The 62,980-nt window shown below is 47.3% G+C and overlaps 2 protein-coding genes and 1 long non-coding RNA gene across 5 annotated transcripts; 1 reads left to right on the forward strand and 2 right to left on the reverse strand.

Annotated features, from left to right (window-relative positions):
- Positions 1-32,326: 32,326 nt before the first annotated feature.
- LOC116965994 lies at positions 32,327-35,561 on the forward strand. The gene is made up of 3 exons (XR_004409868.2): positions 32,327-32,809; positions 33,178-33,279; positions 34,729-35,561. It is a non-coding gene; the product is annotated as an uncharacterized LOC116965994 (long non-coding RNA).
- A 562-nt stretch (positions 35,562-36,123) lies between these two features.
- Positions 36,124-48,800, reverse strand: TMEM268 (transmembrane protein 268). 3 transcript variants are annotated; one of them, XM_033012057.2, is made up of 9 exons: positions 46,021-46,237; positions 44,088-44,197; positions 43,440-43,547; positions 42,062-42,211; positions 40,840-40,950; positions 39,104-39,184; positions 38,058-38,243; positions 37,168-37,339; positions 36,124-36,427 (listed from the first exon to the last, which is right to left on the reverse strand). In XM_033012057.2, the coding sequence occupies exons 1-9, from the start codon at positions 46,124-46,126 to the stop codon at positions 36,405-36,407; spliced, it is 1,047 nt and encodes a 348-aa protein (XP_032867948.1). In that variant the 5' UTR covers positions 46,127-46,237; the 3' UTR covers positions 36,124-36,404. The 3 variants fall into 3 exon arrangements, with proteins under 3 accessions (XP_032867948.1, XP_032867946.1, XP_032867947.1); XM_033012056.2 differs by lacking the exon at positions 36,124-36,427 and adding an exon at positions 48,722-48,800 and having other exon boundaries at positions 37,000-37,339; positions 46,021-46,354; XM_033012055.2 differs by lacking the exon at positions 43,440-43,547.
- An 8,309-nt stretch (positions 48,801-57,109) lies between these two features.
- On the reverse strand, positions 57,110-60,648 carry ATP6V1G1 (ATPase H+ transporting V1 subunit G1). The gene is made up of 3 exons (XM_042786927.1): positions 60,458-60,648; positions 59,297-59,397; positions 57,110-57,884 (listed from the first exon to the last, which is right to left on the reverse strand). Exons 1-3 carry the CDS (start codon positions 60,537-60,539, stop codon positions 57,711-57,713), a joined length of 357 nt encoding a protein of 118 aa, XP_042642861.1. The 5' UTR covers positions 60,540-60,648; the 3' UTR covers positions 57,110-57,710.
- Between the last annotated feature and the right edge of the window lie 2,332 nt (positions 60,649-62,980).

Genomic DNA, 62,980 nt, shown 5'->3' on the forward strand with positions numbered 1-62,980 from the left:
GGGTGATAGGAAGCCAGGTCCACCTTCTCAGAAATCCTTTCCACAGAGGGGCATAAGGGGGAAGAGGAGGCAGGGAGACAGGTTCAGGGAGGAACAAGAGACACAAAGGGTGAACAGAAAAGGCTGCACTGGCAAAAGAGCTGACTATGTTGAAATCAAAAAGCTGCCTTGCCCCCTAACTTGTCCCAGTGACAGCAGTACCTGGTGGCATAATGTCCCTGTTCCTTTCAAATCAAGCAGTGACTTAGATCCTCAGGGTTGAGTTTGCAGGAGAAAGCTCATGGAAAATTTTAAGTTCTTGCCCATAAGTAAAAAACCAGACCTGTTTAAGGAAGGAGGGTGGGAACCAGATAAGCATGTCCAAAGCAATGAATGATAAAGAGAATATGCAGAAACAAATACTTTGAGCTTCTCAAGCAGGAGAAACAGAGGGAAATCTGAAGGAAAAATATACATTTAAAATTAGGAGGCTTTCCAGTGTACCATTTAAATTATTTTCACATGATATATAATGTACTGAAGTGATATTCTCTGAAGTGACATGGTAAGTCAGAAATGTTGTGTGCCATCTGCCATAGAGAAATTATGGAACAATAGTATTTGTCAGGGTCTCAGTCTCTGTTTGTTGCCATGTGGAATCAGGGTCCATTATCAAAGGTGATGCAGAGATATGAAAACACCGAGAGGATGCAAAATAGATGCCTTCTAAACCACAATCTTTAAAGACGGTGTGGTGTTGGGCCAGAGCCACAGCCCTTCTCTCTGGAGTAACCCCTTTCCATCCTCTGGAGCCAAGGACCCCAGATTTCTATGTCGGTTGGGAAGACCTGGCTGTGTGACCCCCTTGACCAGAGCCATCCTCTCCTGCCCCGTTTGCCCTAACTGCACAAGTATCTTCACAGAACAAGCACCATACCTTTGGTGCAAAAGATGAATATACCATGGGAAAAGAACAGGGGAGATCAAGGACATCTCTAATGCTTTGAGTCCCCAAGTGACTTGTGCAGATCTCTCAGCAAGACTGAGATTCTGAGACCCATCTAGTGACTTAATCCTCAAAACAGCGTCCCTCTGGGTACTGATGTGTGCCCTGATGTTGGATACCCGACAACAGCCTGCATCACAGTATGGTCAGACATCCACTGCTACACGGAGCCTGGGAAGCCAGGGTTTGCAGGCACCGTAGCCACATGCCTGCTGGTCTCTCAACTCCCCAGGTAATGGGACATGAGCTGGTCCTTTCCTAATGATGTATGCCAAAATATCAAATGTGCCCTCTATAACTAGCAAAGTTCAGGATCCTGGGATGTTCACCAGAGCAGTGAATAATGTGTCATGTCATCCTAGAAGGAAACACCATCGAAGACCTTCCAGTACTCATTCAGTGAATCAACACTTCCCAGCAAAAAAGCACCAATTTTCTTTCCTCCTCACTCAAAAGAACTTCATGGTCTCTGGCCTTTTGAATTAACAACTGGTAGCAGAAGAATGTGTGCATGACCTGTGGGTCAAAGACCCCTCAGGTTTCCCATGAATAAAACTGAGGGAAACACCACCATGGGAGATGCAGCTGTGCTCCCGACATAGCAAGGTCATCTATCCATGCTGGCCACAGAGTGAAACACAGTTGAACAGCTGGAAATCAGTGATACAGATATAGGTTATGGTATGATCTTGTCTGTCCTCCTGTTAATCCTTCCTGCCATGGGCTCATTTTGGAGCTGAGGTTGGAAGACTTTAACAGGCATCCAGCTGCTGCAATGTCTTTGAGTAATAAAAACTGTCATTTTACATATCCCAGACAGATCATCTAGACACAACAGAGATTCCTCTCAAGAATCTTAGGAAAGGAGGAAGCACAGTACGATAGAAGTTATAATTATTACGATGGGGTCATTACTGTAACAAGATTACAAAAGAACCCATCTGGTTCTTAACCTTTAATCCCAGCTGAAGGAGGAAGACAGACCATGATGTTTGCCTACAGCTGTGCATGTCCTGGGTTTGTGCTAAGGACCTGCCATCTGGGAAGAGAGGTGCCAGAAGATGCAGAGCTGGCCATGGTCCCTTCTCCCCCAGTACAAGGGTTTCCAGGCTGGTATCCAGCTCACAGCACAGCCTGGGGTAAGGGGAGGGTGAATTACTACTGCCTGACACAACTCGGACTTGACAGCAGCAGGCAGCTGTCACCTTATTCTTTATGGGGATGAGGAGACCAGAAAAGGTCCCCAACCTCCGGTGTGCTTCATTCCCAGAATAGAGACACCACCTTGCCTTGGCTTGGAAGCATCAGATCAAAAGACTCAGAAGTATCCTGAAGTTTCCAGGTGTTGGTTTTGCATATGTGACAAACCCAGGCAGCCACAGCCATGTCAGTGAGTTGCCTCAGACTTGTAAGAAGCTTGAGTGTGTTTAACAGGCAGCAACGCTTGTAAAATAACTGATATTGGACCTGGTCCATGGATTGACAAGGGGGTGAATTTCCCAGGCCTGCTCAGGCTTGACGGACAGCACGCAAGTGAGGAGGTGCTCCATCACCGCCCGGGCTCCGGGGGAACACCACAACAACAGTGACCTTGTCACAGGCGCCTCTGAGAGGCACTGGCAGCAGCAGTGGCAGGACATGAACTATGGGGCCCTTTCAGCATTTGCAAGGAAATGCTTTGTTCCCTTCTTCTGAACTTCAGTTAACTGTGGTCTGGACCTCACAAGATACTATTCAGCCATGTTTACATAGTTCTCCCTGAGATGTCAACATCATCTCTGATATTTCCACTGTTATTAGCCCTCTGAAGCACTGAATTCTCCCACTATTTAGTCACAAATGTCCACAGAGTTTCAAGGAAATTATAGAGTGCTAAGCCATGACTGCTGGAAACAGTATTCCCCGCTTAGCTGAACTCAATTGCAATATCTCCCAGGAGATCAGAACAAACCAAACAGAAGTAGCATGTAACGTTTTCTGCTTTTCTAGTGCTGAAGACAAAGAGAGAGCTCCCACTGCAAGAGCTAAAGAAAAGCCCTGGCATTTTAGGGCCAAGACTCTCACACGCTGCAAGTGACAAAAGAATGCAAAAAAAAAAAAATGGTGCTTTCAGAATAACAACTGGCTGCTTAACTCTTTTCTCTCTCCCTTGAAAATCCCAAGCACACTGTTTCCAAGTTATCCTTTGCTGCACCATCTTGCTCCCCACAGACTGCCAGCTCGCAGCAGCAGGAACACTCCTGGGGAATAAGCTGTCCTCCCAAGCAAGTCCGTGCTCCGTGCGCAGCTGAGCTGGTGATTTTACAGACTGCCAGGGAATGAGTCACATATTCACACCACTGTTGCGGTAACAGCAAGAATATCGCATGAGGGGCAGTTGGTAACTGGTGGCTGGAAGGGAATGCCAGGCAGGGTGTTGGGACCTGAGCAGAATGTCTAGGGTAGCGTGGCAAGTATTAGTACCTGTTACCACAAATGTATGACATGGCTTACAGAGTCCTGGGTACAGCTTGCTGTGTCTTTAGCTCTGGAATAATTACAGGAGAAAGACTGGAGTTTGTTTAATTGACATTGGGATTCAGAGCAGACAGGGTGAAACTTGCTCAAAGCTATCTGTTCCCAGACACCGAAAATCCAGCAGCTCTGAAGAACTTCAAGACTTCATTTTGATTTTGATAAACGTTTGTATCAAAACAAGGATGGAGATGGAGGATACCTTTAAATAATGCCTACAGCTTCATATAACTGAAGAGAGTGGTCACTTGTACCTCCTGCAAAGAAATTTCCTGCAGACCAGGGCCAGGAATGTTTTGTGGACAAGAGCTGTAATGTGAATGAAGCCTTACAGACGAAGATGAGTGTCAGTCATGCTTGTGGCCAGTGCTCTCACAGCAGCTGTACCTTGTCCCCGTCTGCAGGAAGAAAAGACAAGAAGTAACTGCAACAGCTGTAAGGAGTCAGAGTTGCAAAACCTCCAAAGCAGAACTGCTCACTTCCCAAATGAATCTGCCAGGCATTTGGCACTGAAAGGGGAACCTGGCTGCAGAGCAGAGACCTGACAAACTCAGAAATGCTGCCAAGAGGGGGAAGAGGTGAAGCTGAGCCACAGCCATCCTTACCATAATCATCCCTGCATGCTGCTAGGGGCTTGGATGGGGAAGGATAACATAGCCTGAAAGACTTTGTAGCCGAGGAGTCTGGCCAGGACTGATCTGAGTTTTACTGGACCAGTTCAACATTTAATTAAAACGTGGGAAACTTGGTGCCCTCACAGTTACCCATGCAAATGGACAGGAGTTATTACAGAGAGAGAGGTACAGCAGGAGGTGCAACTCAGCCACCCATCAGCTCTAAGGCTAAGAGACGGCATTGGATGTTCTGCAGACTAAAGAAAATTAAATTAAGTCATTTTGTTACGTGTGAAATGACTTCCTCAGCCCTGCATGACAGGCTGGATGTTACAGGCTGGATGTTACAGCGGTTTTGGTCTGAACCAGGAAGAGTTGCTAGCAAGAGGAAACTGCTAGGAAAAGGCTGAGTAAAACCAACCCCACAGCTAAACCACAGGTCAGGCACTTTAAGGCAGTGGCTTCCCTGCTGAGCTATGAAATGCTTGAAATGTTAATGGCAAAGGTGTTGCTCAATGCCCTCTCTATTTGTCACACCTAGTCTGTGCCACTTGCCTGCAGGCAGGTGACTGAGCACAGAGGCCCTCTTCCCAAGGGCACATCCCCAGGGAAGAGCAGACCATCCTCAGACACTGTCTCAAAGAAACCCCCTGGTTGAGGTGAAAAGAAAATAGAAAAGCAAACTTTGTAGTAACCAGCAATATAACCCTTGTTGGTATTCAGCAGTTGCCTGATAATATCTAGACAGAAGAGCACTATGCATGGGGAAAATGTTACAAACATCTTGGTTTTAACTCATGTGTCCATGTAGGATCCTCTAGACAAACAGATGCCTTCTGTGTGAAGGAAAGGAGAAGAAGAGAATGTTGTGGTTGTTTCCTGGGGGTTGAATTACACTGTATTGATTGAGTCACTTGTCTGAAATCACATTTCAGACTTTTCATTCAGAACTTCTTTAGGGCACAAATGAATTGAACAATAGCAGCTCTCCCTCCTTGGCGTATCCCCCAAAGCAAACGTGCACACACAAGGGAGACCCTCACTGCTCAAAGGACTGCAAAAGGGAAGAGCAATGAGAGGACAACCAGAACTGACAACACAGTCCTGGCAGAGAGAGGGAGTTCTGGGGCCTGAGGGAGGCTGGAAACAGTGAGCCAAGAAGCTATCAGCCCTTCTCTGGCTCCTTGTAGGCTCAGAAAATCAAATTTTGATGAACAAACACCTATTCCTCCTTTTAGGAGAAAGGGGCTGGCCACACAGGCAGAGGAGGGCATCACCTTACCTGCCACAGCCATACCCACTGCTGCTGCAGTCACCTTCACCTCCTCTGGTCCAAGCACCATCCAGTTTCAGGAACTTGTCCCTAGTTTCCAGACAAACACTGCACGAAAAGCCACACTGAAGTACTCTGGTCTCTATAAACCTGGGCGCCCTTTATCTATCCCTCCCTCTTCAGTCATTTCTGATGCTCCAGTCAACCTCACAGCTCAGCATGGGGCACATCCCTTCCAGCTGGTGGAATACCTTATTTCATTTCTTCACTGATTTAACACCAGCACATATCTTTAAAGTAACTCAGGTGGCCAAAGAAAAGCAGGGGACTGCTGCAACTCTTTCTTCTGCCACTGCTCATCTCATCTCATAAATTGGCTGCAATAATATTTTAGTTATAAAAAATGAAATTATAGCTTTGCCATTTATCTCAGTACTATTTTGCTGAGCAACAAACCTACTGTCTGACACCGAGCAAAAAGGAAAAAACAATTATAAGAGATGCCTAGATGAATCTCCGGATCTGTCAATATTTCTGATGAAGATAAATTTTGTTGCTAAAAGTAAAGTTCCAGGCCTGAGAAAAAAAAAGAAGCCCAAGGCCATTAATACTGATAGAAATCAGACTACCAGACTCATACAAGGGAAAACATATTCAGGAGCAGGGAAAGATGGGAGGTGGAGAAGCTGGGAGACTGTAGAGGAAGCCAAAAGAAAAGAGAAAGGAAGAGAAAAGTGTGTTCATGGGAACCATTTAGTAGAGCACTTCTCTAGGGATCAGCACCTCATCAGGCACCTGAAAAGGGACTGAGTTAAGAAAGATCAGCTGTCAGAGCCTGAAACTCAGCCCTTCTTTGGGTCAGTATTTGGCATCTAGGTCTTTTATTAAAGGTTCTAGGGTCAGGTAACTGCCAGCTCAGAGCAGCCCAGCTGAATGGGACCATGCTGGAGCCCAAATTTAGGGGTATTTCTTCTCTTTGGGAAAGACAGCAAATAAAGCCAAGCTGTGTAGTCCTAGTTCACTTCAAAATTCATGCAGCTCACAACAGCAAGCACAGGAGATGACTTCAGATCTCACTCTTCTGGTATGTCAGACCATCACTCTTAGGGTGTGATTCCCCTGATCTGGTTCCTTGCTGGATATTTTTTGCTGTTGTTCTTGGGAGTTTTTCCAATTAAAACCAAGTGAAAACCTGTCCCATGACACACAGCCCTTGTGCATCATATCTTCTTGGGATGTGCCAGAAAGCAACAGGGTTAAACTGTAACAAGAAAGAGATAGGAGCTGGGCATTAGAAAAGATCCTGGTGGCAAGATCAGGTACTGGTTGTTTTGACAGGGTGGAGGTTCCTCTGGTCAGGCTTTGAGACCAGGATTTACAAACTTCCTTCAGGAATACATTGGTTTATTGAGCCTGCCTGAAGCAGGGATAGCTGTGTTTCTAAACCCATTTTGTGATTTTCTGAGGGTTGTTTAGGAGCACCTGGGTCCAGGCAGACACTACCCTGCCTCTTACCCTTGCTAGAGGAGGGGGTCAGGGGATGGGCACCTCACCCAGGTTTACTTTAGTGCAAGTCTTTTTGCTTTCCCTTCCGGAGAAGTTCTCACAGCTCCCTCCACCCTAGGCAGACTCCAAAACCAGACTGGAAACAACAGGGACACAGTGAGGAAGGTGGAAATATTTTCTCATCAACACCCCACCACTGGCTCCTCCAGGAAAACTTTACCAGCAGGATCCACCTGAAGTTGTCCAGCAGCTGTGCCAGGATCCCCTCCTTTCCCTGCCCCTCCATGAGCCAACGCTGGAGGATTAGCCAGAATTACAAAAACACGAGAGAAATCTCTTGGTTTGCACCTGACTGTACTTTAATTTGCAAGTAATTTGCAAGTGCAAATTAAAGTACAGCTTTATATTGTGGCTCTGGGAAACAGCTGCTTTTGTGACTCAATAAATTTATTTTTTCCATGTGTTGTAAAATTAAGATCAAACGCATTATAAATTTTTTGTCTTCCTAAACACAGAATAGAAAATTTGAAGAGGGGTTATATTAAAAGTTCTCATGGGAATTAAACTTTTAATCTTTTTTTTTTTTTATTTAATGGAAAAGTATCTAAATTTAACATTGAAACCTCATTTTGAAATGTAACATTGAAACATTTTATACTGAAAAATACTGAAAGATAGCACTTTGGCTTAAAAAAAAAAGAAAAATCAATGCAGAATTTGACAGATTGTTTTGTTTGACCTGAATTTAAAATTTCAGTGGATAAGCTATTCATAAAGAAATCTTGCCCAGTTTTAATTAGCACTAAGTGTTACATTCAGGCTGGTGAAATAATTGCAGTCTTCAGCTTTGAACTAAACGCAAAAGTGAAATAACCACTAATGCAAACAACATTAAACAATCTAACAGTAGTCTCCTCGCCAGGATGTCAGAATTTCATTAATTTTCCATCAGTTTTCACATTCCCAGAGTGAAAGAGAAAGCTGCTATGAAGGCTGCTAGGTAAGGAGAGCACAATTTTTTTAAAAGCCCTTTCAGACCTGATAAAGAAGCAAGAAAGGGCACAAGTCCTCAGGCTGTTGTTTTTTTAACACCCTTAGAAGTGCTGGTGGAATTAGAAAACCAAGGTATCATGGCTTGCTGGGGTAGCCCAGCTCTGCTGCCAGGTCCCTGCATGGAGGCCGGAGCCCACCGGGGCACCACGGGTGGTTTGGCCCCGGGAGGGAGCAGGGTGCAGGCAGAAGAAAAGGCCACAAAACCACCGGGCTTGCCAAGGGGGCAAGGGTTGCACTGCTCTCGCTTTTGGCCCTGGATGTCAGCTGAGAAGTAGCGACAACAGCTAGTGTGGATGCTCTCTTTAAGTAGGCTTATGTTGCTTTAGTTTAAATAAACTTCATTAAACGTCAGCTGCATTAATCAAACCCAAGCAAGCCTGAAAACAGGAGGGGGAACTGATTCCACTGAAGCAGCTAGAAATTTCAGATATCTGGAAATAATCAGAAATAAAGGTGGCTGTAGGGGATAGTTACCAAACTTGTTGAAAGAAAACAAAGAAAAAGTTCAGAAGGGACACACTGAATGGGGCACCGTGAGAAGGCAGTACCAACTCCTGAGAGAAATCCCTTGCTAGAGGGGCAGGACAATCACAAGACAAGATGGTCCCAAGGGGCAAGGAGGAGATGTTCCTTATGAAAGGGAAGCTCTCCAGTTTCCATCCTCTCTCTAAACTAATTAATCTGGACACAGATACACTATGGTAGCTACATGAGGCTATTATTTCCCACAGTACTTTGTACTGGTGTACCTTGTGCTTGCTCCTGGCTTACGTGAGATGAGTTCTTTAGATCAGTCCTGTGCCAGTCCCAAAAGTCCCTCTGTGTTTCTCCCAAGCTATAGCCAAGCCCTCCTTCAGTTGCTCAAGACAAGGCAGCAATAGGAGCTCTCCAATCTTTGCATCTGCTCAGCCTCTTACTGAGAGGATGATCTTAGATCAAAGACTGATCCTTATCACCAAGACATCTGGGAACAGATAGGCAACGAACCAGTTTGAATTTCCTCCAGGGAAGAGCGGTAGGGATGGCTGGGAATGAAAGAGGTGAGTTGCATGCAGCCCTGGAAACATTCCTCAAATGCCAGAAAATGCATGAACCCATCCCATCCACATTGCAGACTGTTGAGGAGATGTGTGCAGACATGAGGAATGTGTTCAGGTGAAATATGCCTGAATTTATACCAGTTTTACTCTGCAAACACGCCAGGGGCAGCTGTTTGGTCAGGCGTGTTCCTGTGCAGGGCAATGTGTTGCATGAAGGAAACCCCCCGTGCTCCTTGCCAACCATTCACAAAATACTGTCTGAATTTTTCAAAGTGTTTCCCTGAATGACCCTTTGGGGGACTTAGCTTTAAATTTTATATTTATTTATAATATCAATTAAATAAGTAATATCATGTTGTAAAAGAGGAGAATAACCTCAGCTAACTGCCACCTACTTGCGTGAGAGTAAATCCTTGTCCCTGATGATTAAAACTTCCAGATTGTTATTAGCAATGGTATCCCTAATCTTGACAGTCCAAGCAGCTTTTCAGCATGAGAGCAAGGTGGGCAGACACCTGTCACAAGCTCACTTTAAAAAGTCTTTTTAAAAAAAAAAAATCCATTATATTCTCAGCTGTCCAGTTCCCTGGTGGAAGAAAACCCTTTCTGCTTCTGCTCAGTCTCCACGTCTGTGCCTGTCCTCACCACAAAGCAAAAAAAACACCGTGCAAAGATCTCCCGAGCCTGACTGAGAGCCTTGCTGGGTTTCCTGCCATCGCTTCATTTACCACTGATTGAGAAGGTGGTGGGATGCTCTATGAGAAGACAGCTCTGCTCATTTATCAACCCGGAGGGAGATGCGGAGATGACCTCTGCAGAAACATCTTCAGAAAGGAAGGCTGGATGCTGAAGGGTTGATTACAGAAACAGAGATCCAGTCCTGAAGAGCTCCACTCTGTCTACACAGCACCAGGGGAAACACTGTAAGGAGACTGTTTCTGGTCTCATTTAACTAATGGGTTTTATGGAAGCAGGGCTGGCTAAACTTTTTACTGTCAAGAGCTGAAGTTGGTTTTGCACTGCTGTATACCCTTTGGAAGAAATGTATCTGTGCAAAACAAGTGCAAAATTGAACCAAATCAGAGCTTTCTACTTCCACTGGTGGGAGTGTTTCGCATTCGCTTTCTACCAGTACGATTCAGGGCAGATGGGCAAAGTGCTGAAGTCAGGCTCAATTTTCAATTTGGGATCAATAAGTCACCTCCAAATCCATCTGGATCTCAGCTAGCCTGTTCCCAGCAGAGCCCTCCTATTTGTGTGGTGTGGATGTCTGTGTGAGTAAGTGTTTCTGCTCCCTGAATAAATGATTGAAACCATGTAAGAAAGCTACGCTGAAATAAATGAGACAATAATTACTTGTGCTAATATTTGTAAAGCATGTCCAATCTGCAGGAATCCATATGCTCTGTCACAGGAAACTGGTGTTTTCATTTCTGAGTTTGTGCAGTTCAAGATTATTGCATGTTCTTTCTAATAATGGGAAGGAGACTGGTGTGGGACCTAAGAAATTCACTTTGTATTATTCTGTGCAGAAAAATGTATTTCAAGGGAAGGCATTAGCAAACTTTTCCTCCACCCTCCTGTTCCACAGTTTGGGGTTTGCAAAGTGTGAGCTATTCAGTGTAACTATTTGAAGGGGTTGTCTTTCCTTCAGAAGAAATTGAATGATACATTTATCTATATTTCATAGAGTGACATAACACCCATTAAGTGGAAACAAAGAGAGTTGTCTTTCCTTGGAGATATATATATAGGTATATCCTAGTAAATGGAAACAGTAAGAACAGGGAATCTTGTGAAACCTGGACAATGCAGCCTAGGGCTTTGTAGTTTTATACTTTACTTACACTGCAGATTGCATTTCCAAATGCCTGTTTCCACTCAATAACCAAGATCTGCTCTAACCATCAGAGATGCTTGGATCTATTGGGGTTCAACATCCATGGCTTTCCATACGCCAGCTGGAGAGGAAGATCCACTCTAGGATAGAAAATCCTTGACATGAAACATCACTAGAAGCATCCTGAGACAGGCAGGCAAAGCTTTGTCTGAGCACCCACACCTACTTTTTTGAAGCTACCACCCTCCATGTGCACGAGAACTGCCTGCCTGAGCAGCCACGCCACCAGCTTTGCTTTCAGTTGCTGGGACTGCAGAGAGGTTACCACCAACTGTACTTATTGGCATGACTTTGAGGTTGGTTTTACAAAAAAAAAAAAAAAAAAAAAAAAAAAAAACAAGCCAGTTTCACCAGGAACAGGCACAGTGAGATGTGACGGTGTGGGAGGCCAAGCCAAACCCAGCAGAGAGGGCAGCACCAGCACCGCACGGCTCTCACTGGACTGGGCTGGTCCCATCACCATGCGACCGATGGGGATGCCAGCAAACAGCCTCGGTCTTGTTCTCTGGGCTGGGAGAGGCTCTGGCCTCAGCGTCTCCTGTACAGGCTCTGCAGAGCTCAGCTAACAGCAGGGCACACAGAAGATGGAGAAGCAGAAATTATTAAAATATGGGAAGAAAATGCAGGTAGGGCTGGTTGGCTGAAGCTAGCAACACTGGGCTTTACAGCTGAAGGGGAGGACGAGAAGGGCAGCTGTTAGAAAAAGTCTAGCCAATGTTCAGAGCAACGAAGCTGCATGTTGGCCTGGGAGGTTTGTCCCTGAACAACCCCAGTTCCCTTTCAGATGGCCACCACGGAGGTAGCACAGGAACATAACTGGTGACTTAGGAGCTGTAGAGCAAGAAAGCAGAATTTTGCCCTCAGAAAGGTCCACCAGCATGTGGAAAAGGGTGTCCCCAGGACAATCTGGCACAGAGGATGGCAGAAGCTGTTACTCTTGCAGAGGTGTAGCTGAAGGAGCAGGTGGGGGAAAGAAACCAAGAGAATTATGGGCTTGAGGATGCTTCTGTGGTATTGGTGTAAATCAAGGGCAGGTCCATAGTGCAAGAGCAGCAGAAGACCAACAAGCTCTGAATCATGGTGGAGATCCCAGGAAAAAAAAAAAAGAAAAAAAAAAAAAAAAAGAAAAATTCAAGAATGTAATAAAAACTTTTGAGACTTAGTAGCATGGGCGTTTTTCTTTCCATCCTTCTACATGGTACCACCTGGATCACCACAGCAAGAGGCAGTGGTTGACAGGGATGGCCACTGAAGCAGAAAATGCCCAAGCTAGTCATTGCCAGATCTGGTTGCAAACCACCAAAGCTGGCAGAAGACCAAAGCAGCCTTGTTGCTTCCTATGAAGAGCACCCCAACTGACATCTCACTGCCCGCAGCCTCTGGGCATCTCAGCTCCAAAATTAAACCTTCTTTAGTGGATGTTTACAAAGTGGGGCACAGCCACGTGGATTAAGAGAGTTCTGAGTCAAGTGAACAGTGGGTGCATCTTGTAATGGAAAGGATATTTCTCTAATTGAGAAAGTTTCCTGGCTCTGACGTAACTGGGAGAGTTATTTCTCAATGTGTCAGCTTTACTGTCAAGCCACAGCCAAATGCTCACTGTAAAGGCTCAAACTTGTCTTGCTTACGCCATAAGCATGACAGTTATTTATAGCTGGTATTTAAACAGCTGCCACTCCCACAGTGCCTGAGACCTTCCCAGTTGGAGGGTGTTCCCTCATCCTCCATTGGGGATAGAGCCGAGGGATGGAGGGGCATGGGGGGCTCAGACTCAACCCCTCACCCAGACAGTGGCACATTATTTATTTCCATGCCAGCTACCTAAATCCCAAATGACTGCCTTAGCCTTTCATTTCTATTCGCTATGGCTAAAGGTAGACAGAGGTGATGGGAAAAGATGAAGAGGTGCAAAGTTCTGGGCACTTTACAAGTTTACCTGAGCAGTAGAATCTTCTAGAGTTTGCAAAACAAGTCCAGAAATTGCTCAATTACAAAATTTCTGTTGCTTTCTACTTCCAGTCAGGCTAAAAATATAATAAAATAAAACCTTGTGCCAGGCTAATTTCTGCTGCAACCACTCAGCAGAGCTAAAGGGAGGGGAACATGGGCCTTTACCATGTTGCTTTTCAGTGGCGCAGCTACCAGTCACAACCAGAACAGGGAAATGGAAACCAGTGGTGAGCCAGTCAGCCCCAGCATCGCTCCTCTGTGCTCCTCACCAGCAGGTCACCGTGTCCCCAAAACTCGCCACATCTCCTCCTGCTCAGCACCAACACCAAGATATCTGGAAGGCAGTTATTAGCAATGTGTGTTTGAAAGACCTGAGGCAAGACCCACTTCAATCCCACTCCTGTAAGTCCCAGTTTTGTGTTTCAGCAAGGGCTGGCTGCAGCTTAAGGAGGTTTGAAGCTGTCTTGGCTTTGCAGGGCTCTGTCCTACATCCTTGCCCTTCCTTGTCTTCTGCAAAATTGACGTATTATTTCGAGTTTGTTTTCTTGAAGATGATTCATTCCTCCTGAAAGTCCCATGCAGCATGTGCTGCAAGGGGAAGAAACTTGTTTCACCAAGTTCAAGAAGCAGTGTTGATCATTCAACCTGCCAGACAAATTGCATGTGTTTGTGCCCCCAGTAACGTTATGAATATAGGTGTGACAGAGCTGATGCTATTCACAGTATTCCTGACAATCACGAGCATGGTGCTTGGAGTTAGGAACAGGGAATATCACCTAAAATACAGGGCTCTGGCTGGACACTCTTTTACCAGTCATTTCTCCATTCCAATACAGTGATCTCCCCCACAGTGGTATTTTTTGCACATGGGATACCCAGCCCAGCGGCCTCCCTCAGCAGAGCTGGGGGAAAGGGAAAAGCCCATATCACAGGGCCACTTTACTGCAGCAGGTCCCACAGACAACAACAGGAAGGAGACCTTCAACTCTGGTAGCCCTAACTTCTGCTGGGAACAAAACATGAGCAGCACTGGGAAAGGCTGGCTGTCCCCTGTGGCAGCTGTGTGTGTTACAGAGGCCACGGGATGCCCTTAAGTGTCCTAAGAGAGTTCCTGTTGTGCTGAGAGCTGGCTGCATCACTGATGTAAGGGGAGAAGAGAACAGGTCCCAGCTTGGGGGTCTTAGAAACCAGCAAGTCAATTATCTTTGAGGACCTGCTCAGGTATGGCCATGAGCCAGGGCACGGCTCGTCATTTGGAGCATCCCACGAACTCCTTCCTATGCCCACGCTGCCTCCCAATCCTTCAAAGATGTATCCATAGATCTAAGGGATGTCAGAGAGCTATGCTCAAACACACCCATTCATAAAAAACCTTAGAGGCACTTCAAAACAGACCTTTGTGAGCCCTCATGCCCTGGCTCCACGCAGTAGGAAATGCTCCCGTGGAGAAGCCACTCCACTCCAGCACCGTCTGACACCCACAGCACACCTCCACAGCCACCGCCACGCTCACAGAAACATCTCTGAGCACTGCAAAAGAGAAACCTCAACCAGCATCATAGCCCTGCAGCCTGTTTTGGCTTGTTTTGTACCCAATCCTCTCCCCCCCACAGGTGAGGGATGGGTTCAGCCACGTGGAGAGGGTTTGGGTCTCCCTTTCCCAGCGGCTCTGTATCTGCACGTCTCTGCCCAGGTCCCGCTCAGGCAGTCGCCTCTGGACCTCAATGTGTTCCTGAAGGTTGCACGCTGAGCCTTTCCCAGGGCCAAGGGAAAATGTCTGATGTGCTTTGGTCCAGCAAAAGAAATCAGCTGTTTACAGTTTCTAACCCAGTGGCAACCTGTTGCTGTAAACCTTAAATAACTTAAATAACTTAAATAAACTTAAATCTTATCAGGCTTGGTGGAGACACCTACCTTCCATCTGCTTTTAAAATTAGGTGAAACCACCAGTATTCTCATATTGGGGCTCAGAGCATCAGCCAAGAGGTTTAATGGTTTGTCTGGTCCCAAAGCCACAGTCAAGCTCAGAAATAAGAGTAGTCCCACCAGACTGATCATACCCTAGTTTCTCTTTTGGGTGTGGAGTTTCTGCTCTAAGTAAGAGAGATCATCTAACAAGAGAGATGTGCCTAAACAAGATTGGACTTTCACTCTCTAATGAGCATTTTGCTGAGAGGTTATTGCTCTGCACTGTGTGACAGGAGAGTGAGAATGGAGTCAATTAAGTGACAAGCAAATTCCTATCAAATAAATGGGAACAAGTCTACGTGGGCTGTGGAGTCAGCACACTGGAAGGAGATAAGGCTCAGCTCCCACTGCAGAGATTTCATGCGAAATGCTGATTTTAAACCTTTACAATGTCTAGCAGCAGTAATTATATTTCACACCTCAGATGAATAGCAAAGATTCTCTGGTATCTTACGGTGTCTCTGACAGGGTGAATACAGAGCTGCGCATTTCCCTGGGACAGGACGTGCAGATCACCCGTAGATAAAATATTGGGTAAGGTTAGAATGACATGCAGATGCTGAAATTTTTCCAACTTTTACTTATTTTTCTAACCAGTTCTGAGCTGGGGAGGGAAAAAAAAAAAAATGATAAAAATACCCAATCAATCATTTGAAACACTGAGCTGGAAAGCTTCCAAAATCAAAGCAGCTCAAGTGAGGCTCCTGCCTGTGATTTACTGACAGCCTTCTGCTGCCAGGATGGTTTTACAGCCTTGGGAAAGTACCTCCGCCAGCCAGCCGGGTCTCCATCCTTCTCCCAGCTGCGGCCGCTGTGCAGCTGCGCTTGGCAGCGGTGCCGCTGCTGCTGCTTTGAGACCTGCTGACACCAACAGCAGAGAGCTTGTGCCAGGCCCAGAATTTCTTGCATTTTGTCTCGTACCCACTTCCCAGCTCTGCCCACATACGCTGGGCAAGGTTTATAGGTGGCACCGGGGGTATCAGTGCAAGGACACTTAATTTATGCATCCAAAACGATAACATTGGGACCTTGGGAGAGTCGTATAATTGGACAGTTTCCGAGTCTGACACCTCTTACTTGTTTACTGCAAATGACTTCAGCAGCCACCCATTAAATCATCTCAGAAAACGCATGGAAATATTAAGCAACAAAAAAATTCCACCCCATCTTTCCATTCAGTCAGATATACATATATAAACATATTTTTGGCTGAAAAAAAGCAAACAACAATGACTTTAAACGTCATCTGTACTTTTGCGGTCCCAGTAAAAGTCCCCCATCCCTCCTTTGTCTCTCTCGGTTGCACGTTCACAGAGAACAGGTACAGGGGCCAAAGCTTAATCAGGAAATAAAAAATTATGTAGAAGGGAAATTCAACAAACAATGCATGATTGTTGCTCTGAGGTTAGGTTCATCGCTGAGCCTTGGGACTGCTTCCCAGCACATCATGCCATTGTGACCTTCAAAATAACCACACGAGAAAGGGCTTTTCAGCACTCTAAATCCTGAAATGACTGATTCAGCTTACGCAGGCAGCATCCTCCTGGGCAAATTACTCACTTCGTCACTCATTCTGGTTTCTTTGCTTTCTCATTCTCTGTAGTGTGACACTGGAAGGCACCTCTGGGTCAGACCCTGCCGTATCTTCATCACCATCGCGCTGCTCTCTGCTCAAAGGGCACATTAGTCACTTGGGTACAGAAAGGATTAAGCCCAGGACTCTGCAGGACTGTTCTGTGCATCCAGGTCTGTGTTTGCTCATATGGGGGATAAATATGCTTTATTTCCTGGTTATCCTTGGCAACTGTTACCATCCATCCTTTCCCAAATATCCACCTGATTAGAGAAATACCCCCAGGCCTTGCAATAATTGCTAATAAATTTATCTCTTCTACACCTCTGTAAAGTGTGAATCTCTCTGACATGGAAAAGGAAGAGTAGGGTTTAATGGCAGGGGAGTGGGATCAAAGAGAAGAAATTAGCCTTTGACCAGCCATCCCATCCAACCCATCCTTGGCATTGACCCAAAACCGCTTCATGGATCTCACCTGGGACCCACCAGGACACTGCGGAGAGGCTCCCCTGCCAAAGCCTGAAGTGAGCTCCCAGCTGTTGGGCACATCTGGATTTTGACACAGATGTTGCTCTCACTCCACTGGAATCCCCAGAGCTTCAGGGCACAGACACCTCCTGCTTGACAGGCACAAAAAAGCCTCCTGCCACCAAGCTCCCTCACCATGGGAGCCCCAGTGCCATCCCTTGCCCTGGCACATGCAGTGGTCCTCTGGCCCATCCCTAGAGCCCTTCTCCTGTCACCTCCTTTCCACACGGTCACCGCTCAGCCGGGGATGCTTCCAGCAGGTACCTTCGTTCCAGGAAGGTGAGCAATAGTTTCCAATCAACCAGCTGTGGTGGCTTCATTGAATGATTCTTATCCCTTAAAAAACAGCAGGCCTGAACCTTTTCTTTGGGTTCTTGTTTTCCTTCCTGTCACTGCTCTGCCGTGACTGAGCCTCCTGCTGGGAGGGTTTCAAAAAGGTTGACAAGCATTTTTGAAAATGTATCCAAAAAGCTGTGCTCCCACGGTGCCCCATGGTAACCTCTTGGCAACATTATGTACAAACCCGTAATTAATTTATGCTGCCCTTGAGCCAGCACTGCAGTGAGAGTCCTGAAGCCCTCATTTTTCCTCTCACTTAACCTTTAAGCTCTTAAAGCAATTGTCTGACTTCAGTGCTGAGCCCAAGAGAGATGTCTTGTCTCCCAAAAGAGCATTTCTAGGGGATTGCATCCCCTGAAGAGCCCTGCAGAGCCCTCTTCCCCCCCTGCCTACTCAGGGCTGCCTGGAGGAGGCTGCTGCCCCGCGCCTGTGCAGGGAGGTGAGCTCAGCCCCCCATGAGAGGGAAATACCAATTTCCTAGTAGGTATTTCAGCTCCATCCCTAGTCCATGTTATCACCATGATGGCACTAACATCACATAGAAACTCTACCCGCTCACACCAAACAGATTAAATCTACCTTGAACCTTAACTTTCCTCAAATGTCTCTCATAGCCGGGGCTGCAGGGAGGGACCTGCACAAAATCTGCCTGTTCAAACTCAGTGGCAGCTGCAGAAACTTTGTGCTCTCTTCCCTCTTTTACAGTAATACAGTTTTGCAAGTAGAAAGGACTGGTCAGGATGCTCTAGTCAGTTTACCATATGAGACATAAGATTTTCCTAATTTTTTTGAGATTTGGAACAAACTCAAGAAAGTTGATATACTTTTTGGTTTGGCTCTCCATGCTGGCTCAGATTCTCTAATCAACCACCTGCTTTAACATGAGCCAGCAGTGTCTGAATGTTTGCACATGAGATACCTGACAGGTTGATACACAAACAATTACTAATCTCAACTGTGAGATATAAATCATGCCTGTGTGCTTTCTTACTTGATGGTGGCAACTCTATTCATCAGCAGATCAATTATCCTAATAATGCTCATAAATAACTTTCCTGTTCATTATAATTAGGTATTGCTGTGAATGTGACTTGTCTAAAGGTGATGTGCAAGACCACTCATCCAGTATAAGCTTGGGTAGCATTCTTAAACCTGATTTTTATACTTTAGCTGGTAAAAATCAGGAATAGTTTCCTGATAATTCCACCCAAGAACATTTTTTCATTCATTTGCCTTTATTGTTCTGCATCTGTTGTAAGTTTTGAGAAACTTTATGACTGTATTTCCTTTCCTGTCCATTTTAGTCTTCTCCCCATCCCAAATACTGCCATATCATGCGGGACCCACATTAACACCCAGGCATCACTCGTTTGCTCCAGGAAACTTGCTGTTTGAAAAGCATAGTTGGTCTAAACTATTATATCTCACTGATAACCAGGACTGAACTCCTACTTTTATCACTGATTTTCTCCGTGAACATAAATCAGTAGCTTGTTCTTGGTATGCCTCACTTCACACACAGCTGTGAGACGGAGATGGTGCTTTTTTCTCACTTTGGTGATTCATGTGTGATGAATGTTCTTGGAGCAGGGACCTCTGCTTGATGACAGGGCACCACAGACTCATCCAACTCAGCCTGTGACCTATGTGCCTGCACCCCAGAAGGGCTACAGTCCCGCCTTCGCCTTCCCCATTAGTGCTAAGAGTTCAAGGCTGTGGAAATGGGAAGGCGATCAGCCCAGACAAAGGAAAGACCCTGTTAATAACGCAGGGTGCTAAATGGAAGTTGAGTGACTTGTGAGCAAACAGCAGTGAGGAGAAGGCAGGCTGAGTTTTAACTCGAGTCCACATCACCAAACCAGCTTATGGGAGACAGAGTGTCCGCAGTGCTCAGAGCAGCAGGACCAGGACCCCAGTCAGGGGCACCGAGTGCTCCCAGAAGACCTGGAGATGTGGCAGTGCCTCCAGCCAAGAAGATTTTCTGTGCCTGGAGTACATCCCCACAGGTGTACATAACAAAACCAAGAAACTGCACATCCTGATTTTGGATTTTAAAGGTGTCAAATGGTCTGTTTGGAAGTGCTGGTCTCTCTCCTCACCCTTGCTCTCAGTCATGAAATAAGTATCACCAGCACCACCAGCAGCCCTTGTGTTAAAATTCCAAGCTAGCCCTCTAGGACGGAGACAAGTCTCTGATTTTAGCTGTAGCCTTGTAGATACACATCTGGCCACTTTGATAACAGTGTTTTTCAGCAGTATTTGTAAGGTGACTTGCAAAGGTTAGATAGGATCCACTGACACCCCGTACCAGTGATATATTGTGACACCTTTGCACAGAGCGGACATGCCATTCTCCCAGTGCACCAACAGCACTTGTCATTTCCCTGAATCCCTCCCACCTCCTGTGTTTTTTTTTAAAGAGGCTGATTTTCCGCATACCCAGCTCCTCTGGATGAGCACTATATATCTGTGTGGAGAAGGGCTGTTTCCTTTCTCCAACCTCCTGCCTTATCAGCACCATCTCACAGTAGTCCTGACCTGTATAATACACCCGGACGTGAACGCTCAGCAATGCTCAGTGCACCAGTGATAAGGCTAATAACAGATATCTCATGGGCTGAACACACAGGCATGTGTTTATCACCCCTTTCCTACAGATAAGGACCTGAAACACAGATAAGCCTGGCCTGCGCTGGAAGCCCCACGTGCATCACCCACCGATGCATGTGTGGCTCGCTCTGTTTGAGGAGTGACCCTGCACAGCAACCTTTACTTTATTTAAAAGCATCTGTATGACTCGCTGGGACCATCCCTGAGCACTACACCCAGCGAAGCATCACCATTCCCTGGAGGCACATTTCTTTCCCAATCACCCCTCAGGGCCAAAGCCTGAGGAAAAAAGTGTTGAAAAAGATGTCTTTGCCCTTGGCCTGCTGAAAGACAGGTGCCTCATCCATGATGCAGGGCATGCAGCCTTCTTACACGAGCAGGTGTGGAACAGACCTCTGCCCCCACAGCACTTGTTTTGCCTTCAGCCCTCTTCCCTGGCTGCGTCATTAACCTGGGATTTCTGCTTAACCACAAGAGCTATATGAGATCCAGCTTGTTTTCTTTTCAACTTAATAAATAAACCTGATTTCCCAGATTGCTGTTTTGATTAGCCAACTGGAAGCTGCTGTTTGAATAGTAAAGTGCTTATCTGAAAAGGTAAAACCCTCCAATAAGCTATTCCAGAGTGGTGAGCTCAGATCCGGTAGCCCAGGCTATTTCTAAGTCTGTTTTATTTAATGCAGATAAATTTTCATGCTAGCCCAGGAACTCAGTGCCGGATCCAGGATATAAATAGAAAACAGTCTATCAGGCTGCAAAAATAAACCAGTTTGAGATGCCTGGTTCCAGCGCTCTGCCTACAGCCCTCGCTCTTGGCACAAGCAGCCAGTTGGGAGGAAGGACCCAAATGTCACGACTAACGTGACCATCCACTCTGCCACTTGGATTTGCCTACCGTAAGCAAACCGCCTATGACGAGGTCACTTGTTTATAAGGAAAAAATGTCCTACCCAGACCAAAAAAAGGCTTGGAAACTCATCTCCCATGTAGCTTGGCATCCTCTTTGGGAGGAAAAGGCTTGCAATGAAGTCTGCTCCATTTTTGCTGCAAGCTTCTTTGCTTTCCCAATATCCCAATGAAAGGGACTGGCCACCTCTGGGTGCTAAAACTCCCTGTCTCCCCCAGGCCAGGGGTACACACAGAAAAAGATGGTGGAAGAAAATAAAATCCAAAAGCTAATGCCAAGCATGGGGAAGAAAATATTATAAGAGCATGAGGTCAATGGCTACAAGAGAATCATCGAATTTCATCAGCTTCACAAAAGGCCCGGCTATTTCAGCAAGTGTGGCTGCTCAGAGAATTTGTTTCCCTTTTCCAAAATTAGAGTAAACAAGGATGCTGCCAGCTGGCAGCCAGGGAAAAGTTTCCATGGGGATACGTCCACCCAGCAGCATCCTGCAAAAATCTGCTTTCTGGAGCGCATCATGGGAAACCACCATGCCATGCACGCTCTGGGCACGTCTCAGCGGCAGCCGGCAAGCACGGCCGCACCAGCCCTCGCCCGCGCTTCCCCCCAAGGTGCTTTGGGCTGGCTGGGTTTGTATCCGCCGCGCTTGGGTGCTCCTGGGGCACCTCCTCCCGCTTCGCCAGGCTTCAGAGGTCTGGGGGATGAAGGTGGCTCTGCTCCCTGCAGAAGGCACGCAGCATCCATCGCTGGTTTGGTTTTACTCATTCTAGAACAGATCATTTGCCCTCTCCAAGGACCAGCCTCTCCCCGTTCTTTCTTTGAACTGGCACCTCCCAGCCCAGCCATGATTAGCTTTGGTGAGGGGTTGCACAGAGAAGTAGATGAAAAACCGGGTCACTGTCTTAAATGTTTTGCAGGTGGGATACAGTGGGAGAGGCAGCGTGAATGCTTCCATTTCAGAAACAGCAAATAGAGAAGAAGAAATTATAGCCATGCCCCTGCAATCACCATGGGCAGAATACCAAAGCCCCCAGCTCCCACACAGTCCCAAAATGCGGGGAGGGTTTTGAGATCAGCTGGCTCCCAGTGATGGAGGAAGCCTGGGATAAAGCCAGGATGGAGCCCGAACCGCCCAAACCCCTGTAGCCACAGGTCTCTACACTCCCTGACACCGGTGGTTTCAGGTCTGCAGAGGGAAACCACACTGATAAGTTTTCTCTGCCTTTCAAGCACGTTGCAGTAGCTTCTTGTCACAGTAATTTGTAATACAGAATTTCAACGCTATCTAGGAGTTAATGCAACCCTGTCTCTACTGCCAATGGACATGATAAAGCAGAGCTGCTGGAATGGATTAGGTGCAGAGCTTTTTACCAACGGAGATATGGATGAATGCAAATTTATAAAAACCCTCTATCTAGCAGCCTATCATAGGAAATGAATTCTAAAGCATCCTCCAGGAAACTACAGTGTTGGCAAAATTCATCAGAACAACATTTAATCTCCTTGGTACTTTGTCATTTTTTTATCCCATTTCTCAATTCTTTTTTGCTGGGTTCTTACAAAAGGAGAATAAGAACAATAATAGTGTAAGGTGGCCAAGGGAAAATATGAGCTAGCTGGGTTTATTTCTGCGAACAACTATAGCAATGATCTTGAACATACAGCGAAAGCAGATGAGACCGTAATTCTTAATAGGTATATATTTAATAATCCAAAGTCTGGAAGGAGATGATTAATTGCCTTTGTAGGAAATTATTTATTATGATTTATACCAAGGAGGAAATAACATTTTCCTGGTATCAATGCATCTTTACTAGTATGTTAAAAAACAAGAAAAAAAAAAAAAAAAATTAATAACTTTTTGAGACCTCTCTTCTGACAAAACCTAGAACAGCCCAAGCCACATCAGCCGAATAACTGCCAGCTGTGCCCTCCTTCCCTCTCCCGTGAGTCCTGCCCGTTGTCTCCTGCTAGCACCCAGGACCCGGGCAGGGGCCGTGGGGCTGCGCAGGGAGCAGCAGCAGCACCCCAGGGTCTCCGAGTCCCGCAGCGGCAGGGTGAGGCCGGGCAGCGACCTCGGGGCCACAGGGCAGTGCGAGGCCACGTGCGCCGGGAGCGAGCTGCTCCTTGCACAACCGCCCCGGGCGAGAGCTGCGACATGCTGTGGTTTTTCATCCCATCAGCTTCCTCCAGCCCCTCTCACAAGGAGTTCTTAGCCCAAACAAACCGAAGAGCGGTCCCTGCCCAGGAAAATGCCTTAGCTAATCAGATGTGAAGGAAATGGAGAAATGAAGCTGCTTGTGTAAGAGCAGAGCCAGGAGCGGAGCTGGTATCTCCTGCCCTACCCCAGGCACCCAACGGTTGTGCCTGTTTAGGAAACCTCCCACACTATTTGTCACATCCTCCGTGTCTGGCTCGGCCCATGGCGAAGGAGAAGAATGAGGGTTATAAAGGAGGGTTGGCTTTGCAGGGGTGCTGCGTGGCTCCCCGTGGAAGAGCTGAGCAGGGCTGGCAGGACAGCCTCAGGTTACCAGCGGAACACCGGTCCTGCCCCGACTCGTGCATCACCAGACCGTGCCAGGTGGCAGAGGCTTTTTGGCATTTCTTTACTCCAGAAGACATCATTTGGCCCTCACAGGGGTGACTCCTGAAGCTCTTTTATCCCTGAATTCTATCACTCCTGTCTGGGGAAGCTGGTTCTGGAGAAATTATCTTTGACATGGAAATCAGATAGCAGAGAGGAGAGACTGGATGAAAAATTTTGCTTGGGAGGCTGAATGTGCAGGCAGAAAAAGGAGTTATCCTGTGATGATAAAGCACAAACCTGGGACAGACCAAGTGCAGCCCAGCCTCAAATGGGACAGCACATCTCACACAGACCTCAGTCTTTTCACTCATATTGACAAGATTCATTCTAGTGGTGAGATTTCAACTGTGTCCTCCAGACTGTTTGCTGGGTTGGACCTAAAGAGACAGCATCTGCTGTGCAGCATGGGAATCTCTGCTTGATTTCTTCTCATTACCCCTCAATAGTTATTAATCAGTTTTTCATAGGAACGCTTTACTCAGGGACATGGGGGGTAGATTTCAGGATCAGGCAGAAAGTCCTGGCTCTATCACTCCAGCCCAGAAACTGCTGCAGAGATAGGACAGTTGAGGACAGGCACCATCGACTGCTGTTACCTGCAAAGGAATTTCTCCTGCCATGCAACAGGGAGAGGAAGAGCAGACTCGAGCTGGCCCACACACCTGCAGCTTTGACTCAGCAGCGGCTCCTCAGCGATCTGGACCAGCAGCGCTGTGCTCCCCACACTCGTGACCGGCGATGACCGATGCATGCCTTGGGGTCTCATTTGAACCCCGTTTCCTGCCCTGGCTCACACAAGCAGAGCATGCCTCTTGCTCAGGCCAACTTTTCTCACGTAGCAGCAAGAGGTCTTCTTTTCTCTGACTGGGGGTCAATCTTGCACCACAAAGCTTCAGCTGAGACGAGCACCAGAAGCCATTTTGCAAGACGCGCCACCAGCTCCACGCGCAGTGTTGCACTCAGCATTTGCAAAGAGGCACGGGACTGCATACAGCACGGAGCAGGCAAGCATCAGGTCTCATCTCCATGGTCACACTCAGCATAATCACTGCTTATCTGGGGTCTACCTGAAATCTCTGCAAAGCTTCCAAGTTTTGGCTTTATAAGCAAATTTTTAGCACTTCCTGATTCCGGTCAGGCAGAACATCTGACAAGCAGCTTTCCTGCAGTCAGCCTTTTGGTTTCAGGCACTGCAGGATCCCTTATGATGGGGACGACATGGCTGAGGGTGCTCCTGTGCCCCAGGTCCCCTCCATGGTGCCACGTGCTGAACGTTCACCTGGGTGGGAGCAGCTTCTGTCCCAACGCTTTGCTCACGGACCCACCTCCTACTGCCGCTTCCCTGTGTGAAAAGGAATGGTGATTTAGCCAACCTAATTTAAAAAGTGGTTTAATCGACTTAACCTCCTTGTGCTAAGGCTAGTGAGTCTCTTGAAAGCAGCTTGCCTTAGAGGTGTTAGTCATTCCTTTGTTTAGGATTTTCAAAGCCTCACAATGTACAACACAAGTCCCACTGGAAGTCTGTTAGGTAGTTCTGAAAATCCCACTACCCAAATGCTCTGAGATTTCAGTATTGGAGAAGATTTGGCTGGCTGGGCTCTTTGCAAAGACATCAATTTCACCCTCTAGTAGGCACAGAAAACTTTATTTCAGCCCCCCTTACAGTGCTGTAAATCCGGGCTGACCATATTAAAGTCAAGGAAGCTGGCTCTGGAGACTTAAAACTATGAGTAAAAGTCTATCAGGTCTATGCAGTCAACAGCCTGGCCTACAGCCACCCCGGGCTGATTTGTAAAGCAGCCCAGAGAAATTTTTCTATAAATGTTCCATTAACATTAACAGCTAAATCCCTGTCCTGCTCTAAAAACCTCACCCCCATCTAAGTTAGTAGCAACTGTTCTTACTTAATTTGCTCCCAAAGCTGACAGACCACATCATCAGTGGTTGTAAGCTTATGTAGTTCCCTTGAAGTCAATCACATTTATCACCACCACTAGCAGGGGTATGGTACCCTGGCTAAGGACCAAATTTTTTCATCATTCCCTTTCAAGATACTGGACAAAATCTGATCAGAAACCACTGAATACCTCAGTGCTACAACTTCTCCCTTGATTTTTCATCTAAACTCCACCTAGTGGAAAATTCCCGATGAGTATGAATCCTAGTGGGTTATTTTCTCCTTCAGGAAATGACTTTTAAGGCTTTCTAGTATTCACCCACTATGAGAAAGAGTGTTAAGTGAAATACACCCTGAAGCTGATGCATCAGTTCTTGCATTATGTCCAGCACATGAGGTATGATGGGCAATATTGAGCAAATGATGCAGCTTATTAATAGGAAGAGAGTGGCCTTTTTTTTTCCTGAGCTAAAAGCAGTTACTGAGCCAACAGCCAAGCAGAGCCCTGGTCCATCCCACACCTAATAAATCCTTTGGCACCTATTTTGCTGCGGCATCTTGTGACAGTGAAGCAGGGCTTAGCAAGGCACAGTTCACCCCTCACCGCTTAAACTTTCCCCGGTCCCTGACTAAACATGACCCAAACCTGACTAATAACCAAAGCAATGGTTTCACTCAGGTGAGAAGGAGGAATTGAAAACCATTTCATGTAAATAATAACTGTCTATTTAAACACAATAGCCTGGCCCAGAGGGAATTTCTTGACCTGGCAAGAATGTCCCGGGAATGTCCCGGCATTTCCTATTTGCGGCCCAGAAGGCGTCTCCTGTCCAGCTGCCCTGTGCCCTAACCAAGAGGCCACATGGCCCTGTGTGTAAAAAACCAAAACAAAACAAAAAACAACCAAAAAAAACCACCCCAAAACAAAAACAACAACAACAAAAACAAAAAAAAAAAAAAAAAAAAACAAAACAACAAACAAACAAACAAGGAGCTTCAAATGCTTAAAGGAAGAGTGCAGCCATTCATTACTGCTATCACCAATGGCTCCTGATGCAGCTTTCTCATTTTTTCAGTCTGAAAAAAAAAATTTTTAAATCTGTGGTCCAACCACATAACACCACAGAGTGTTGTCAAATGAGACGCTTCCCTTTCCATCCTGCTGCTGTAGTGTCTTTTATTTCTGGAAGCTCTGCTGTTGGTTATGAGCCATGGTTTATCATTGGAAATTAATCTGGGGTCACAAAAAACCCCAAAGGTCAGAATACTCAGTCATGAGCCTGATGTCCTCTGTTCATTTGGCTGCCCTACAGCACTGTAGCATGATTTAACCGCAGATTAAATTCTTTAATAACAAAACACTGCATCTCATAAGTTCTGTTGCAAACATAGCAGTAATATCCAAGGATTGTGGATACTTTCTCCTTGAATATTTAAGGATCTTGATACTGCTTTTGGCTTCAGTCGAAAATAGTTCATCTCTTGAAGTCATGAGCTCCTGTTCTTAGTGATAGGTGAACCCAGATGCTGGCAGGGAGGGAGGAAGAGCATCTACATCACACCCAGTCACGTCGTGCTCCAGACAGCACCTGCTGACCCGGCTACAGAGGGACGGACGGCTCCCTCGCCCTCCCACATCCCACTGAAACCAGCCTGGGGACTGGTGCATACTGGTGTAGTTGCACTGATGCCCACACCGAGTGAAAAAGACAACCACAGCTTTTAGGAAGACGGCAAACTTTACTCTTCTTCATCGTTTCAGATCATGTGAGCAGTCAGTTTTAGTATTAGTTCATAACATGAACTGACTGCAAATTTGAAACCGGAAAGTAATCAAAGAGGAACAGAAGAGTGGGCAGCTTGTAAAAGAAAAATAAAGGCACAATAGCAAACCCTCCCCATGCAGAAAAATAGAAAGTGTTATGAAGAATCAACATAGTTGCAACAAGAAGTCTTTCAGAAAATCAGAATGAGCAATAAAACACCTAGAAATGAGGATATATGGGTAAATACCCATATGGCAAAAGTATTTAGTAGTAAACTCAAATGTTGAGATGCAAACTGAGATGCAGATAGAAAGGGTTAAGAGAGACACCAAAAAAAGGTTTCCTGCATTCATCGGAACTAAGAGGAGAAGAAAACGAAACAGCAAGAGCCACAGGAAAAGCTACAGTATTAGATACCTTTATTGTTTCAGTCTTCAAAGAAAAATAAAAACAAGCTTAATTCTCACCAGCTGCCCAGCAATGAGGCAGAAACACAGCACAAAATAAAGACTGTATACACTAAAAAAAAAAAAAAAAAAAAAAAAAAAAAGGCATCAAATATTTAGTAGTGTTGAACACTATTTAGTAGTGTTGAACACTCTGGTATTGAACAGGTAAAAGATTCTGAAGTGCTAACAGCCATCCCAAAATCTCCTTGAAGACAGTGGGGACCTGGGACCTGGGCACCAGAGGAAGGGAAGAGATGAGCTGGTCACCCAGCAAGGCAGAGTAAAGCAGATGGTCAGGAAGGTGCAACATCAACAGGCTGAAGAGTCTCTACACAAGCCCTCTGAGGACACCGGAATGGGAAGAGACAACCAAATGGCATTGCTCAAGAGCAAATTGGGTCACATAGCAGCCTTTCTGACAGGTATCTGGCTGTGTGGTTAAGAAGGAGGCAGCTATATCCAGTTTCAGCATGGTTTTGAGCACTGTTTTTCATGTATTCCTTTTTCATATAGGATTTTAAGGCTGCCCTACATGATGACAGGCTGCTGAAGAAGATGAACATGACTCCTTGCAGCTTTGACTTGCATGTTTACTCATTTATGTACATCCAGAGAAGACACAGGAGACAGTGATCTTTATCTTGTGCTTTGTGGGCAAATGATCTCAAAATACTTTTTCTTCAGAGATTGCCAGTAATTGCTAGAAATGCCCAGTCAAGAACGATAACTGCAGCGAGGCCAGGCCAGGTAATGGCTCCCATGCCATTAAAATTATTAGCAAACAGCAGGAGATAAAATACACCCCGAGGGATCTCCTGCGTTGGCTCTGCTGCTGATATTTGCTCAGAGTGCCTGGGGATGAGCCAACCCGGGCTGGCATTGCTGTCACCCATCTGCTCTTGCTCCACAGGGGCAAAACCAATCCACTGTCTCTCCCTGGAGCTTACAAGCCCCCCATCCTCCTGAAACCGTCCCCACGATGGCTGGGCTCTTTCCATGTCATGGTTATCAATATCCAAGTTGTATTAGTGTTTCTCTTCTCTCTCAGCAAGGATGTCACCTTGCCAAGGGCTGGGAAAGGCACAGCTAAATGATTTTGGGGGTGTTCTGACATAAAAGGCTTCCAGTCACCTTCATCTCTCCTCAGACTTGCAAATGCCAGCACCAATTATTCAGAAATATGCTTTTTGCAATGACTGCATCCAGGTTGGAGAGGAGGAGCTGGCCTGGGCCAGTGGCATGGGCCCGCCAGAAGAAATGAGCACCATGCCACAGCAAAGAGGTCACCAAGGTGACAAGAGCCAGTCCCACCTGAAGAATGTTTGCTTCAATAGGAATTCCCCACCACTGATGCCAAGAACAAAGCATCGGAAAAAACATGATGCCAACTTTGGCTCCAAAAAACCTTTTCCCTTTCTTGTTATCCATAGTCACAAATAATTACCATTGCAAGAGTCTCACTGGCTCTTGCACGCCAAGACCCCTCTGTCCTCTCTGGAGGAAAGCCTTGTTTGGATTTGCTGACATTCTGCTTACACCTTGACTCCTCCTGATGCCAATGAGGTTTTCTGACACAGTGCATCAGTCTGCCTGTGGTTGTTTTTCAGCACTTAAGTAAAGAGCAGCAGCACCGTGTTTACAGAAGTGCATTTTGCCTCTTTGCTCTCCTGCAGCCTGCTGAGCTGCTCTGAAGAAGTGGCTGTGATGCTCATCCAGTTTGCAGTGACCCAGCCCCCTGGGTGCTAAATGTCACCCTTCCTTTCTTCTGAACTGGAGCAGACCCCTAAACCCATCTTGTCCATCTTATTTCCTCCTAAGAAAGGTGTTCAAAGAAAGGTGCGACTGTGGAGCTAAGCTGAAGTACTTGGGGCAGGGCAGGTGTAGCAATACTGAGGGCAAAATCCACCAACAAAATACAGAAAATACCGGCCATTTATCTGTGGCCACATCACTCCTTGTAACAGCTCTAGTTTCATTCACACTAAAAGTATCTTCAGGTCTATCTGAGGAACCCACAGGACACGGAGGAGGCTACAGAGGAGATGCTCTGAAACAGAGTCAGACTGATGGCTGGAGACAAGGTCCCTCATTACATTCACAAGTTAATATTCTGTTGTCATGGGCAATATCAGAGGTTTTAATGGATGATAGGTTGCCTGCAGCCCATGGATTAATTTGATGACTAATTTTTCAGAGTTGCTTGCAGTTCTTGAGAAGGAGAATCAAAAGACTGAGGAGCCTCATCTTCAGAAAAGCTCAGGTCTCACATCAGCACTTGGATAATTTCTCTGCTTTTCCAAAGATCCTGGAGCTCTGGGTGCTGTGCTTTACAGAAAACATGGCCTCAAGTAGCCTGGTATAAACTGCAAAGTGCTGAGCACTTATGACCATAATTTGCTGCTTACAAGGGGAATGAGCTGAAAAGCCCAGCCCAGATTATGGGTTTCAAATACTAGAAAATCTGTTCCTGAGCTCTTAATCCAGGTTATAGGCTCATCACAAATGGAGCTGAGCCATTCTTGGAAGGAAAACTTGGCAAAAGCAGTCTTTCTCCTCTGTATCAGTAGAAACTGCATTCAAAGCTCAGGCCAACGAATCTAGATTGGGAAGTAAATAAAACCTGTAACAGGCTCTCTCCATGACTGAGGGAAGCAGTGATATCGGGGCAGCAGCCAGAGCTAATTGCACAGGAACTGGACCGACACGGACACTCACTTCTCAGGTTGCTCTCTAGGTCACACGCCTGGATGGGAGCAGAACGCTCCTCGGCTCCAGTTGAGCTAATCCTGCTTGTGCCCAAGAGCTGTCTTCTGCAGCCCTACCCAAACCAGCAGGTCGTGCCTTGATACCGTCAGTGCATACAAACATCTTTTCCCTCTGCAGAACAAGGCACGGGAGGAGAAGCTCAATTCTCCTCTCCCAGCAGCATTGCATCAGTACAGTGTTACTGAGGTTAATAGAGTTGCTCTCCCCCTGGTTACACTTAGTGGGAAGAAAAAACAGACCAGAATGTGGCTATTCTTTTTAAAAAGTCTCTTCTAACAATAGCTCTCTTTCAATAGCTTATTTACTGCCCATCTGTGACTCCAAGGTAAAATCTGCTCAGCTGTTGATCTAAAAGACTTCCCCTTTACAGCTAATCCTCAATGATCCTTGCTGTTCTCTGGCAGCCAGGCTGAATTCTCTCTCGATCACCCACATCAGTAAATCATACATTATCTGTGCTTGAATTTGGTTAAGATTCTGGCTAATGATGCGTGAGATAGAAGAGGGCTCAGTCTTGGTTGTACTGCTCAGTAAAACTGGTTGAAGTGAAAATAAATAGCTAAGATGGATTCTTGGCATTAAAAATCAACTTGCCTGATTTACTGCATGGATAGGAGCAGATGCACTGATTAAAAACATGATGCATTTGTGGAGTCTCACACATCAGCAAGGGAAATATGAAGTGGAAGGGGCTGAGAAATACTTGCTGCCAAATAGACACAATGAGTGCCATAGGAGAGCGCCTGTACAAACTCATGGGCACCTCGCTGGGAGCAAGCAGAGAGCAGAGATATTCTCCTAGCCCAGGAGACCTCCTCCTGTGCCAGGAGACCTCAGGCAGCGGCAGATGTTCAGAGGCAGTGCACCACAGGCCAACCTCCTCCAAGGCCTCTCGCCACCCGCCTTTTCTCTTTAGCTTAGCACCATCTAGAGGGATGCATCTGCAAACCTAAGGCGGCAGCTCTGCGGCAGGCGTTCAGCAAAAGCTAACACCCATCTGAAACACACCGGGTTTGGAGCCGGGGGGGAAACCAAGCGATCGAAAGCAAAGCCTCTAAAAAGCAGTTTACTCCTCCAGCCGCCTTCACTACTGGTCGAAGCACAAGGCTGTGGTGCGGTCATCCCCCTTGTCCTGGTGAGCTCTTCTGTGAAATGGAAAGATGGGTCCTCCAGAGAAGTTTGGAAGGGGGAGAGGTTAGGTGGAGGAGGCCTGGAGGGAAATGCTCAGGGCTTGGGGTTTTTATCTTTAATTTTTTTTTTTTAACCACCTACAGTTCTTGCACCACATACTCCTACAGGCTTCAATGACATCTGATGATGTGGTAGGGAGTCCTCTGTGGTTTAGAGCAGAGGTCGTTCTTCATGTCTGCTCAAGCCTTTGCCTTCCCCTAACACCACACAGCAGCATGGCAGGACACCAGCTGAACTAAAGGTTTCTATGCTGCATTTTACAGTTTTCAGCCCAGTACGTCAGAGCTTACTCAAATCTCCCGACATGGAACACCAGAACAAGACCAAGGACAGGGTGGACTGGCATTAGCTCCTCTCTATCTCACACAGTGATCTTGCACTTTCTTCTGCAGCAGCTCGGGCTACTGACTTGCAGTGTCCATGAGATGCAATACCTGCACTCCGTCAGCCAGGCCTCTGGCCAACATTATATAATCCCAGGCAAGGCCATGGAGACCAAAGTCCAACCTGCCTGAATCCGTGAGTGCTTGGTTTGGAGACAGGAAGCACATTGCCCTGGTCAAAAGGCAAAGCAGAAGCTTTCAGAATTCACCTCACTTTGAGATTAAGGAATACATACCAAGCATAAACAACAGCAAGGTTTTGCAAAGGATACACAAAGCCTGCATTTCTCTTAGGAACTGGCTGCAGTCACCCTGAGGACAAAGACCAAGCAGTGCTCTGGAGGTGGTATGGGGGAAAGACTATGGAGAAACCAAGGCCAATGTTACTGCCAACATCTTGTCTGCTAGGGGTGTCACCCTTACCTTCCCCTGCGCACAACAGGGCATGGTATAAGAGGGTTTCAAGGTCTGTGTGGGGGAGGGAAAGACATTCTCATCCCTGCAGGGCTCAGACAGCAGCAGAGAAAGAGAAGAACTGTCCCTTTCCTTCACCCCTGCTCCACACAAGCAAAGTGCAGCGATCCCCTCCAGCTCAGCTTCGCGATCGCAGCGCAAGCTTCACCTCCCCGCAGCGCAAACCCGGGTTCCTCCGTCAGCCACCGAGCACCACCAGCAGCTCCCCCAGCCAAGGCCAAGCCACCTTTCCAGCACGGGTGGTTCAAACCTCGGGTGCCGCTGCTCGGATCGTTTTCTCCTTCCCGGGGAGCCGCAGGGATCCCCCGCCCGGAGCCCTGCCCGGAGGCAGCGCCACACTGGGCCTGCCTCCCCGCGCGGGACGGTGTTACTGGAGCAACATCCCCGCGGCAGGGAAGGAAGGAGGAAGCCAGGCTGTAAAGAAATAAAACCACTGCAGAGCCGACTGCGAGAGGAGAGAGAGAGGACGAGACAGGCCGGCTGGGAAGGACAGCTTTGCTGAGCCCGGGAGAAAATGGTTTGAGTGATTATCAACGGTAAGGAAACCTCTCATTTGAGGCAAGAGAGCTTGGGGGGATTTCTGGACGGTAAATGCTCTGCATATTTTATGGCTTTGGCTTGTGGGGGGAGAAAGGCTGGTGATGGACTGGTCTGAAACACAGCCAGGACGCCAGACACCATAACTCCTTTTTAGCCCCTTCAATCCAGTCCCCTCCATTTCCTCTATTACTTTTGGCCATAACGTTGCCACGGGTCCAGCACAACCCCCAGGCAATCCTCGTCTGCGAGGATCCCCTGGCTCACGAAGACGTCCCTGCTCTGGGCAGTCTAGGGGGGCGTTTCTCGGGGTAGCTGGTGTTTTGCATTGCTGCAGCGAGCAGATGGGTTTCCCCTTTCCCTCCAGCCTGCCGCTATGTGGCCAGGAAGATGGGGACCCTGTGCAGCCGGGAGCACCAGGAGCCACCACCCTGCCTGGCACAGGCAGCCCCCCGCAGCCGCCACCAAAGTAAGTCTGCAGCTTACTGGGGACGGGGACATCAACACGCCTCAGCCCCGGCCACGCTGGGGATGGAGGGGCCAGCGCTTGCCTGGACTCACAGGCTGGCTGCCCGCTGTCTCGGGCAAGCTGCTGCCCTGCCCACAGGGGAGATGCGCTGGGTCCCCATCCCTCCCTGCCTGTGCTCCAGTGACTATAGCCTTCCTCAGAGCCAAGCCCTTTGTCTAAGGAAGAACCTTAACAAGTAGAAGTTTCATTTTTTCAAAAAAGAACTTTTATTTTCTTTCCGGCTTTATCTTCCCTCCCTGGCTTTTGCCTTTAAATGTCATGGCTGCATCCCAGCTCCTGACGGAGAGGATGAGCAAATAGCAGCCGTTGGAAGGGAGGACAGACTGACTTACTCTGGGGGTAATCAAAGGGATGAGTGGATGTAACCTGATGAGGCACCTCTTCCCCAGAGCTACATCTCCCTGGGGCAATCTTTGTTATTTCAGGCACCCTGCTAAATACCAAAATGCGTCTCCACGCACCCCAGCTGGCAGTGAGAGGTTTCTGTCCTTGCTGCCAATCTTCCCCAGCTCCTTCCTGGCCCATTTAAAACACATAACTTGCTATGACTTTGCAGATCACTCATGCAATGCCCCGAGAGCAGCTGCTCCTCTTGGCCGCCCCTGATCCAGCACAGCGGGTACGACAAGGTCCCTCCTGGCTCCCCATCCCTGTCCCAAAATGAGAGGCTGCTCCCGGCAAGGAGGGCTCACCAGGGAGCTGCTCCTGCATCTCCCAGCTACACTGCTGAGGCGTTAAAGCTCACTATCAAAATTAAATCATTTTTGAACAGCAGACAGAGGAATCTCACCATGGGAAAGATCTGCCCCACAAATACCAGTTTCACTGGTTCAGCTCAGTCGTTCCTGGTTGCTCTTGTGCAAACATGCCCAGAGCTGCACCCTGGCACCAACACATCCCCGGGCGGCTGCCACAGCACCCAGGTCCTGCTCCATAATTCCTGCCTCTGCCTTAGAGAGAGCTTAGGGCTGTCGCAGGAGACTCGCAGGGAAGATGTGGGACCAAGCCATTCCCTTTCTGCTGCTCCCCTGTGGTGTGTGCAAGGGGAGGAAAGGGAACTGCATGCCTAGGGGGTCCTATAAAATCTCCAGAATATCACCTTTCCCCTAAAATAACAGCTAGATCCTTAGAGGGAGTACAAGGTGAGGGAAAGGGGACATCTTCCTTCTCTAATACCTTAAGTGCATATGAAGGAAAAGCAAAGCATTAGTCATCTGGCCTGAAATAGGAGCCAGGACTTTGCAGATGCCCCGAGTGGGAAGATCAGGGCAGGCACTTGGGTGGATTAGCGAGAGGAACCAAACTCCTCCTTTGAGCAAAGAAATTAAGCTCCTTCTCTGCAGTTAATCCTGAATCCCCCACTTTTCTCTGATGCTTGTGCATTTGCAGATGTAAAGGCAGAGGTACCAGCAGCTCCCCAAGCCAGGAACTCGCTTCCCAGGAACAGCAACCCCATCCAAGACCAGCCCTGCAGGTCCTGAGGGTAAAAACCCTTGTGGTCCTCCTCTGAAGGCCACAAGTTTTCTCCCCACCAGTTTCCTCAGGCAACGCGTTTTCTGGGAATCCTGCAGCCCAGGGATCAGAAAATATCAGCAAATCCCTGCTGTATCTGTTCTCAACACAGAAGCACAACGATAGAAGATGTCCTGATTGGTCTCTTGTTACTTGAATTTTCTAGCTGGCAGAAAAAAAAAAAAAAAAAAAAAAAAAGCTTACCAACGAGTATCAGATGCTCCTGGCACTTTTGGGCCATGGAGTGCAAGAGGAAGAGAATGAGCCATTGTATCCTAGCAGCAAATACAATTTTTACAATGTGAAACCAAATTGTGATCCCAATGATTTTGGTACACAGACAATTTTCATAAAGGTAAATGTATCCATTCAGACAGTTTCCATGAGTAAAATCAGCTCCCGAGCTGGAGTAAGGAGTCTTAGAGCTTAGGTCTGTGGAAATCCCATGATGTTTTTTACAGCCCCCTTCTCCACACCCAGTAAGCTGGTGAAGCTGTTTTTACTGGGCAGCCAGCACCCCGGCATAATGCGCAGCACCCACAGAGCAGAGGGCTGCAGGGCCCGCAGTCGGATCCCCCCTCCAGCAAACCCCACACCGTCACGGAGAGTGATGACAGCAGAATCACAAACTCCACGTGTGGAGAGGAATCTGCCCGACCCCTTCCTGTGACAGCCCAAGCTGAACCAGAAATAAAGATGGATGAAAAGAGGCTGGTTGGGAGCCTGGTGGGTTTTCTGCTGGAAGGGGTTTGCTGTCATTAGTGTTTAAACAGACTGATGCTGTGGATCGTATGTCGGCACCACTGGGACTGGCTGCTGAGGCTCGTCTCACTGCTTGTGTAGGAAGAGATGGATCTTGTCTCACCATTGCTTGTGATAGAAACAGGGGAGGGAGCAGTCATCCTGCACCCCTGGGGAGAGCTGGCTGGAAGCTCCTGAGTCTCCAGGGCTCAGCCCTTGCTGCTGCCCTAATCGATGGTTTGGCCTTTGGTACCAAAACTCTTCTGGTACAATATCACGTGAGAGGGAGATGCTCAGTGGCAGGATGGGATGTACACAGTGGAGGGATATAGTGACCTTAATTTTAAAGCCTTCCTGGCTTTGTGTGGGGCAGGTGTCCCACGCTGAGCTTTGTTAAGGTGGGAGTGGCACAAGCCCTGCCTGGGGGGTTGGGGGGGGCTGGAGGAGAAGGGGAGGGAGGGAGGGCGAGCAGGCTGGAAGGCACAGAACGGACTCAAATCTCCCATGCACTCAGCCACAGCAAGGCTGGAAAACAAAGAACAGGGCTCTTTATTGTGACCATTACCATTTCCTATGACAGTTATCCCCACCAAAGCGTGTGGTTAGGTGGTCAGGTAAACATCAGTGCATGCAGGCAGTGGAATTTCATGGAAGTTCCTGGCTCTGGGGACAGAGGAGGACACCAGCAGTTCCTGGGTCATACAACACTTCTCCATTCACGGGCATCGCCTGAGAACACAACCTTTTGTAGGCTTACAGCACTTCATGGCCCACTCCTTCATGGATTCCACCCAAACACTGAAGTCTCCTGCTCACCACTGGCTCCTCTTACATGCTGTGTGCAACCGCAGCAGGGAGAAAGGAGGAAAGGAAAAACAAATCAGACATAAAGTGGAGTCTGAAATGAGATGTTCTCTGGGATTCCCTACCCAGTGCCCAGTGCCTTCTTTAAGGCTTAATCCCGTGGATCAACAAGAGGTCCATCACCATCCTCCCAAGGGAGGCAGTGGAAGCAGCAGGTACCAAGCACCATCCCAAGCTAGTTCTTAACTGGAAATTTTGCCAAGTCATCAGCTGAAACATTGTCTGTGTCTGTCACAGGACAAAGCTCATTGTCACTGACAGCTACGTGACACAAACACAACCCAGAGCAAACATTACATTTGCAGCACTGCTATACACAGATTTTCCCTGTCTTCCTTGTACTAAAAAAACCCCACATGCTTCATTTCGAAGGTGTGGTGCTGGCACCTGCAGATATTCCCAAGGCTCTCCAAGGTCCCCAAATACAAGCTGTGGCAAATTTCCCAAGGGAGCTCCAGGTTGTCCCTGGATTGTCTCCGATCCCCAGAGCAGCTCCTTCACACCAAGCCAGTGGGCAGGCAGAAGGTCTCAAAGGCAAGCAGCTTTCTGGTGAGTGTCTTGCACATTTTATTAGAGTCATATTTCCACTCGTTCATCCAGATAAGTCCAGGATGAGCAATTACAGCCCTCTCCTCTGACCCACAGCTTCTTCACACTGTTGCATATGGACAGCTTTTATTTCAGTGTTTTCCAGCCCCTCTGGTCACCTGCCTGTGAACCAGCTCTGGCGTGTGTTGAGCACAGTGATCTCGATGAACTGGCAGAGACAGGGCACACCGCTGGGCTCCAGGTGCCCCCCTGCCATGGCCCGAGGGAGCCGGCCGGTGACCAGCAGCCGGACGTAGCATCCACTGAAGACCACGAGGAGCTGCCGGGCCATCACCTGGGAAGAGCACAAGAGGTGTCAGAGCAGAGCATCTACCTGCGGGAAGAGCGGATGATACATTAAATAGCACCTGCTCCCTTGTTCAAGGACTGTCCTTGTCTGAAAGAAGCAGGACAGGAGCCAACGGCATATATAACTGCCCCAGATCCCCTTCTGGTCAGCAGTGCTGGCACAGTCCCCATGGGGCAGTGACACAAAATGACCACCCAGTGGTAGGTGGCTGGGGACCTGCCTGCTCTGTCACTGCCTCCCGGTGCCTGTTTTTGTCTGCGGACAGCCAGAGAGCTTCAATCTGCAGGGATGTCACCTGCACCGAATTCACTTAGTAACAGCAAGCAGAAAACTGTTAAATAAATCAAAATCATCCCTTTTGAAGCTTCTTGCTGAGCAGGAATGAGGGCACATTTGTTGCTCAGCACGGCACAAGTCTTTGAAGGCATGCTCCAAGGAGGAGACAAAGGCTGAGCATGGCCATGTCTCATCCCCAGACCAGACACAGCCACTGGGTCACCTGCACAGACCCTGGGAGAAGTTGTCTTCCAAACAGGGACCCCTGGCTACCAGTAAGAAAAAGCCCAATCCATTAATTCCTCAAGGATTAAGCAGTAGCTGCTCAACAGTGTCAGGGATGGAGAAGGTGTATGTGGACCCCCAGGCTTCCAGGTGCTCCTGCTGCTGAAAAAGGAGGTCATCAGGGAGGGATAATTCTCATTACCTCTGGTGGGCCCTCAGGAATGAGGTGGAGCAGCTCGTTGCATGTCACAGGCTCTTTATTTAGGTTCACTCCAGTGGATAACAGAGGGGACTCTTCACACGAAGCCTCCTCCTCCATCCCTGGGTCGGGACAAACCACCGCCTCCATAACCACACAGAGCTGGTCCAGGCTGTGCCGCAAGCCCGACTGGAAGAGAAAGAGATTTTGAGGGTCTCCAAAGGCAGGCAGCAGCAGTGTCCTGAGGACAGGCTTTAAAGGGCACAATTCCCTCCTGCACATTTTTTTTTTTTACTCCTGGGATTTATCATCCCAAGAGTAAAAAAGCAGCATTGACCCAGAGCCATGCCCAGCACCTGGAGCTGAGTGTCTTCATCCCACAGCCCTGCTGCCATCAGCTGCCTCTTGTGAGCAGCATGATGGTCACAGCCTGGCGCAGAGAATCTTGTCTTTAAAAAATATAGGACTTCTATCAGCCAATATGTGATCCGGTGTGTTACTGTCCATCCTCTGATCTACATCTGTCAGTTCATCCAGGGGGTTCAGCAGCCTTGAGATTTTCGGAGGGTTGTACCCCCTCACCCCTCATCCCACAGCCAAGGTCAGCAAGGGTAATTCAGTGCAGGAAAGTGAGGTGTTTTTATATTTAAACACCACATTTTCTGAAGGCCAAGAGAACAAAAATTGTATACAGTTATCCCAGTACAGTGTTTATTATTCCTCAGGCTATCCCATTTATTTCAGGAGGATAGCTCAAGGTGTCACCTATTTCAAGTTGTGACACACGCTTTCATAACTTGCCCTCGATTCTTGATGACTTTCCTTTATTGAAGTTGTACAGTTAATTATCCAGACACGCACGTACCACGGGGCCTAAACAAATTCCTGCTGAACTGGACACCGACAGATGCGGTTTATCCACCTCCCGGTCTGTCCAGTTCCCAGTTCGCAGCAGGGGATGCCCAAGAGGACACTCCAACACTCGGTTCTCTTTGCCCACCTCCATCCCGCCAAAGCCGGGGCGCAGGGCTGTGCCCACCACCGCTTACCTCCCGCGTCCTCTGCAGGTCCGTGATGTGGGCTGACAAGGACTGGAGGCAGCGCTCCGGGCTGAAGTGCACGAACCACAGCTGGGACAGGCAGGGTTAAGGAAGGGGTCTCTCCACATATCCCCCTCCGCCTCCTTGCAGATCGTGGTACGGACCCCACACGAAGCGGAGCAAAGGCAGGTGTTGCCCGCGGGATGCTCGGGGAATCAAATAACACATCTCAGGGCTAGTTTTAATCCAAGAGGGGCAAAACCTCAAGGTAAAGGGGAAGAACAGAGGGGTAGCAAGGAAGGGGGACATTGCCCCAGAGGGCAGCCAGTCCTCCTTGCACACCTCTTGCACCTGGGGGGGTGACAACCGGGATAACCCAGGGCCACTGCTCATCACGCATCTCAGTGACCTTACATCCAAATAAACTGGTGAGTCACATTCACCTAGGTCCCCTAAACCCCTTTTTCTGCTTTCCTTCCTTCCCTTCTAGGGATCCTTTCCATACATTTTTTTTACAAAATTTACTGTACTCAGTGCTTGTCTGCAGGATAGAGGCACTGTTTGCTAAGAGACTACCAAGAGCAACGTGTTAGGGATGTGAGTGCTGCCAGCTTTGAGAGCAGCTGCCCCCCAGAAGGCAGCCAAAGGTCTGCCCTTGTATATCTACTCCAGCTGCCATCATCAAAGGGATTCAGGAACAGCATAAAAGCTAGAAGGTGAAAATAGATCTGACATTGGAGCAGACTGAGAAATCATAAATCCTTGGGTTGTTTTCTGCTCTCAGGCAGTTCTGGGACATGTAGGTAGAGGTGAAGGCTCTTTGGATTAGTCTTCACTTACTGAAATGCAAAACCATGCTGGTCTGAACAAACGTGTAATTCTGGTTCTTAAGTGATTCCCCTTCATTCTGCATGACTTCACCTCTGCCCCTTTCTCTGCCCTTGTGTTTCGGCCTTAGTTCCTTCTCCATTTCTATTTCATACCTCTCTGTATATATGGGGGGTGAGTTGGGGAGTGGGGGAAGTCCACCAGCAAATCCAGGAGACCATCTCTCTCACCTTCCTTTAACACTTTCATGCTGTCTAAAAATTCTCTTCTTTCCCTTAAATCTTTATCTAGTCCAGAAAAGAATCTCTAAAAAAGCAGCAAATGAGCCTCCCCATACTTGGTTTCTTTAACCTGCATTTTTAAAAGGCCAGGAAGGTCAGAGGAACTTGGCAGCTACAGACCTGGCTGCCAGGCACAAGCCCTGTGAAACCGAGTTCTCTGATGTGCCTGAAGGAGGGAGCTCAGGGCTACAGATCACCCGAAGGGCAGAGGCACTTGGATGATGTTGGCTTAGTTTGTCTCTTCAAGGCAGAACATGAGCTCCCAGGGATGGGGACTCTGGTTTTCTCCCTGTTGATGTTTTTCTTGCCATAGGCACTTTGCTGTCACTCTGCTCATAATTAGAATAATCACAGTCATGTAAGTATAATACACTTCCAGGAATAATTGCCTACCCAAAGGACTAATCCCACTTCAGTGCTTTAGACTCATTATTTCCAGTTGCCTACAGGCATATCTCAATCCCCACTTATATAGGAAGAAAAAATACCCAATCCCTCATGCCATCCAATAGGCTAAAAAAATAAATTCTAGAAATCCCACCCACTGGAAATCCTCATGGATCATAATATCAATAAATACCTCCACATCATTAGCTACCCAGAAGGGGTATAAATGATTCCCTACAGAAAGGATACTTGTAGGATGTTGTGTGGCCCATCCAAGGCATCGGTAATCCCCAGTATTAAACCGTGCTTGATAAAGATTTCATTGACAGCTGCCAGCCTCACATCTGTATTCATATTTATCTATTAAAGAATGCAGGAAAAATTAATGCATTCTACATCAAGAGTTGGGCCAGTCTACAGCTACAAACTGCCGCTGGATAATCCCAAATCCTGCATCTCTGAAAGGAAAGCAGCAACAAGAGCAATCTACAGTCAGGCAGGATTGTCACCAGCCATCAGTATTGGCCTGGCCACCACCAGCAGATATCTGTGCAGCCAGAAGTCTCACTAAGGATTATATCTCTTACTGACAAGATGTCTGAAGTGGCATTGACTTCCAGTATCATGTTCTCTCTTTTTTCCCCAGCAGCCCCTGAGTGAAGGACTCCTTTCCTGAACCTCTGTGCACCCACACGTTTGCCAAGTTTCCCTTTGGAAGAATCATTGCACAGCTGTCTTTAGAGCCTTGCTCCAAAATCCATTAAAATCAGTGCAAAGACCCCTCGGGATTTTGAATCAAGCCCTTCCAGTATTATTCTTCAGATCTCTCCGTAGAAATTTCCATACTCCTGTGATTCCTACAAACAAAAGTTGACAACAACCAAGCAGTGGGTGCTGTCAGCTGGTTGCCTCTCATGTTAACGTCATCCCCCTGTTTCCCTCTACTGCCCAGTCTACCTCAGTTTTGTAATTTTACTACAACTTCTATGGGTTAGGAGTTGCCTTTTTGTCCCGGGCCTGTTGCAAGGTCCAGAGCATTGCAAGGTCCAGGGCATTGCAGCGACACAAGTAAACGATGCTGCTAATGGCTGCACACAGCCAAGACTGCAAGGACCATCGCCAGACGCAGGACGGGAGCCAGCTCTGCCAGCGAGCCCCCGGGGCTTCCCACCAGCCACGGGAGTGCAAACCACGCTCTTCAACAGTGGCTTGATCTCCAGGGACAGCAGGCACTTTGAGCCAACCTGCCGGGCTCCAGCACCTACTTTTTAGGCATTATGACACCTAACTGGTCTGTAAAACATCCCTTGCCTGAACCTGATCTCTGAGCCTGCTGTAAAAATATTCCTTCCTCCCCGGATAATTATGTTCTTTGTATGCATCTAGGAGATGACCTGGGTCACCCCACTTCGGTGGGAGGGAGTCCCGCTCCCACGCGCTGTGTGCCCGCACACAAGCAGCCTCCTCTCACCTTCCTCTGCCGGCGGTCGATAACCAGTATCACAACCACAGTGACTGCTACGGCAGCCAGGGTCACCAGCACGCTGGCCTCCCAGTAGCGCCCGAAGGAACAGAGCTGGACTGTGGAGTAAATGTTTGTCCAGAGAGCCATGTAGAAAACCTATAAAAGCCCAGAGAGACTGATGATACTCACAAAACTATGAAAGTGAGAAAAGTCAAGGGAAGAAGAACACTACCGGTCCCTTCTCCCAAGGTAGTACCTTACCATAAATCAAGTCACATGAGATTTTCAGAAGGTGAGAAAGGACAGAAGTTCTTTCCAATAATAAACAGGGGAAAGAAAGGACTAGAAGGACTGAGTGAGCCGTAGTTTATTATAAAAAATGACTGGTCATCAAAGACAGAGAGTGAATTATTAATGATGATTCATACCTAGGAAGGATTTCAACTGAGTTCTTCCATTTAGATAAGAAATGCACTCACTGAGTCATATTGATAATGCTTCTAATAGTTCCTGTATTTAGAAAGCTCCTATGTCAAAGCACTCAAGGTGGTGCAGACTACTCAATTACAATAACGCTCAAATGGTGGACACTGACACTGGGCTCAAGGACTGACAAACTTGGCCTTTGCATAAAGACAGGCAAAACTGAACTAATTTGGCCTTTGCTTCAGATAGCATGCATTTGGGCAGGAGATTGCCTAGAAGCAAATACGACATGTGCAGCACAGCGTGTCACAGCATCATCTTGCAATAACATAACTCATTCGCACTAAACAGGCACCAGAACCCTCAAAACACTGAGCATCAATTCCTACAATATTAGTGAAAGGAGAAGACATGTATAATGACTATCCAAAAAAAAAAAAAATGCAACTAAAATGAAGGAGTCTGATTTTATCACACCCTCTGCACATTGCAAAGTATCAGCCTTACAGTAGATGCTAATGCTTGGGGTCTCTGGAGGATCTTCTCTCACCAGAAGACAGGCGAGACTCGACAATCACCTCAGTAACCAAAGCTCACTGATCCATTGGTCTCAGTTAGCATCAGGACCAGAATATCTACAGATTTTTAAAATCAAGTTAAAGATACCCAAGCCTGATGTAGATACTACTACCTCAGCATATGCTGGTTATCCAGCCACAGCCAGCCCACTTTGTGGGACTACCAGTAAGGGTTTGGAGAAGGTACCTTGCCCTCCACCTACAGAAATTCTGTGAACTGGGATTTCCAAAGGAGCCCACTAGGATGTGTGAAAACCAGTATCTCCTCCTCACCCTAACCTCTCTCCTTCCCAGGGCACAAGAACCCCAGGTGCAGGCCTTGATGCATCTCAGCAAGTGCATGTCTGTGGCAAGCCTGCGAGAGACCCCACCGTCCTTACCACGGCCATGGCTATCTGGAACACCCTGGAGTTGTAGAACATGTACCGTCTCACTTCAGGCTTCAGGACAGCATCCTGGATTAACCTTCTCCACTGATCCGCTGCCACCTGGCAGGGAGCACACGGAAAACTAGAGTCACCCTCCTTATTTCAGGCTCTTAGTTCAGCTTGGGCAGTCACCCTGGGGGCACGGGGGCACCACAACCGCGAGCTGTGTCCCAGAGCACCCTCCCGCAGAGCGCACCTCCAACCTCATTCATACAGCTGTCACAGACCAAAAACTTGTGTCCTTGCCTCATTTCAGTGAGTAATATCTCCCTGGAAAGTACAGGGGAAGTCACAAGAGAAAACTACCTTTTTATGGCAAAGGACATGACAAAACAGATTGTCCCATCAGAGTGACTTCCAAGCAAATCACTAGAACCTATGTTGAATGGGTTTCTTCGTGAAGATTTAAGCCAGCATCATTACAGTTGACTTGCTGTCCATGGGGAACAGGCTGAAGTTGAGCTATGAGATAGGTCATTCTCAAACAAAAAAAAAAAAAAAAAGAGAAAAGCCATCTGTTTTGTGGGTGAAAATGATGCTGATCCAGCTAGCATTCACTCCTACAGGGTCCCCAGGGGAGATGACACATGAGGAACTTACCTGAACCCCAAGGGACTTCAGTTTCTCTGCACAAAGCTCCATGTCAAAGGAGGTGGCTGAGCAGTTGTTGTCCGTGCTGAGCACCATGAGCACCTGGCCATTGAGGGGTTCTGCAAGAGCCCAGAGGAGTCATGAGCACAGCTCTGGCATGGGTTTTTCTCCCAGCAGATAAGCAGCACATGGCAAAGGAAAGGCTGAGGAGCACAGACCATCCTGACGTGCTTAAATGGATCCAGAATCCCCCCTTGGTCATTTCCAAGAATATCACAAGGACCTTTGGAAGCAGCCTGATGCCCCTTGTAAGGAAACAACTTGCAGAAAGGGAGGAAACCCCAAACGCATTCCAGGAGTGAGCAGTCAGAGATAACATGGTGCTCTGATCTTCAGCAGGATAATGTCTTGCTTCACTGATCCCTAACTGAAAGGACAATGGACTCAAGCTGCTCAGGCTATCTACCTCTTAGAGAGATCCCCCATTGCCTACCTACCCCACCCACCACGAGAAAAAGCTTAAACAATCAGAGTGTTTTCCAATAATCACGTTGTCTGGGATGCGGCAGGACTGCCCCACAAGTCCTCCAGCATGCAGGACCCTGCTCCAGCAGTGCTCCAGGGCAGCATGGCTCTGCTCAAGGCTCTCAGTGTCCTAATTTCAGCTCAGGCTTAGGATCAGAGATGTAATCTAGAGACCCAAGTTGCAGTCAGGAGCCTAGAAAGCGTGAGGACAACCTGTCCTAGGTTTGAGGAACAGGCTGCTCAGAGCTGAGAGAGCAGCCTTGGAGTGGCACAGGAGAGCTGTGATCTCCAGGCATCCCAGCTGGCATTCATCTAGAGTTTACACAAGCTTTGCTACGTCAAGAGGAAGAGATTGGGTCTAAGGAAGTGGCTTGTTCAGATGAGAGCCTGTTTCACTGAATTGTTTCAGCCAGCTTTCCTTCCCCTTTGCAGATCTGGGGTCAGCCAGGTGTCCCCTGGGGCTGCTCCTGCTGACACAGCCACTTAGTGCTCTCCCAGACTGCTGTGCTGGCTGAAACACAGCACGCACTCACCTTTCCCTTCTCTCCCCCCTTATGTCCATCCTCATCATCTCTTCACTGCTCAGGAACAGGGGATGCCAAGTGAAACGAGCCAATTGCATTACCATAGGGCAGGACTGCATTGAGCCAAAAAGGAAGAGTGGACGCACCTGAAACGGCTAGTATAACAAGGTCCTGTTTGTTTGCTGAGGTTTATCTTCTCCCAACACAGAGCAGTGAAGGCAATGAGTATAAAGCAATAACAGAAACAAATGGCCTCAACCTTAGGCTCAGCTCCCCTGTTCTCCATGACTTTGGTCACGTTGCTCAGCACAAAGTTGGGCACCAAGCTGAGATTCCTGAGGTTTGCTCACACTGCTTGACCTCTGTGAGAGCCTGCTGGAGTGACAAGAGTTGCTTGGCCCCTGCAAAAACTGAGCACTATGGAGGTGCCATGAACTAAGCAAGTAAAAAGGTGCCCTGCTGAATGGTGCATGGAGGTCTCGGCGAGAACAGCCATCCATGGCACAGGCTTCTGTCTCTGCACAGCACCTCAGGCCGTTTTGGAAGTAGTACTGCAGGGACAGAGCAAACTGTTACCAGGAAAGGGAGTCACTTGGAAAGCACAGGTCAAGTTTCCTGAACATTTCTTGATTTTTGAAGGCCAAGGGAAGAGGACTTCCAGGGTCCTGCTTGTCAATACATGGATGTCCATTCATTCCTATATATCAGGATTTTCAAAAAAGTCAAAGTGTCTCCATCCCCTCTCCAAAATGCTGAAACATCCGTAACATTTAGTTACTTTTGCAAATGCGATGCTCTTCATGAACATCTTTGAAAAATCTGTCTTCTGCTATTTTAAGGGCACTGTACTCAATACTGCCTTTCTCCTTATCATCAAGTAGCTCCTCACTTACCTTTCACCCACTGCAGGGATCCTTCCTTTAAGTCACTCTTACAGTACAGGACGGAGGAAGGTGACCCATTTTTCTCAATTCCATCAGTTTGGCTTTTATGGGCCATGCTGAAGGTGCCTCTCCTCGAGTGACTCTATGTCGTATTGTCAGAAATTCAACACTTTGTAGATCTGCCTTATCTTTCACTGCTAAGAAACACCAATTTAGCCCCGAGGCAGCAGGCAGCTGGCTAGCTCTCTTCCTTGGGGAACAGATTGTGAAATCCTCATTCACACTCCCACTGATGACTTCCTCGAGATCCTGCTTTCCATGAGCAACGAGGCATTTTCTAGCCCTGAAAAGAGGAAAAGAAAATCCCAGATTTTGCAGAAACAGCAAATAAAGGGTAACAGCACAGACCACTTGGGTGTACTTTGCTCTTTGGACCCCACTCCCTGTGGATGTTATCACCAGGTAGGTGTTAGCCAGCCATGAGCGCAGTATGTACAAGCTCGCCTTTCGCTGCAGTTACCTTTTTTTGTTGTTGTTGTTAATTGGTGGAAAATTTACCCTTAAATTATCCTGACATTCTTAAGAATTCATATTTTGTAAACAATTAGACAAGGACCAGGCAGGATTTCTCCTTGTGAAGCCAATAGGCTTTTTGCTGTTGCTTTCAGCGGGCACTTTCAGAAGTGGAGCCGGTGTAAATGTCCCTCCCTGGAAGAGGTGCACCCACTCACTGACATGGTGGATAATTCCCCACCACACAAAGGAAGCAGTGCAGATAAGCAAGAAAAAAACATCCACTGAAAGCAGAGGCAAGCAGGAGCTCTCACCCCCCAGCAGTGAAGCCTTTGAGGGTCTCCACTTTCCTTTCCTCTCTCCTCTCCGCCACGGGCAGTGCCAGAAGCCGATGGGGCACGTCCCCACAGCAGGCACCGTGCCCACGGGTTTTCCAGGCAAATGCTGATGACGTAGGTCTCTAACCTACTGCCAGGACCTGTGGGTGGTTATTAAAGCAAATGCTGGGAAGATTGAAGATTACTTTTCAATTATCTTTCATTCATGTGACTCAGCTGCTTTCACGCTGGCTCTCCAAAAGTATCATTTACTTTTTAACCTCCACTCAGTCCTACTTTTGCACCAGGAGCCTGTTGCTGTCCCTTGGTGTAAGGGTCCCTCATGGATCTCATGTGCTCTCCTTGCAAAGAGGACTTCTTTATTTTTGACTGATGGTTGTTGCTGCAATTACCTCCTTGCACAAAGCCATCAGAGTCACCAGCTGAAGGACTCTCAGAAAGGAAATTGAAGCAAGAGAAACATCATGAAAGTTTCTTCTGATTGCAGAAAAAACCTGCAGAGGGCTGGAAATTCACACTTAAATTAATCCAGCCGTGGTACACGTTGCACAAGAGGTGTGCAGTGTCTGTACGTGTATGCAGGATGGGCACTGCACCCGCTTTTCACCGGCGCAGGTGAGGAGTGAGTCGGCAGTACGCTGAGTGCTGCTCTCCAGTGCGATTTCCTTGCACAGCCCGGGCAGCCACGCATTACAAGGCACATCTCCCAGCACCAAAAGGTGGATTCAGACAGTGAATTTTCTCACTTCTTTCCCCCTTTTGCCTTCAATCCCTTCAGGTTAGCATCCAACAGAAGGGAAAATGAAAAACAAGAGAGAAAAGCCCACACAAACCAGCAGCAAAGCAAAGAGTGAAAAAAAAACAGAGGAAACAAAAGAAAAACCTGATTAAAACCTACCACCCTGTTGTTGCTGCTGTCACTCAGCTAGAGATGAATGAAGGCTCTCTGGATTAGATGTTGAGAATTTTGAGTCTCTGGAGGACAGTCCCCAGGAGAAGTCAGCAAACAGTGCAGCAGAGTGAGGGCAGTGCAGGCTTCCCCACCCTGTCCGGGAGCTGCAGGAGGGAAAGAGCCTTTCCCAGCTGTGATCAGCCCGTCAGCAAAAGCAGCTTTGATTTTAGCTCTTCATGCAGCACAGACCTCGTTTGGCTCCGCTGCCTTTTACTGAAGAACAACTGCCCAGTTTTGGAGATGGGTCTCCCCCAAATCTTCCTCTGCTGCCCCCTGTGCTAACGCAAGGGGCATCCTCCCATCTCCTGCACTTCCCAGGCTCTGTGTCTCTACATCTCTTCTTAACCTTTATGCAGTGCCAACGTCTCTCTGGTTTCAGGCTAAGGACCTTTTTAGGACACCTCCAAGCCCTAGCTAGCCAGCAGAGAAACATTCAGCAAGTCCTTCTGCTTCATCTCCAGAGCAGCCGACAGAGGCTTACCTGGTCCAGCTCACTTCTTGGTCCTGGGGAGCCAGCTCAGCTCCCTCCTCCTCCTCCTCACTGTCCTTTATCTGCCATCATCCCACCCTGCACTGCCCAGGTGCCGTGCTGTCCCACTGCCAAGCAGGGAGGTCTCCTGTCCCACAGCCCCAGCCTGTGCTGGGGAGGTTACTCTCTTTCCTGCGTCTCCTGGGGACCACAGACTAACCAGGCACAGCTCACCGAAGGCAAAAAGCCTTCGCCCCCACGCTCCCTCTCATTACCCCAGGCTGCAAGCACCAACTTGCAAAATCTCCCATGCACATGTGACTTTTCCTCTAGGCTGGATTCAGAAAGGTGGTTTTAACCCTCTAGAGTTCCTCAGAAGTGCTTCCCCACTGAAGGCCCAGCCATGGGGAGAGATCCCACTATAGGAGTTATCCTCACCTTTTGCAGGGTGGGGATCCAGAGCTGGACCCAGACACTAAAGGCTGTGAGGAGGTGAAGAATGGCACAGGCAGAGAGGGCTGTCCTCCTCCTCCTCAATCACACGGGTGGGACTCACAAAGTACAAATCCCAAGGTTGCATCAGATTAGGTGCTGTGAATATATTAGTCAAAGCCAAGCATCAATGACAGGGCTGGAGAAATCAGAAGAGATAAATGAAGATCTCAGGGCTGAGAACGAGTCACTGTATCTTTAGCAAAATGTCGTGTTAAAGCACAGAGAAACAGGGATAACACGCAGGGTGGGAACTGGAGCCCTCCTCAAAACGGGAAGCTGTGCTGCTGATACAGAGAGCGGGTGCAAGTTTCCTCTCCAGCTTCTGGACTCGGATGAAAATCAGCAGTTCCAAGACACACAGTCAGACAGACCCCCCAGTACAGCTTCACGTGCTGGAGAAATAATTCGTTTTCATGCAAAGAGGCAATGCTGAGAGACACCGCAGGGAAAGGAGACTCATTAGCCTGGGAGTTGTGGTTTCATGGCTCACCAAAACATAGAGGATCCATGGAGGCTAGGAACAGAGTGCATCAAGTATCTCAGTGACAGTTAGTCTTAGTGAATGGGTAAAAAAAAAAAAAAAAAAAAAAAAAAAAAGAAGAAGCAGAAGCAGCTTCCTTGCAGTGCCTGTGTGCACTTCCTGAGGAAAATGCCTTTCTCATCTCAGGGGGGTGAATTTCTGCAGCCCTGCTTGCTCCAGACACTGCTGAGCAATGCGTTCATTACATCACGTGGCTGCATGGGCAACAGAACTGACTGCAAAGCTCCCTACCCACATGGGATCTTGTTACACTGCAAACTGGCAACTCACACAGTAACTGTCAGCCAGGTATTGAGAAAAATCAGGTAAATCTTGCTGTTGTCACTAGCTCAAGGCCCAGCTCAAATCCCCACCCAAGATAGAGGCATGCAAATCTTTAGGTTCTTCTGCAAATGCTCCTCATCAAAAGCTTTGGCTTCATTTCTTCCTCTTCTCTCCCACACAAAGATCCTGACAGGGAGAATATAGCGACCAAAGTGCTTAGAAAGAGCACTGTCAGCTCATTGCAAAAAAATGCCCGAGGCAAAACTCTGTGGGGGCAACAAACTTGAAAACAACATTCATAATTACCTGCAGCACATGTATCATACACCTCTTGTTTAGCAAGACGTGCATGTATGGGCTGATCTTGGCATCAAAACCTCATCCCATCAGCACAAGCAGAAAAATCCTGCTCATTTGGGAAGGGTACTGGGAAAAAAAAAAAAAAAGAAAGAAAAAAGAAAAAAAGAAAAAAGCTAATTCCAAGTTTAAAGCAATCCCAGTTTTGCTGCTCTGAAGCAGCAAAAATGGCCACACACTATTCAGTCTTTGAAAACTTTTAGACTGACAGACTTTCTCTCTGAAGGTTTTCAAAGCATCTGACTCATGCCTACCTAAGGAACCAAGTAGGAAACTCCACAGCAGCTTAAACCAACCTAAACGGAAGGCAAGGTTTTTCAGCTGTTTTTCTGAGATAGTTTTCCACCCAACCACCTCCCTGAACTTACAGCTCTGGCCCAAAGGAGATGATGGATCTGCAGGTCAGGTTGTAAGGAGTCAAGGTCTCCTGGCCTGACTCTTCCTGACTTCAGCAGTCATCAAGCTGCATGCCCAGAAACCTTTGGCAGATGTTAGTTTTCTGATCATCTTATTTAGGGCATAATTTTGATGCTTTTGTTAGGCAAGTGAGATCCTACCAGGTATCTTCTCAATCCAAGCAGCTATCCTGTAGCCACTAGTCCCACAGAATAGTCTACAAAATATTCTATGATTAATATATTCCAATAAACAATACAATTTAGATTCTAGCTGGGCAATAAGATGCTATCATATTTGCGTATATGCCTTTTAATCTGGGCTTCTGAAATGCAAAGATGTATCCATAACATTCCTATCCCACCTATTAATGGCCCTACCAAAACTTTAGCATTAGAAATTTACCCTTCTTAAAGCCAAGAACTGTAATTAACAGCAAATACAAACTCAATCAGTTAACTAGAAAGGAATTTAGAGAGAGTCAGGCAAAGTCTCACAAGAAATGGGGACCTATTTGACTGTAAAACAGGGAGAGAATGCTGGCAGGATCCCAACACAGACTAGAGGTGCTTCTGTTACACAGAGTCCAGCTGAAACCAGACCCATTTAAAAATTAAGGTCTGCAAACGAAAGTCTTCCAAAAATGGAAATGAGAATGAATGAAATGAGAACGAATGAAAATGCAAACTTCACTCCAGCGAGCATCGTGTCAGCTGTGTGTTCAGCTTGTGCTGGCTGGCAGGGGATTTGGGGATTTGTTTTATACAAATCAGAGTTAAGGCAGCCTGAGGTTCATCTTGAGCTTCACTCACTAGTACCTGCGAAGAAGCGTGTCCTGACTTACATCAACCCACAGCAAAGCTATTTGCAAAGTCTCCCTCTCTTACTTCACTCGCTCTTTGCCTATTTTTCTGCTTCCCAGTCTTAATTCCAATAATTAAGAGATGGGACACAAAGGGACACTTTCACCCAACCATCAAATGAGACTTCACCTTTTTTTCCAAAGCAATTGAAACCAGCTGCCAGGACCAAAAGTTATTAGGGGACAGAACCCAACTGCACAAGCCCAGGACGTGGGGACAGCAGGACTCCAGCGGTGGCGATGCTGGAGCCTCCACAGCCACCCGCCCGCAGCCCCCCACCCTTCCTGCTAACAAGCACTTCTAAACTAAATCTTTCCCGTTTCAAATGAAGCTGATCCCTTCTTCTAGCCTCAGAGAATCTGGTGAAAGATTAAATGTCTGTCTGCTTTGAAACAACCTCTAATTTATTTCAAGGCTTCTCCACTGTCATGGAGCCTCTAAACTAAATAATCCCTTGCCTCCCCATCATCATCGCTCTGAGCCACATTTCCCAAACCTCCCTGGGCCCTTCAATGCTCTATTCAAAGAGCAATTTTTCACCTCTTTCAAAACTCAGCATCCAAACAGGACACAGAGACCTCACCATATTCATGGCTGTAACAAGTCTTTCTCACCTCCATCTTATATAGGACACTTGTATCAATATGCTGTACAGCAGTGACTTCATTTCAGAACCAAAACACTTCCTGAGTCTGGGGGAGTTCACCCTCATCTTCACAATTTCTGCAGTGCTGTAGGGCTGCTTATTGATTACTTGGGTTTTCTGTATTTGATTTCACCTTTCTTAGTTCAGCATTACACTTCTCTTCAGGGAATCTCATGCTATTGGTTTCACATCATTTCTCCCATTTATCAAGATCATTTTGAGTTGTCCTCTGTATTGTTTGTATCTCTTACCAGCTTGGTGCCCTGGATATATATTATAACTGTACTCCATAGTCCATCATGCTGCATTAATGAATATATTACAGGAAACCCAATTCCAGAGAAGAAAAAAAAAAAAAAACACAACTGTCATTTGAAGTGCTTTCCCAGACTGCCAGTAACCACCGATACCTCCTGTCCTCAGGGATAACCTCATCCTCTATCGTGTTCTTAATATGGTTTCTGAGATTGCTCTTCACTACTTCCAAGTGCTTTAAATATTGAAATACTCTTTAGTCTGCTTTTTCCTATTCTGACTCCCAAAACCATACTGTCTCTATTTGCTACATGGTTTGATAAACTTAACTTTTTTTGCAACATTTGAAAGGCTGGTAACACATCGGTGTTATTCCTGCTTTACTTGCCATGGTCTGCATGCAATTGCAGTTTCTCCCTGTTCGTGGCTGTGCACGCTGCAGCGGTGAGCAGCAGCCAACACGGGCAGATCTCATTTTCTTTTGACGAAACTGCATTTTCAGTGGGTAACTGTTCTATCTTCTTTTTTTTCTCCAGTAAGCCTTAATTAGGAGAACAATGTTGTTGAAAGCCTTGTCTTGCCCTTCCCCTCCTGCACACGAAGACTTTCACAGACTCAGGGTTAGATTTTTTTTGTCAAACAGCTCAGCAAAGCTGACAGATTGACAGTCATTAAATATAAAAACTTTATTTTGCAATATCCCTAAATTACATGTTTCAAATGAAAAATGACACTTGCTTAAGGCATAACGTGTGGTTCTTGTTTTTTTCCCTGACTTCCACCTTTTTCCTACGAAGGCTTAAAGTATTATTCTTTTTATTATGGTAATGCAAAAACCTCTTTCTTGCATCTCAAATTAAAAAAGGGAAAGCTTGCTATGTGCCTTGGATAATGATTCAGCTATTGATCCCACAGATACTTTATTAGATTATTTTGAGACAGCCAAATGTAATTTAATACCTATTTATTTTCTATTCCTATGCCAGTCTGAGATACAATCTTTTCTGCATAAAATTAGTACTTTCTCCTTTCAACCTCAAAGAAAGATTACACTGTGCTCCTTTCTTGCATTAGTTAGTGGGAACTTCTTCAACAAAACATTGATCTTGAGAGTTCTTGATAGTCTTTTAATACTTTGAAGCCAAAACCTCAGCTGGGATCAGTGGGTTCTAGGCTTGTGTCTTTCTTATTATGCATTAATGCAAGAACTACTGATGTTATAAAAGGGAAAGAGATTCCATGTGAGAAAAATACTGAGGAAAAATAAGCAGGTGTCATACAGTCAGACAGAAAAAAGAGGAATAGAATTTTTTTTACATAGTTATCTGGAACCTACTGAAGGGGCTGCGTGATGGTACACCAGAACAGCAAGAGAGCACAAGAGTATCTAAGTCAGTCAAAATTAAGGTGTACTTTTATAAAACTGAGCCTAGCTACTCTACATGCAGCTATTACCAGGACACACCATCCTGCTGCCCACATCTCCCACAAGCAGCCTCACAGACCAGAAACTGCTGACTTTTCTGTAGGGTTACTTACTGCTAGTTAATTCTGCTTGCTCCAGGGTCAGATGGGCACCAGTGCAGGAGAAAAAAGCAGGAGCCAAAAGCTGTGGATGAGAGGCAGGGGAAGAGGGAATGCCAGAAGCTGGATGGGCTTATATCTAGCTTTAAAAAACCCTCCAACTTTAATAAAGATCATCAGGAATTGTGTAGGGACCTCACAAAAGCAGAAAAATGGAGAATTTAATGTTCCCAAATTTGGACTTACACACTGGAATACCTTGAACAATTAATTTATGTTATGATCTAGCAGCAGCCTGACACTGTAAGGCAGAATGAGGAATGGCTTGTTGACCTTCAGCAGTAGCCACAGCACTGAGAAAATGCAGGGTCCCCTCTCTTGGTTCTGAAACTGTCCAAATCAAGCTGCTGGGGGAGTTTCTGATAAAGCACTGGCAGTCAAAATTGTTCCCCTTCTAACGAAAGCTCTCTCAAACTCCTGGACTGCAGATACAGGGTTGTAGGTGATTTCCCTCCTTTGTGTTTGGACCCAGGAAATGAAGGGAAAACAGCAGGGGGAAAAAACTACTTTCTCTGAAACAAAGGGAAAAAATTACAAGTTAAATATCACACCGAATGCTCCTATAAAAATAATTACATGATGACTGTTCTTTTGTCACAGGAAGAACCATGAACCTTCCCTGCCATTCCTCCCTGCCCGAACAAATCGCTCAGCAGCAGCACTGCCTTGCCCTTTGCCTGCCCCTGCTGCCATCACCCAGGCTGTGAAGGGCTGGGGAGGCACCTCCCTGCTGCCATTGCACACACGTTTCATCCCTCCTGTTCATTACTGGACCTTCCTCTCATGTTTTTGGATTTAACCGCAGCAAACGTACAGGGGATCAAACCCATACTGGCTCTGAACCGACCAAAAAAATATTAAGCATCATTAGACAGAGCAGAGGTGGTGGACCTGAGTGGGATCGGGGGCTTTGATTTCCCCTCTGCCTCCCCCTCCCAGCGGGGTGCTGAGCTCTTTAACTCCTTGCTCAAACGGGCAGCAGTGAGGAGATGCTGACCTTCAGCCTGAACAGCGCGAGCTGAATGGGGAGCAAGCTCTGCCAACACAGGCATCTCTTAAAAATTGAACTCTGGCTTCCAGCAGTATGAATGCTTGTCCTAATTGTACCTCGTGCTGCATGTTAAGCTGTCCAGATGACACACACGCCGGTGTTAATAAGCCATTTGTCCATCTGGTGCTTGCACAGATGACATGCCTTCTCAATGGTAATTCAAATGCAAGAAGTATTAACTCTATATAGATGATGTCTGAAAAGAAGTTCCACAAAAATCAACTCCAAATTGTTGTTGCTGAACATGGATGCGACAGCAGCCAAATTGCACTGTGTAAATCCCAATATGCCTGCCCTGATCCCAGGAAAGGGTTTATTTCCAAGCAGTTTTAACTGGGAGAAGCCACCAGCAGCAGCCACTCACTGGAGATCGCACAAACAGAACAAGACACAAGTGCTGAGCACTTCTTACCTCCAAACAGCACCAGGACCCTGACCACCTGGGCAGTCGGCTGGTATTTCCAGGGGTGAGGGCTTAAAATAAAGGAATTGGACAGCACTACATGTGCCCAAAGCAGCTTCTGGCCCTTTCTGTGGTAGAAGAGCAAGCTATGGCTCATACATGGAGCCACATCTGCAAGGAATTATGGAGGCAGATCAGCAGCAGGGAGAATTCTGGGACAGATTTCTACTAGCAGCTGGGGTAGGTTTTACTCTTACTAACCAAACTTGCTGCAGAAAGTCTAGAAAATCAGATTTCAGAGCAGGAAGTCGCATGTCCAACTCCATGCATCTGTCAGCAGAAGACTGTTCCCTGCAGAGTATTTTTCTGGCACTGATTGGTTTAGGCACAAAGATAGCAGTCCAGAGCATCACTGTATAAGGTGAGAGAATCTCAATTTAAAACACTGCAAACAAAGCCAGCCTTGCTGGAGGGCAGTAATTGGAATTACTCACTTCTGTGCAAAGTTACAGACTAGTGATTCTAAGCAGTTAAGTTTCAGGGAAATATTACAGAAAATTTATATTCTTATAACACATTGTTCTACACAGAGCATCTTCACACTGCCTTTTGCCAAGTGGAAGTAATCAGACAAGGGTTTTTTCCTTTTCTCCTGCCTCTTACTATTCTAGAGAGCAAGGAAGTCCTCGTTAATAAAGGGAAACTTATGAACCTACATGAGAAAGTGGGGCATGCGCTGTGTTTTTTCTGGACAGAATAGCAGTCTTTTACTGATAAACAAACAGGATGAAATTTCTAATTACAGCCTGGAGCTAGGAAGACTTTTATGAGGAATATCATGCTGGAGTCTGAGCACCTGTTCTCAACAGAAAGACATGTTTCATCTCCAAAGGACAGACTCAAATTAGCATGGCTGCAACCTTTTATGAGGCCATAGCACCTCTCCAGTCATTAGACCAGACTGATTAAAACCACTTTGATCCCGTTCTCCTTGTACCAACCTGGCTTTCTCCCCAGCCTGGCACATTTGACTTTGCAGAAGGCTTTTGTTTCAATTTTACAACCCATTTAATAGCTTGAGCTCCTAAAATGGGCCCTTTCAGAACTACAGTACAGTACCATAAAATATTACAGGAGGTGACACCACAGCAGTCTGCTCTTTTCATTGCTTTGCATGACTGCAGGCAAATATTCATTCCTTTGGTACAACTTTAATCCATCCTGCTTTCCTCCCTCCCAATCAGAGTCAAACCCTACAGGCCCGGGGGGCTTTCCAATGCTACGCTGAGGGTCTGTGGAAATACAGGACGCACAGTCTGAGGAACAGCATCAATCAGGTTTCTGGTGTAGATCCCAAACTGCAGGACTCTTGGGTCTGATCAGGTACGTGCTCGCTGAGTTCTCTTTTCCGCAAAATGCCTTAAACAGGACTTAACAAAAAAGCAAAGCTACAATTAATATTCTGCTGGTGAGAGAGGGAAAGGAAGAGATCACTGAAACAGGAAACCTCTTGATGGATTTGTGCGCACTTTGATTGAAGAGCTACAAAGTGATGCATGGACAATCCCAATGCACTGTTCTCACATAGAGAAGGATGCAGCAGGATACAGGATGACCTTGGTATAAACAAGTGACCAGTATTTGACTAAAGAAAAGATAATTACTGCACAGAGCCTGGCTATCAAACTGTTCTACTTACTGGTAACATTTTAGTTCCCCTAAGTCACAAGAACATTTGTTCCTGGAGGTTTTCAGAATGATCTGTCAGGTAAAGCATCAGACTGGAGCCAAGACGAGGAGCTCTGGAATCGGTTTTTAACTTACCTGCTGTGATTTTCAGACATTTGCTGTATCTCTCATTCTTTTATCAATACTTAATATTCATTCTGCAGAGTCCAGACTCCCATGCAACACAATGAGGCCTGCCAGCACTCTCAGAACAAGTCAGCAGGAACAAGACTGACCAGAGACTTTAGAATTAAATAAGTGTTTTTACTTCCATGTGTCATAGTGCCAGACTTGTAACTCAAGCTAACAGCAGAATATACAGAGGATATTCAATACAGAGAAACTCAAGCACCTGAAAATTATCAGTCGGCACTATACAGCCAGAGAATTCTTCTTACAAGGTTTAATCCCTGTACAAAGGTTAACAACACACTGAACGATGCATTTTGGTTAATAGTTACACAGGTCTAAGAATCACTGACACGGGCTCTCCATTTAAACCTAGCCAGCATCTCTCTCCCCTATCTACTTTGCAGAGGAAAGGCTCTCACTGAATACTATCCAGATAAAAAGGGAGCATTAATGTGCCAACTTCAGTATATAGTTAATGACTTTGCACATATTTAAGATGTGGCCAGTTAACGTTTGAGTAAGCTCTGAATCCGTGTCAAGAGAGAAACTAACAGAACTCCAACAAGATACTGATGACTTACATACAACTCACTGAAATAATTTAACACATTTACAAGAAGAACAGTTAAGGTATGGCTAAGAGGTGTGCATTTCACCTGAAGCTCAGACGTTACTATCAGCACTTCCAGTATGCTTATTCCCTCTTCTACTACTACCCATTAATGCGGTAATTCACATGGATTTCAGGTTTGATGTCACACACTAGTGACAGCAGCTGGGAGAGGACCACCTCACGGTTCTTCTGGAAGTTCTGCTGGATTACACTCATCTTTTCCTGGGTCTCTTTCTCAACTTCAGTGGTGCAGCTGCCATGAGATCCAAGTGCCTACAGATAGCAAAGGAAAGACAAAGCTCACACGTGAGCAGTTTGACAAAGAAAATGTTACGCCTAACTCTGTATTTTGTTATTCTGGACTGCCTCAGTGCATCTCAACCACTAATCTCTGCTGAGGGAAAAACTACACTTAAAAAAAAGACGGTTGGATTCTCTGTTCAGATTTTGCACTAAACTTGCCCAAGTTTGTATTTCATCTGCAGCCTATGCCTTTTATCTTCTTTTATTCATTATCTATCAGTTTAGAGCATGAGCTTCTAAAGAATACCTGAAATAAAGGTCCTGCTATACTGGCAACTGGAACTGGGAACCCCTGGCCAGTACTGTACTAGATAGTGTAAGAAAAGTAACACTCATGATTTAGTGGGTTTTCACATCATCCCATTGCTTCTACCCTTGGAGACTCTTCCTAAAAATCTCTGCCTTCCTAACAGGCCTGTGGGCCACATGATACCCGCAGCAAGGAGTCTCACACAGCTTACAATGCCCTTCTCACCTCATAAGCAAGGGCAGAGAGCACAAATTCCCATTATAAGTGGGGGGGGAAGAAAGGCACGGAAAAAACATGCTGAAAGAGCCTAGCACCCTGGGATTCAAATTCAAAGAGCTCCTCTCTCTAGAGAAGGATAAATAAAACAAAACCAGCTGACAGGCAGTGAAGTACACTTTATTAGCATGGAATTGCCTGCTATCATATGCCTAGAGAACCAAACTAACAAGCAACTGTAAAAAATTAATCTTGACCTACTGACAGGAAGCCTATTATGCAGGAGAAGAGAAGAGATGGTTTTGTGCTAACCAGAAGATGGACAGAGGGGAGGGTCACCAGGTCATTTTATGAAGACTTCAGAACTGACAGGGGCACACAGTGGAAACAACCTTGGCTGGTGAAGGGCCCCAGTTCTGCACCTTTTGGGAATTCTTCCTCTTGCTCAGAAGGAAAACACAGCCCTTGAGACACAGCGGGCACCACTGCTAAGCAGAATGCAAGCCTTACACCTGCTTCAGCAAGAGAGCAGCGTCTACAGCGCAAGCAGTCTCCACCACATTAGCAGTGTATAAACGAACCTGTCACAGGAGGAATGAACTTGGTCTTTTTTTGCCACTGCTACATGCAGCAGGTTTGGGGAGGCTGCCACCCATCAGGGCATCAGCCAATACATGTGCTTATTAGGCTAATTCACTGCCAGGCAATAGTTCTGGCTGTTGCGATGCAATACACCGTGTTCTGACTCACTTCCACTGTTTTTTCCATGACATGTGGCTGTGTATCAGAGGAAGGCAGTTAGGGAAGCACTGCTCCGGCAACACATTCCACCCCGAGGGCTGCTCTCAGGGCACATAACCCCAAAGACAAGGCTAAAGGGCTGGGTAGGTGACAGTGAATGATCTAGAAAACAAACCGCTGCTTCCTTGGCTTTGAACTCCTTCTCCCTCTGCAGACGGTACTGCTCAATCTCTGCCTGGGCTTCTTCTTTTGCCTGCTTCAGCCTCCGATTCTTTCCTGTTTCCAAAAAACATATCAAATGAAATACAGAAGAGAAAGTATTGAGAGGGTAATTCTCTACACACAACAATGATTGCAGTGTTTGCTACTGCAGCAGCTCCCTTTGCAGGAGGCATCAGCAAGGCACCGCACGCCCTTCGCAGCCCCTCCAGCTCTGTCGTGTTAGCCAACCTCAGGAGCACGAGGTCACCCCACATGCCACTAAACCATCACCAAGCTCACCACGCAGTGAGCTTCCACCAGCAAGAACTGAAGAGGGCCTCTGGGCCAGTGTGAGCATGCAACCTCTCAGAGGGATCCCAAACAGCACAGTAAAAAAAAAAAAAACCATGAAATCCTAGTTCTGCCCGAGACCAACTGTTCAACTGATAGAAAAAACAGCTACTGCATCAGCTTCCTCTCTTGGACTTTCCACTGCACTGTCCCCTCCAAGGTTATCACTGTTAGAGTGAGCTACAACAACCTGCTTCTCTAAAAACTGTCAGGGGGTAGAACCACAACACAATGTGGCTTCATTCAAATAAACAAAATTTGTAAAGTAGGAATCCCTGCAACTAGAATTTCTATCACTTAACAGCAAAAGCAAGCTTGGCTCCCCATGGAGTAGCGCTCTCAGCTCTACAAAACATCTAACACCAGCATGGGAATAACACTGTTTTCCACTAGAAAAAAAAAAAAAAAAAAAAGAAAATTAGAAGTAGTAAAGCTGCAGACAAGCTCAAGCACCCCACAAGCAAAGATCCTGGTGCCAGGAAGGGCAGGGTGTCGGCGGTGGCCTCCTCGCAGGGCGCAGTGCCCCCGGAGGCTCCCCGCCGCCGCCGGGCTGCGGCCGCCTTCACCCCCACGCCCCTCGCAGCGGAGCCGGGCTCCGGGCGGCGCAGACCGTCCCCGCCCCGAGCAGCCCTCCCGGCCTCGCTTCTCCCCGGCGAGCGGGACACAGGCCCCCTCGGCCCCCTCCCCAGAGCCGCCCGGGCCTGAGGCAGCGGGGTGGGCCCGGCGCGGCCGCCTCAGGCCCCAGCAGCGCCGGGCCGGGCCGGGCCAGGCGGGCCGTACTCACGCTTGCGGGCCTCGGCCACCTTCTCGGCGGCGCGTTTCTCGGCCTGCAGGAGCTGCTGGATGCCCTGCGACTGGCTGGCCATGGCACCGGCTCGGGCTCGGGCCCCTGCCCCTGCCCCTACTACTTCTCCTTCTTCCTCCTCCTCCTTCCTCTTCCTCCTGCCCTGCCCTCAGCGCCGCCGCCACGTCACCGCGTCCGCTACGTCACCGCCGCCGCCGGCCCGGCCCGGCCCCGCCCCTCACGGGGTTTCCCGAGGGGGCCCGCGCTGAGGGGCCGGTCCCCGCGCGGGCGCTGTCGGTACCCCCGGCCGGGAAATAGGTGGAAAAGCTGAAGGGAACCTCCCATAAAACCTTTCAGGAAGACAAACGATGCAATTTATTTTTACCTCTTTCATGAGTTTTTTGGTGTTTTGTTTTTTTTGTTTGTGTTTTTTTTTTTGTTTTGTTTTGTATTTTTTTTTCTTTAATCCTCGGCCCCCGAACGCGCGTTGCCGTTAGCACCAGGCCCCCGCAGGGCAGCGGCAGCTCCTCCCCGCCTCACGGGACGCGGGGACACCGATAACCATCGGGGAGCACCTGCATTAGGGGCTCCCAGGGGAGCCGAGCCCCTTCAAACCCGCCTGCTTCACCCCAACCCTTGGCCGTCACATCCCAGGGACAATTTAAAGCCCCAAACACAGCTCCACTGGCGCTTTCAGTGCGTAAATTATAATTCTTGTCAAATAATACCGCTCTGGTGAAGCGTCAGAGCCATGACAATGAGTCACATCACTGCAGGGAGGAACGGGGGGCAGCTGATACACCCCTCCCGTCCCCCTGTGAGGGAAGGGACAGGAGACAATGAATCAAATGTGTGTTTGTAGCACTGAATAGGAATTACGAGTGTTTGGCAGGGTGACCTTGATCTGGGCCCAACGATTAACTAAATGGGCTTAGCAGGCTTGTCCATCAAGTGTTAGATTTGCTTCAGATAAAAGGAAAGACGGGGAGAAGAGCTTCAGTCATAAATTTGGGTTTTGAAGCAAGCCTGGGACCCGGCTGTTGGTGCAGATGGTGCAAAGGCGTGAGCAGGCAGCGGCTGATCCCACCGGCGTGGGGCTGTGCTGGCAGGAGGGAAACCTGGCAAATCTGATCATCGGTCACAAACAGGGCAGGGTCAGCCAAGGGGATGCAGCTCCAGTGCTGCGCTGGCCATCGGTGAGCACGGAAAGGGAAGGACTGAAAATGCAGGTGCGATTCAAAATATGCCACAGCACCGTGAGAGGTGGTGGGGTTCAGCTGGGCTGGATCCAAGCTGCTGTACAAGAGAAATGGCCCCAAAATTCAAGTTGTCTCGTCTGGCTCTGAATCTGAGGAGCCTCCTGCCCTCCTCTCACCTCAGACCTCTGCAAAAGCCACCAAATTAAGCTTTCCCACTGACTCCCTGCAGCCCTCAGATGATGCCTCCATCCCATTCCCATCTAGAAACTCACCATCCTCATTAGCTGCTGCCATTTTCTCAGGGATGTCCATCTGCTGCTAATTAAAGCACTTGAGCTGAACCCACAAATTACCTCTGCAGCAGGATGCTCTGAAGGCAATGTAACACATCAAGCCAGGTTTGCAGTGAAGGGGCCAAAATGGGCCCAGGTCTCCCCTGAAGTCACAGAGGTCACCAGGGTGTTATTTTTCTCCTGGGTGATTGCAGTTTTCAGACTCACTGCTTCTGTCTCTAAGATGAAGATAACGATGCCCTTTTCTGCCCCCGCAAATATCCTGGCTATGATCGCAGAGAGTTTTCAGACAAAAATCCCTCCCAACGCCCAGCTTTAGGTTGACCAAAAATATTTGATGACTTCTCAGCAATTTCATTTTGATGGTTAATAAGTGAGGCGATTATAGTTTGTATTTAAAACAATCTTCTGTTTGGTTGTGTTGCTTTTTAGTTTAAGATTGCTCAAAAGCTAATTGAAACCTCATGGTGTGTCACATGAAAACACATGTGAATCTTAGAGCTGTTTGACCAACTTATCACTTAAAATTTTGAAAAATTGCTGCTTACTTGTTGCAAATAAACGTTTCCAAGCCTTGAGCGTGCATTTGCATGAATGAGAGAGCTGCTTGTGCAGCTTTAATTCTATCAGCAATGGATTTATAATTAATTAGCATCACAAGTACTTCTGAACTTGGCTTTTATTCCCTCAGATTCATTATATATGAGCTTGTCACTCAGTATTACACAGTAAGCAGCTATTGCTGAAACTGATACTAGCATCCCATTATTTGTCCAGCACAATTTCTTAATACCGTAAACTTGACTAATCCTAAATTTCATGTACCTCACATTCAATTAAGACTGCAGGAAGAACATCTTTAGAAGGCTAAGGCTAGTCCCACTCTCTAGCATGGGAAAATAAATGGCTAAAATCTTTCTGGCACAAAGCTACTTCCCCTCGTGCTGCTGTGCCTGGGCTGGGTGATAACTGAATGCACGTGAATCCTGCCCGCTCTCTGCCTTCTGCCTCGCCCTGCCCCACCGATGCTT

Source organism: Tyto alba, unplaced genomic scaffold (assembly GCF_018691265.1).
Source record: "Tyto alba isolate M040663 unplaced genomic scaffold, T.alba_DEE_v4.0 Super-Scaffold_11, whole genome shotgun sequence".
Classification (NCBI taxonomy): Eukaryota; Metazoa; Chordata; class Aves; order Strigiformes; family Tytonidae; genus Tyto; species Tyto alba.

What these genes read in the sequence shown, in the direction of transcription:
- TMEM268 (XM_033012057.2), bottom strand. Translation starts at nt 46,126, where the DNA reads ATGGCCCATAAAAGCCAAACTGATGGAATTGAGAAAAATGGGTCACCT. An exon ending in TGAAGTCCCTTGGGGTTCAG is followed by an intron (nt 43,548 to 44,087) that starts GTAAGTTCCTCA and finishes GCTCCCTGCCAG; the next exon opens with GTGGCAGCGGATCAGTGGAG. An exon ending in GGCCACACAACATCCTACAA is followed by an intron (nt 39,185 to 40,839) that starts GTATCCTTTCTG and finishes TGCCTGTCCCAG; the next exon opens with CTGTGGTTCGTGCACTTCAG.
- ATP6V1G1 (XM_042786927.1), bottom strand. Translation starts at nt 60,539, where the DNA reads ATGGCCAGCCAGTCGCAGGGCATCCAGCAGCTCCTGCAGGCCGAGAAA. An exon ending in GGTGGCCGAGGCCCGCAAGC is followed by an intron (nt 59,398 to 60,457) that starts GTGAGTACGGCC and finishes TTTTGGAAACAG; the next exon opens with GAAAGAATCGGAGGCTGAAG. An exon ending in TCAAAGCCAAGGAAGCAGCG is followed by an intron (nt 57,885 to 59,296) that starts GTTTGTTTTCTA and finishes TGCTATCTGTAG; the next exon opens with GCACTTGGATCTCATGGCAG.